Source organism: Pseudomyrmex gracilis, unplaced genomic scaffold (genome assembly GCF_002006095.1).
Source record: "Pseudomyrmex gracilis isolate BER0280 unplaced genomic scaffold, ASM200609v1 scaffold_39, whole genome shotgun sequence".
Classification (NCBI taxonomy): Eukaryota; Metazoa; Arthropoda; class Insecta; order Hymenoptera; family Formicidae; genus Pseudomyrmex; species Pseudomyrmex gracilis.
The window spans coordinates 517274-589362 of NW_018020623.1; the positions used below are offsets into that span (position 1 = coordinate 517274).

The 72089-nt window shown below is 43.3% G+C and overlaps 1 protein-coding gene and 2 long non-coding RNA genes across 3 annotated transcripts; all 3 read right to left on the bottom strand.

Moving 5' to 3' along the window:
* Positions 1-4528: 4528 nt before the first annotated feature.
* On the bottom strand, positions 4529-5379 carry LOC109852903 (abaecin-like). The gene is made up of 3 exons (XM_020424475.1): positions 5270-5379; positions 4877-5053; positions 4529-4624 (listed from the first exon to the last, which is right to left on the bottom strand). Exons 1-3 carry the CDS (start codon positions 5318-5320, stop codon positions 4616-4618), a joined length of 237 nt encoding a protein of 78 aa, XP_020280064.1. The 5' UTR covers positions 5321-5379; the 3' UTR covers positions 4529-4615.
* Positions 5380-8361: 2982 nt separating this feature from the next.
* LOC109852905 lies at positions 8362-10129 on the bottom strand. Its single transcript, XR_002250054.1, has 3 exons — positions 9979-10129; positions 9700-9913; positions 8362-8817 (listed from the first exon to the last, which is right to left on the bottom strand). It is a non-coding gene; the product is annotated as an uncharacterized LOC109852905 (long non-coding RNA).
* A 2330-nt stretch (positions 10130-12459) lies between these two features.
* Positions 12460-13302, bottom strand: LOC109852908. Its single transcript, XR_002250055.1, has 2 exons — positions 13125-13302; positions 12460-12764 (listed from the first exon to the last, which is right to left on the bottom strand). It is a non-coding gene; the product is annotated as an uncharacterized LOC109852908 (long non-coding RNA).
* Between the last annotated feature and the right edge of the window lie 58787 nt (positions 13303-72089).

Here is a 72089-nt window from a genome sequence, read left to right on the forward strand (position 1 = left end):
GTTTCCTTTGTGCCTCGATTGATTGTTTACGTGCTAAAAGTGAAATTCTCTCGGAAGCGTTTAATTGCTACGTTATCAGTGCCTTAACAGACGCGATTTCACTTCGTAGATAAAAGTTTTTTTTTCTTTTTTTATTTAAACAGAAAAATCCCCGTTTTTTCGCTTGTAATAATCAAGTTCGCTCACGTACAACAGGTTTTATTTTACGAACAAGATTAAAAATTATATTAAACAATACGCGTGATATGACAGATCGCTCGTGTTTGCCGTTTTTCTTCGTTCAAAACAGATGTAGAAACGTTTCAAGTATTTGTTAATCAACCGTCAAGAATTGCGGATTTATATATATCATACGCGCTTTGCTTGCGCTCCTTCTCCTTGCCACGCGCGCTTTACGTTCTATCTGCATCCTGTTCTTTTAATCTCCGTCACGACGGAGAAAATCCCTTTCCGAGAACTTATTAAAATAACCTGAACAAAAGTGCGTTTCATTAGTCTTTGATAAAATCGTAATCCGCGGAACGTCATACGAGAGATTAAAACGTTGTGTTTGAGAAGCTTGAGGCGCGGAAGTGCCTTGCGAAGCGAATTGTTTGTGAATTGTCCGGGAAAAGCTAAACGTTCTCTGGTCTTTCGCTGTCGGCGAATATGAGTTCGCGGTGTGATACATAAAACAAAAATTTACCGGGAAATCGCAATCAGATACGAGAGAGAGAGAGAGAGAGAGAGAGAGAGAGAGAGAGAGAGAGAGAGAGAGAGAAAGAGATCGGAGCGCGCGATAGAATTATATATATATATACGTACCGTTTACATATATACTCACCTAATTATCATTTCCGCTGAACGTGCGCCGACGATCGGCGAAACGCGATAACACACAGAAAGGATCGTTAAAACGAGCTGCGGAGAATAGGGATATCCCATTCCGGCAAAGTAACTCGAGTCCGAAGTTTCGCGTTAGTGCATTTTGAAAGCGTAAGCTTTCTCGATTTAAGGAGCGAACGGATGTATTTTTAGGCGCACCGAGTCGAAGCGTGCGCGCGCGCGCCGAGTTCCGAGTTGATAACCGGATCGTTATCGGCAAGTTAACCGGGACGGGATTTTGCGCGTTGAATCTCTCTCACGCATTTCTCGTTGAGCGCCCGCTCACCGGCCTCTGCAGAATAACCGACAAAACTGGGCACATCATAATAGGAATCCAGGAAATTGGATTGTAATACCAACGCGTAGCGCAGAACATATTCCAACGATTGTGTGTGGCGAGATCGCGCTGCGTTCAGTTCAGTTCGTAACAACGAGGGAGGCTCATTTATTTCACCGAGAAACCGAGTCACGTACAACCCGTTCGCTTTACTATCCGTCATTCAATCCTGTGCTGTTCGTTGCAGTTTGCGCATTGTGATATTAGATATCCCTCGATAATTAGTAGCTACTCGCAGCGCCACGACTTACGTTTGTTTCATTAATGCTTGATACACGTACCGGGTCCGCAGAGATCGCCCTCTCTTTCTCTCTCTTTCTTTCTCGTTATGTCTTTCCATTTTAAATTAAATTACTTCGAAGTGATTCTTTTTCGTCTCACACACGAGCAGCGCGACGAATGAGCGCGACGCGAAATTATAATTCGCAAAGCTCTCTTGAAAATTACTATTCATGCTGCGGAGCGAATTTAAAACAATTAACTCCACCGTCGAAAATGAAAAACGATTTAATGATCAGACTCAACCGACTGCGTTTCGCAGAGAAAACTTTACATTGAATAATGAACAGTCTTTTTGCGAAGTTAATATTTCAACTTCGCGCAGAGCATTTTGCTGAGCCTCATTTGCGAAAAAAAAAAAAACAAAAAAAAAACAAAAAAAAAAACCCCCGACTGAGATCGGACATTTCGTATTTTTCCAGGCATGATTTCCACGCGCGATTGTTATTTTTTCGCGATGTTTTGTTGAGATTTTTCTTCTCTTTTTCGGGACTTATTTTCAGTGAATTTCACTCTCGCGTCTCCTCGTTGAATTCTTTCTCTCTTCATCTCTCTTCATCTCTGTTATATAAACCGAATTGTTCTTCTCATACAATTCGATTTAATGTCTATCTCCGGTATTCATTATAACGAACGCCATTACCGGCCGGCATTGAGGCAGGCTCGACTGAAGCTTTATGTTTGTGAATAGAAATCAAATCTATAAAAGCAGACTCGAAAAAAACAAAAAAAAAAAAACAAAAACCAAAAAAAAATTGTCCGACAAATTGTCTTCAATTAGAGACAGATATATGTTCGACAAATAAAACAACGTGCTTCACGCACGAATGCAGCGTTGACACAGTGCCAAATCACGTGTTAGTGCGAAAAAACAAACGGACCAGTGTAAATAATGTGAGACAACGGCTTCGTTTTCTTCGGTAAGAAAATCGGTGAAAAACACGATGCTGCGAGAGAAAGTCGAGTCCACTCCTTCCTTACGCTGTTCTTCTTGAAACCTCTAATTGCATCTCATGTATTCAAGGAAGCAAAAACACAGTACGATACTCGAGAACACTTCTCATTTCGAATACATCGAACCTGGCACCGCCGTTCCTCTTTAAAAGCGATATCTCCGCAACGCGGCAAGTTTTGCGTAAATTTTTTTCTTTCTCCATCGAACAATGATAGCGATCAAGAGATTTTCAAGATTCCGTTTTGTGTAAACGCGCCGTTCTGTTTTTCTTTCATTTGAGAGAATAAATTGCGCGTGTACAATATACACATATATGATGTATATAATATATATGTATATATATATATATATACGGTTCGTTGACATTATAAAAGAAAACGGGGGAGGCCTTTTCGTAGTTGGCGAAGCGATCAAATATCTAGAATGATGTAACGACACTCGACGTCGCTGTCGCCGCGAAGAGCACTTCGGCGCATCTCCTTCGGCCGCCGACATCCGGAAAGTTGCGTCGAAATTCAAAGTATTTCGTTAATTGCCCCACTTATCTAACGGCAGCCTTATTGCTACTCGAGGCATCCTAATTACTGTCCCGGAATATTTGAGCCCTCGCTATCAAAATCGGACAGCGGAGCGCGATTTAACGTCGAATTTTACAAAGCTAGGAATGTTTTTTCTTTTTCCCCCATGTGAAAACGAATTTTATAATTCGCAAGTTTCTCAACATCCGCGTCTTTTAATATACACGCTTTTAAGACCGTGGTCTTTGATGAATTAAGCGGACAAGAGTCCCGGCAATTTACATCGTCTGGTCGATGTTTGTCCCGTTAGTACTTTTTTTACGTAATTGTAAATTATTATTCTAATTCGCGTCTCATTAAGACTCTGGGGCGTTCAGCAGGCAGATAACGAAACGCTTTGTCGGATCAAAATGGGGAACAGAATAAAGCCGACTGGCGCGCGCGCGATTGTTCCACTTTAAGTATCGCTTCGCATTAGCTACGACGAAGAAGCGAGCAATTTAAGTTATGGCCCGACTCGCGACTGAGACTGCTCTCTTATCGCATTAACGTAGGAACTCCGTAAAATGCAGAAGAGCGGAGAGAAAGTACTCGAGCTACATATATATATATATATATATATATATATATATATATATATATGTACACATATACATATATATATGTATATATATGCACACACAATCGCGTCCAACATCACTGTGTTCATTACAAGAGGAAGGATCTCACCAAACTCACCATTTACATTATACTGTCGCATGCAGCGCTTGCCACAGATGGTCGGATACATCCTCCGGAGTCGCTACTCGAACTGACTGGCGTTTGTGCCTTAAGAGATCAAATAGCTGCTGCAATTGCGTGAAAAGCGCGCTTACATAAAACTCGACTCGGCGAATGTGTTCAGACAACCGTTTTATAATTTAATTCAGCGTTTAATGAACTTCAGTAAAATTGAGAAATAAATGGTGATAATAGCGCGGCGGAATGCAAAACGTTTTCCTGAAATATCGCTCGCGAAAAGCACGCGTATCGATTTCGTTGTGTAGCGCCCGCGTGTAACTCTCACCGGACGGAAGCTTAGATGCAATATTCTCTCTTGTTTTTGCGGAGCACCAACGTCTTACGCCAGTGCAAATAACTTGCTAATAAGAAAAGTCACTTTCCATTAACGCGATTTATGGTCACCCAGAACGCAAGCTGCCACGAAGAGTCCATTTGATTAAAGATTTAATTGAAATATCGCTTTTTTTTTAAAACCAGAAACTGTTTCTCAGATTGAATTTGCTCCGGGGTGTCTTTGTTTCTGATTGTTTTACGTGATCGCTTACGCCGGAGAATATCTGATGGTATTGCGAGAATTATACAAAGGAATATTGTGTGTGCCGCGTTTTCGAACGCGAAAGGAGTAAATTGAATATAAATCAGAACATATAATAAATACGCGTATTTTGTTCCCTGTACAAATGTAAATACGACGGGAGCGCTGCACGACACATAGGTAACTTTCACTCGGTAATTTCAAAACTCAATAAATACAATCATTTTTATTTTAAAAAGCAGAAGAGAGAGAAGTGTTTAATTAAATTTATCTCTCTGTTACATATATAATATAAAATTACATATCATTTTTTAAAAATAATTCTCAGTTTATCGGGCAGATTATTATCCATGCTGTAACAATAATACAAATGGTTTTTTTTTTTAATCAAAAAGTTCACTTTGCGGCGAATTTTCAACGCGACAATTATTTAATATAAATTTTGCTTTACTTTAAATACATTATTTGTTTTTTATAGTAAGTAATATTTGTCACAGCGAGCAGTGAAACCGAAAAAAACTCGAAAAATTTCTGTTCCGTTAGAAAAGTCAAATATTTTACACACCCGAAAAGGGGGTGTGTGAGATATCGATTAGTATACTTACTTTTGGCAGCGGTATCGGCCAAGATTTTCGAGGATTAAATGGTCCGTAGCCAGGACCGCATGGTAGGGATGATCTGCGTCCCGGCAATGCTTGTGTATTGGCAAACAAAGCGCAAATTGCAACCAACAGCATCACGGCATAGATTGCGAACTTCATGTTGACTATATGTGTGTTGTTCTGGCGAAGAAACGAGAGATACATACCAAAACAATAAGACCATTTCCGATTGCAAAGTTGTTTCAAAACACATTGATAGTACAAAAAAGATCGTTAAAAAAAAAAAAAAAAAAAACAAGCGCCTTTTCAGTGGAAAAACTATCGTTCAAAAAATAGAATTTTAAGTTTTTCCAATGGTAAAATTAAATTTCAAGGATTTTGTTCTCCTATACTCACTTTAAACCGTGGTAAACCGCGACTGTGGTGCGTACGTGTCTTATGTACCATTTATATATCATTGTGTAATGTGTGTGTGTGTGTGTAAAAGTATAGCTTCTTATTGCGACTGAAAAACACGAGATCGCGAGCTTCGGAGAAGTTGCAGGGAAAATCCCTCTGGCTTTGCCTTATCGTTCACATAACGACAAGACAGTGGCGCTCATTGATCTCGCGCACTTTCTTGATGATTTCATCCAACCCGGGTCTTACTCGCGTCGCACATCAGCTAGAAGCTTATGCACTTGTCACGCATCGGGGAATTCCGGGAGAATCCGCAAATTGGATTTCTTTTACTACTACGTCACGCATAATCCTCACCGACGGAAAGGATTTTCCGATCATATTCGAGAGGAACGTTCGTTTCGTTCATACAGATTTCAATATTACAGAGCGTATGTATTCGCGCGTACGACGCATAATTGTTCTTTTAGTTTTTGGTTGTAACCTTATTGCGTGGAATAAAACCGGAATGACTGAATATCCGAAAATGAAACTTTGTAGATTAAAATCGCTTGCAACAATCAAATATAGCAAGTTTTTCAAGAAAAAAGCAGACAGACATTTTCCTATTTCACATGTCAAAAAGTATAACGGAGCGTTTATTTCGCAACAAACCGTTTCCGCGAAGAGAGAAGAGAAAATTTCATATTACAAATTTAATTACTCTTTTAATCAGAGTTATCAGAAAGAAAAACCCTGTTTAAATCCCCCGCCCGAAACGTACAAAGAAATTCACGTGATGACACGTTCACGTTGAAGCGAATGAAATTAATTAATATTAATGTATAAATTATATTAATAATGCGGAGAGAGAGAGAGAGAGAAAAAACCCCCGAGCGCACGCTGATAAGAGTTACGTCAAAATGATCTTGAATTATTGAAGTGAACAAAACACATAAAGAGAGATTGCGGGAGAAAGAAAACAAGCGAACGCGCGCGTTGATAATTATTACGAAATTGCGAGATTGCAAAATGCAATATTGCTGGACGTGTGTATTTAAGAAAGAGATGGACAAACATGTATTATCGTAGTATTATTAAACAGACTTTTGATATCCTTTGTATCTCTGAACTCCGAACTCGAATTCGCGAGTTCAAAGATACAAAAGGGTATCAAGTCCCATTGATATGCGTGTGACATATTTGTGTGCGCTCTTTATTTTTCTAGACACACGTGTCACCCAATATTGCCACATTCTCGACAAGGCTGCAAATTACGTCGTTATGTTACGTCCCCGGTCGTAAACCATTGATAAATACTTATCGCCAGTTACAGCACGATACGGGAAGTAACTTTGAACCGCGTAAAGATTAGTTATTTGCAGAAGCACGTACGCGCTGCGAAAAATTATGAGAATACTTATCTCCTGAGAAATAGAGAGAAATATATATATATATATACATCTCTCTCTTTTACTCTCAGAGGGACTTTTCTTCGCGACCAAAGGGGTATCGACGCGACCGGCACGGAACAGAAAACTTTTACTCGGACATGAAATACAAGGGTGACTGGTTCGAAGTCGTTTACTCGTTGATACGGAAAAGCTGGTAGTATCTCGCGAAAGGGCCAAAGTATTTCTTGGAACCCGAGTCCTGAGGGTTTTCTGACAGGGTTTTCTATCGTCTCGCATTTTCCGGCGGAATTCGTTCAAGAATCGAATAAATGTAATTAGAAAAAGGGCGGATCACACAAAAATTTGTCAGACTCGTTCGACTGTGACGATAACACTAAAGTGCATGCGTTGCACAAAGAAAAATCTTTAAATAAGATTAAGAACAGATAAAAATATAATCGCTTGTAATATAATCGCTTGTTGTAATTGTGACACACAGCGCTTGCAACAATTGATTTATTTTTGTTAAATATAGAAAGAGCGGCAATTGGGGATGAGAATATATCGTCGAGATACGAATAATTCATATCCTTCCACTCTGCGATCCGATAATATTCTCTTTGTAGCTTCGTGGTGCAACAGAGATTTATGATGCGGTGCAAACTCAATTACCGTGTATAATGAAAGTTACACGCGGGAAACAACATTTGCATTTCGTTTATTATAGCTCGCTAGATGCGGTTGATAACGGCATATTACATGGGGTTTCTCCTTCTTATTGCGCGTATATAAGGTGTTTCCATTCTATATTTTCGTCACGATCGTACGACGGGAGTGGGGGGAGGGGAGGGGAAAGAGGAGGAGTCGTAAACGATAATATGTAATGCGCAAATATTCCTCTCTCCCTCCGTCAACATGCCACTTGACCATAAGGAGCGACATTTTATAGAGTCCCGTGAATCGGGGTTATTACCTATATAACCGAACACAGCTATCCCGCGGAAATATTTTATGGAGCAGTTCAGTGGTAATGAAGGTGTTTACATGCGGGCAAGAAGGCGTCTCGCCGGGCGGTAAGTAATTAGGACACCCCTCGTCTACCTCTACGCGCGATAGGCATTGCCAGAGAGAGAGGTAAATGCAACCGGGGCAGCCGTACACTCGGAGCTCGGGCGCGCACTCGTTATTTCGGAGGCTCCGGGCTCGCGTAATGTATTAGCGTAATTAGCGTTATCAGATTCACGGACAACGAGGAGTCACTCGTTTATAGGACCGTGAAAAAAACACGGTCAACTCTCTCTTCGCTCGAGTTCTAGACCGAAAGTCGAAGGTAGCGAAATTGCATTTGGCGGAATGTTTTCGCCCGATAGCGAGCAAAAGGAGGACACTGAAAAATAGTGCGATCGCGTTCTTTTTCTCCGAAAAAAAAATCAAAATAATAATAATAAAAGACCACGTTTCCGTGTTCTTGCAGAGAAAAAAGTTGAGGAAGAGTTGAGAAAGGTAAATTGTAAGACAAGTTCGACGTTAGGCAAGTCAATGCTTTTTGATCTTTGCTTACACAGTCAGATACTAGTAATAGAAGAAGGAATTCGAAGTAAGAAGCGTATAAATAATAGATACTTAGAATTTTATATCATATATAAAATGTAACATATAATAATATAATTTTTTCATGTTATATATATAAGCACTTATGTAATAATATTGTTTATTTTGTTATAATTCATACAGTGAAATCTTTTGAGTGAGTAATCAACAGATACATCATTTTTTTTATAAGACGTTAAATAAACGTCAGCAGAAACTGTTCAGAAAAAATGATATACATCTAAATTCAGTACATCCAGAAGGGATGTATGTAATCTTTGAAGTACATGTCTTTGGATTATATATCTTCTCTTATTTTAGAAGGATATGAGTTCCAGTAGGATGTCTAATTATTATTCCCTCTAGAAAGAGATACGAGTTCGTTCTATATATAAAATTTCTGGTTGTGGTATAACGTTTAATATCAGGAACTGGATTAGAAAAGACCGCCGTCTCTCTCTCTCTCTCTCTCTCTCTCTCTCTCTCTCTCTCTCTCTCTCTCTCTTTCTTTCTCTCTCTCTCTCTCTCTCTCTCACTGCCAAGAGCTGGGCAAAGATGAAAAAATGAAACTTTATATTATTTCTGAAAACAAAAAAAAAGCATAAATTTTTGAATTTAACATCAAGTTAGTACAGAGGTTTTTAAAATATAATTGGAAATGTTTTTAAGATAGTTTCTAATGTATTACAAAATTATATAGAATTAACATTGGGGTTTATGATAATGTTTCGAGAACATTCAACAAATTTGAATAAACTTTTCAGAAAGAGAATATGTGTAAATGCTAATATAATTTTACATTTTTGTTAATTTTAAATCCCAAAAGAAATAACGTCCAGCAATATAATATGTATGTAATGTTACAGTTACGCGATGGTTTTAATATATAAAATAAATAATGTAAAATAATAAATAATTAAAATATCCTCGAAATATATAAATGATTATTAGAACCATACGCAGAGTGTTTGTTGCGGATATATATGTATTTTATTATATTTCCATGTGAAAATTTTTACACGTGAGTTTTTTTAATTGAAATTTCAATTCGTAAATTCATATAGGATGCTATTTTTGCATCACGTATATGATAGATCCCGTATATCCCCCTAACTAATTTTATCATGTACGTGATGCAAATATAGCATCCTATGAATTTACGAATTGAAATCTCAATTCAAAAAACTCACGTGTAAAAATTTACACGTGAATATATATTATATATATATTATATATTATATATATATTATATAATATATATATATATATATATATATATTCCGCAACAAACATCCAGTATGACTCTAATGACCATTTATATATTTCGAGGATAGTTTGTAACTTAAAGAGTTACCTATATTTAAAGAGTTACCTAAAATTCATTATTATTAATATTAAATAATAAAAATATGTTATAGTATAAATATGTGAGGCGATTAATAAGTATCCAAAACGAGATCATACATTGCTGTTGTCGTTGAAAAGTGTCATTCTTCGGAAAAACAAATGTCAAACGCTGACACATTATTGCGCGTTAGTGTTTGTGACAGCTCGCCAAAGTAGGTATATAGATATCGTATTACGGCATCGACGACTTTTACCGTTGCTCGAACAGTTTTTTCCACCGAGCCATTTTTTTCAGATTCGAAAATAAATGGAAATCGCATGGCACCGATATCTGACGAATAAGACAGATGAGGCAGCAATTCAAAGTCCAACTCGTAAATTGTGGCCATTACTTACAGTTAAAGTGCGTTGTCAAAAATCACTAAAAGTGTCCACTATGGCGCTATCTATGTGTCGCTTCGGACACTTATCAATCGCTTCACATATAACGTTTAACTTACATTTTCCTTTTTTTGCTGCAATATTCGCAATTCTACTGTAAGTATATCTTGTCGCGGACTGTAGTAGAAGAATGACGTTATATACTTCTTCTCTATATTATCGCTTATATACATTATCTCTCGAACTTATACACACACACGTTTCGTTATTTATACAAACTCTTTCCAGACTTTAACTTCAAACGATCGTCGTCATCGTTATTTGCGTTTTAATATGTCATCGAACCGATGTGTGCGTTTAACACGATAAATTATAATCTTTCATTTTCCGCACATATTTCACGTAATTTTTTCAACGCCATTATGTGGACGCTTTGAGATACGAGTTCAAGGAAACCAGAATTACTGAAACATAAAAAGGATGTGGGAGAGAGAACCGCCAATTAAATATTTACTCTTTCGACTTCTTATCCTCCGTCATTGTGTATTTCCGCGAAAAGCAAATAATGTCAGGTGAGCGCGCATAAGAGGAGATGTGCTTCTCTTATGATTCTGCGCATGAATCTTTTTGCTGCATCATCATTTCTTTCTTTATTACTTTGTTACTTTGAGTTTCTCTCTCTCTCTTTTTTTCTCTCTCTTTCTCTGTTTGAAATTATATATTTTGGAGTTCTACTTTTTTTTTATTCGCTTATGTTAGAACCTATTTATTCTCTTATTATAAACGTATATGAAAATTCTTACGCAAACTCGAGCACAAGAACACGAACCATCGAAAATGTAGAAATATTTTCAGTATTCGAAATTACTGCGCGCGGACTAAACGAACGTGGTGGTGCGCGCACGATATCGGCACGAAAATTCGTATGGAAACTCCTGGCTCTTTTATTTGATTCTTTTTCAGCAATCGGCAGATCGAACCGACTCTCTGAGAGTCTGTGCAGCGCCTTACCGCTACTTCCCATAACCACCCACGTTCCTGCAATCCCCTTCCTCCCTTCCCGTCCCTTTCCACCTGCACGATTGAACGTGAGCCCAACATCAGAATAAAACTACGACGAATTCTCCATCACGTTAACGTTCCTCCTCCATCTTCTATCGCAGAGACCATTTATTTCGATCGTAACCAATGTCGTTTCGCAGTTCACTTCAAAGTGGAAAACGGGCTGCCTCTATCGCCGTGGTAAAACGCGACGTCATTGATGTTACAAGATGATTCATACTAAATCGGCGGCTCATTTATTTGCTCGCGGAAAACATTTACAGAAAAGGAGTGACACACATATCACATCAGAAACAAAGAAATACGCACAACGCCAGAGAGAGAGAAAAAGAGAGAGAAGGAGAGTGTAATAAATATATGGTATATACTCTTGTATTAATGCAACAACACGAACACTCTTCTTAATCAAATAATTCGAAGCTGTTGACGTTCCTCGGAAACATCGCTTCGAAAACAAATAAAAAAAAAAAAAAGCTCTCACGATCGAATTCCATCGGGATTGATAAACGTTTATTGACGTATCACACGGAAAGCACACGGTTTTCTCTCCGAGTGTCAGGGTTTCCTGCTGGGAAATGAAAGGTTCATATTTTATAATGGCAGCAGTGCGCTACTGAAGGTGATGCTACTGTACGAAAATATGAAATAAAATGCATTGGAATAAGCATAGAAATGGGACGCGGAAATCTCGGGGAAATATACGGGACACGCGGCCTGCTGTTGAAAGCAACTGCGATACCATTGAGAACTCGGTAGTCCGTCAGAGCTTACAAAAATCACCGTCCGTAGTAAATATTCATACCGCACAAGGCGTCGCTTTGACTCACTCTATATGACGAGGCATTTACCCAGTTTTGAAAGTGAGTCGCTTTATCTTGGGAGCGTATTTTCATGACGGAATCTAAGCGTTCCGGATTTACGAGCGAATATAGAACTTGGCGCTTGCTGGACACGATCTCTCTCTCTCTCTCTCTCTCTTTCTCACACACAAACTTCGGGATAATATTCACATATCAATAACTACTACTCGTTTAGCTTAATGAATAATTAAAATACATGGAAGTAGAGCGCGCAAAAATACGATATTCAAGATAATGATAGAGCTTTTATTGCTCTTATTTTACCTTATTATCAAAAAACAAATTTAACGCCGACCATTAACGATTATTCGTGATAATGCGCCAAATCTGCTGCTTCTTGAATAAACATACGTGTTTATGTAATGTATATATGCGTGCGAATTTATTAACACACATATCCGCGGAAAAATGTGACGCTCATTACGATGCAGTTTATGGCGATCGCGCCGCGCGCGTTCACCGCGTTTTCTCCGCACCGAGTATCACAACGCGCACTTCTCATTAACTCTTCGAAATTCTCACAGTCTCTCTTAGTTGGGGGAAGAATGTTGCAAAATAAAATAAACACAAACGGTAGAAGTAAAAATGTTTATATTTGAAAATCAGTAAGTTATAATGTGAGGAGTTTACACACATAACGTTGCGATCAAATAAGTCGCGAAAAAAATGTCACACGTGAGTATACTCATCGTGCATGAGTTGGCAAGTCTTCGTTAGAGACAACAAGCCGTAACAGTTTATGGGTCTTGGTCTCCGAGACGGCATTCTCGCTTTCTTTACTTTCCACAGCAGTTTTACCGGCACCACGCACGTTGCAGTTGTCAATATTGACAACAATATGATTACAAACAGGCTCAATTTCATGTCACATGTAACTCTCTGGAAAATTATTATTGAAATAAATACACGTTATTAAATAATATATAATTTATATGTATTATTAAATATTTTGATGTATATTAATATGTAAGTACACATATTATTAAAACAAGTATTAAAATATTTGATTTATAGTAATTATTAATTTAATTGCATTCTAATATTAACTGCGTAACCGTGTGTATATATTCTCTCTGGAAAAAAAAGAATTTTAATTTCCTCTCGTTATTTTAAGTCTGTTAAACATTTATTTTCAACGATATCGAAAATATCGTTTGTTCATTAATGTAACAACCATCGTGCAGAGAGAATTGCGATGAAAATTGCGTTGCACAGAATCGTGAATGACATTTAACTTACAGGTATCCACGTCCAATTAAATGTCACCGCGTTGCCACGCTGTGTCGTCCAGAAGCAAATCTTACGAATCTTACGTGTTTAATTAGAACTTTAAGATAATATTGTTTTAGGACTTGGGGAGAATTGTGTGTGTGATGATGATGTTTCACGAGAGTGGTCAAAGCTCGACTGGACCAACACTTGACAGCTTCCCAAGCCTATCCCTTTCAGTCTTGTTATTCTCTCACCCTAGTATTAGCGCACATTACGTCGCCATAATAGATGAATGTTTATTTCGCATAAACGTTCTCTCTCTCCCTTTTCCTCCTCCCTCTCTCTTTATCGGACATTTTACTCTATGAGTGAATGAGAAGCAATGAATAAGAATGAGAATGAATGGGCAAGCACGTTACTCGACAAGCGAATATGCTTTTGACCACTTTGACTTTCGTGGGCGAACAAATTGCGCTGACCACATTGACAATCCCTCCCTGGTAATAATTGATTCATTAAAATTCATATACAGTAGAATTCCAGTAATTTCGAGCACATGGGACTGATTCTTCCTAGAATTCGAAATTATTTTCTTCTCTCCTCTTTCATTTTTTCCCCTTTCCCAGCGACCAACTGGTAGCAAGAGACAAAAGATACAGTCATCGTGTTTCTCTCTTTGTTATCTGCGCATTCTACGAGTTGCGCAGTCACTCAAGAATATCGGGGAATCATGAATAGTGGGGAAAACTATTGGTCCGCCTATCAAGGAGAAGTCGAAATTGTAGTGTTCGAAATTACTGGAGTTCTACTGTAAAAAAAAAAAAAAAAAAAAAAGAGAGACCAGCAAATCACGATCGCTAAGACAGATGTGTTAATTTTTTGTGCGACTATATACATATTATGATGTAAATTATTCAATATCGCTTGTATTGATCTATCGCGTTAATCGGCATATAATCCACTCGTCACGGAGGAGAAATCACGAACACGCATAATATTATTCGTCAATATTGAGCGTCGTGCAGTTGCGGCGACATGTGACACAACAGTCAAATAGCGACGACGATAATAGCGCTCTGTGCGATCCCATTGTCGGGATTTATTATCGCGGATTTAAACGCGGCTGCGGAAGCTTAGGCACTACGGCCTCGTTGTGTTGTCCGTGTTTTCGCCGGTGCTTCGCCGCGCGTAAGCCGGAATTACATAGAAAACATATTTCGATCGGTGTAAACTTCCTCTCGTGGAGTAAATGATTAAAAAAAAAAAAAAAAAAAAAACCGCGAGGAGATTTTTGCGATCAATACAATCTTTGGGCGTATTTGCAGAATTTTCTCGCAAGGTGTTCGCGACGTTTGCCTGAGTTTCTCTCGGGACAGAGGCGCGCTCGCGTTTCGGTACCTATCTACGGAAAAACGTGACGAGTATCATCGACTTTGGAAAACACTTTCGTCCAGGCGCACTGCAGTTTCCCAGCGCGACAGCTTTCTAGGAGAAGCGGTAGCGCGACCCTACGTTACGTCAAGAACGTCGCATTCGGCGCGCGGAAACGTCTCTCCACCCGGCCGATAGGAATCGACGGGCAAGAAAGAGGTGGGGCGACGAAGAACGTAGGAAATGCGGAAGGGAGAAGGGGATCGGGAATACGGTCGTGAGAAAGACAGGGAGGTGAAACGACGACGGTACCCGGCTATACGTGGCCTGAAACTGGCAGGCGAAAGGGGGTGAGAGCAGCTCTCCCTCGGGAGCTTGCTCGGCGCTCTCGCGCGTTACGGCGCACACCGTCTCCACGGCGCGATCTATCGCCCCATTGACCGCCACTCCATTATCAGGATAGTAATGCCGTAACCCCGTATCCGTAACCCTGCCCTACTCGTGTCGCTCCCGCGCCTCACCCCTATCCAGAAATCCACCGCGAGCTTGGCCTTTTGTTGGTTTATCGGGACAACCTTACGTTACAACCGTAAAGAGATTGCGAGAATAATCGCGGAGTCGTGTGTGCGCGCGCGACGCTGATCATTTCCCGCGATATCCGCATCGGATTATCGATCTTCGTGCGGAAAAATATTCTCGAAGAATTTCTCTTTTCCTCATGTTTTATAGTTCGATGTTTTTTTTTCTTTTTTTTTGTTTTTTTTTTTTGTTTACGGAAGAATGCACTTTTACGGAAACTGTACGGATAAATCTCTTCGTGAATCAAACACACTAAATACATTGAATGTTCCCACGTTTGAATTGTAAAAGCAAATATGCTGTACCGTACTTCATGAATTGTTGATCGAAGTACGTGCGTGGCCACGCTTGCATCGCGGTCGCGATAAATATTTAGCAAATTTACTGCCGGCGATGCGATATTGGTTTTTTCGCCTTTCGCGTTTCGCGACTGCCGTTTTGGTCTTCGTTTGGAAAAGACTAATCACGATACCGTGAAAAGAACTTGTGTACAAATAATTGAATTAATAAACTCCGAATCAAGTTGAAAACAATTAGTGGTACATATACATATATATATATATATATATATGTACACACATATATGTATTTACAAAGTAAAAGGATATTAAGATATAGATAATAAGTAATATGACTAGGAAAAGGGGGAAAAAGGAATCGTTTTTCCTTGATGACTTGGCAGGTAATAAATCAGAAGTTGTTCACGAGCGAATCTTGCAGCTCTCGGTCATCCGAATTAATTACAGGCCACTTCTGACCTAACGGCAAACTAGACAGCGGTGTGTGTAACTGTAATTAAATTATATATGACTACCTGCTCCAGCAGTTGCGCGAAGTTAGCAGAAACGGTTTCTACCAACCGGAAAGAAAATCTGGGAAGTTCAAGTTATAAAACGTAAAAACTCTTAATTATATTTCAAGTTTTTCAAAACAATATTAAAAATAGATATATCTGTCAAATTATTTTTTCGGTTGTTGAGATATATCGTCACTGAAATTCGACGAAAAATCTGTTTTTATTTATTTTTTTTTTTTATTTTCCCAACTTCTTTCTCGAATAAAAAAAAAAAAAAAAAAGAAACGTATAGCATGTAGCACTTTGTCCCGTTCAATCTGCTAAAAAGTCGCGCAATCCTTCTTCCGAAAAATACTATTTTCCACGAATAAAGGAAATCACTTCGATCGGGTCGTAGCGCAGCATCGCCCCGACGATCTTGGCCGCTGCACACACAATTTTGCAAGACGCCCGTGCAAATCGCAAGAGCCGCGCGCGAAACTCGCGTTGGAATATGTCCTGGCGTTCCACACGGACAGTCCGATCCGGCACCCCGATCACGTAGCTCAGGAAATCTCAACAGATAGACGCAGAAGCCGGAGCATGGACTCGGCCCCCAAGCAGCTCAAATGGGAATACACCTTCGTTCCGAGTGCCGGAAGACGTTCGACAGTTCGACCCTATCGCGAATGAAGGACCGTGTCAGCGACTTTCGGGATAAGAAAGCCCCGACCGCTCGGGGGCGTTCCAATTTAAGCGATATCGTTCGATAAGAACTCGTGTGAATAAACAACGCAAGCAAATTATTTTCTATTTTTTTTCCCCCCGAGAGCGAGTTTTTACATCGCATTTGTATTTATTCTCGCAACAATTTTAATTATTGTTAACGGTTAGCGGTTCCAATTGAAAATAATGCAAAAACAATTGCTTTAGTAAACTGCTAACGATCATTTCCAATACTCCCTCTTTCCGCGTACACACATACAGTTAATTACTGTTATTTATAATTTGATAGAATTTCAGAAAGATTTATTGTTTAATTTATTCTTTTTTTTTTTATTTTTATCAGTCACTGTTTCTCGATTTTAATTGTTATATCGACGTCGCTCAACTGATAAATAACGTTTTTGCGCTCAGAAGTCGTCGATATATATTTGGTCTGCGTTCTTGTCGCGCTGAATATCGTACATATTCGATCAATGCTCTCGTGTGAATACGTTGAACGCGTCCTTGAAGCAAATTAAACCCAAAGGAAACCGTATAAAGACGCGATGACGATGATAATGATGAGATGACAAAGAAACACTTCCTGCCACTAAGCGCACTGATTGTGCGAAATTGCCATTGCGCGTGCGATTTTTATTAGACGTATATCATGAGCGCTTTATTTTAACGAATCGCGCAAGAACGTCCCGCTCTTGCATGTCCAGGTTTATACGATCACAATTGATTCCCCGTTTCGTTCCTTCCGCTCTCGTGCGACCGGAATACGCCGGTAAGACATTACTCAAAGCGTGAACGTGAGGGAGATACAGCTGCGGCAACCCGTCGGCGATTTATAGCGGGACAAATACAGATGGGGAACTTCTCGAGGCGTAAGACGTCGGAAAAATGCTTTCGGCTTTCGACAGGCTCGCTCTCTCTCTTTCCTTACTCGTGCCTCGTCCGTTCCTCATGTAAAGTAATAATGGGAAATCGAGCGAGAATACGTCCGTACGATTTCTCACGCAACTCGTCTGATACTGTCGTGCCGCAGAATCCCCCGAACAAGTTGCCATAAAAATGCCACGATGAAAGCAAGAAGAAAAGCATTTTGTTTGCGCGGCTTTACGCCGTGTATTGTGCGAGAGACATTTTCATGTCAGATTCTGAAGAGAGAAGAGAGAGAGAGAACAGAAAAACAATTCGGTCTTGATTCCGTGTGCTGTGTGCGTATTAAGAATTAACTGTTTTATGATGGATTTTTTGTGCCGGATGAGAAAAAGATACAGGAGCAATCCGCTACAGCTTTTTCCTTTAACGCGAACTTGTACGGGGAAAGGTTTGCGTACAGCCAAGATAAAAAAAAGAAATGACAAGAGGAGATGGAAGGGAAGCCAACGATATCAAAAGAGTTTATAATTGAGTTATAAGTACTTTTTAAAAACGGAACACACACTTTCGGCTGCAGAAAAGCCGTATCGGCGAAAAATGCGCACAGAGAGAAGCGCTACCTCGAATATCGGCAAGTATTTCACGCGACGTTAAACAAAAGAATAATTTAATTTAAAAAAAAATATGGCCAAAATGTATAATAATAAAAGCAATATTTTTTACTAGAAAAATTTTTACAAAAAAACATTTTTTGACTGCACTACCAACTAACGCGAACAAGTGAATGTAACCAAAAAAAAATATTATATCAGTAAATTGCAATAACTTTAATAGAGATAGAACAAAGAGACAATTTTGGGTGCTGATAAAATTAATTCAAGTTCGGTTTGTGCAATTAATACGCCGATTTCGCTACTGCGATTTTTGAATTAATATTCTTTGAAAAAAACCTTGAAAAAAAATGTTTTACCTCGCTCGGTATTTTATTGTATCGTGTCGACCGCACACATCCGCGCGGAGTTGAGTTACAAGTATACGCACGTATTTTACAGAGCGCACGTGTGTGTGCGCGCACATGTGGGCTACTCCCATCCCCCACAATGTGCGGCCGAGTAACACAGAAAGTCTTTTCTCTTCCCACACTCTCGTTTTTCTGATTTGTTACCTCGTACTTCTTGTCTGTTTAGATCGTTGGGGACATTTGACAGAACTTTGAGTTTCGCGCTGGAAAAGTGCGCGCGGTAGTTTTCCCGACGGTAGTTTTCGCGACGGCGAGAGTATGTCGAACGAAATATATTTCTTTAAAAACAGACCGCGAAAATCTCTAGTCCATTACGTTCATCGTTTTCCGAAGGCGAGCAATCTCTCTCCCCTGCGAAAAACAGCTGCGCTCTCCGCGAGATCGCGCGACATATTAATCTGAAATTTCTCTGAACTCAGTACGAACATTTCTCGAAACGCGCATCGAAATGTATGCCCGCACGATTCATTTATTCGATAGGAATTCACACGAGCAAGTGCACCGCGCAAATGTTTTTAACACAATGGATTTCAATTACGCACTTTAATCAAAGTTTAATCGCACGAAATTATTTTGGGGAGGAATATAGCGACGTATAAAACGTTTAAATGTTTTTTTTTTTTTTTTTTTTTCTTCAAACGACGTTTAATCGGCCGCGATCGGATCTGTCTTCGCAACAGCTGAGCGCGCCTGAATCGACACGTCGTGTCATTAACATGTAAACTCGTGTGTGCTCGCTCGAGTATCCTCCTCCATCCTTCCCCCCTTCCTCCCGTGTCAAACGTGTCAATTCGATTCTCTGGGCGCGATAACTTCTTGCGGCGACAGCTTAATTTCGCGCCGAATTTCTCGAACTAGCTTTTTGTTTGTTTTTCGAAATAAAAGAAAATAACCTATACACCAATTAAACGCTCACTCGCGTAATCCGTTGTTTAATTCGATGCGCGCACGCGCGCGCGGGAAGAGACCTTCTTTCCCGAACTCCCTGTCGAAATTCGATAAAGCGTAATTTGTAGCATTAACGGGCCCGCGCGCGCGGCGAACACACGATTAAATCGTACGCGACTGTAATCTCGCTCGGCGAAACGGTGGGAGTGAGAATCGTCCTATCTATCTGTCTCTAGAAAATTGTACAACAAATTGAAATGCGCGCTGTCTACACCCCTCCCCCGTTTCCTCCTACCCCCCATCCCTTCCCATCTGTCCGATCCCGTTTTTTTGCCCTTATATAATGGTATATTCGTAGTAATTACTGGAGTGGACCGTAACTCTCTCTCCAACAGGAACGGACGAAATAAATGAAATAGCAACGTTTATTCGACAATCCGGTGAGAAAGTTTCTCTATATCTCGCTGCGGAATGCAATTGATAATAATTGAGAATGGCGCGCGGTTTCATTCTCGCTGATCGTTAACGGTAACTCACTCGTACTTTTAATTTTTGTTGTTAACGGGAAAGTGCTATCGCAAAGCGATTCCCCGTAGCGCTTTCATAGCATCTATACGTTGTAAAACGTCCAAAACACCTCGATTCATTTCTATGCGAGTTTTGCACGTTTTACGCGTTTGCGAATAATCGTTTGAACACGCATAGAGAATATTTTAAACATATACAATTCTTTTTTTCTAACTTTAATGTTGGTTACACAATTTTATTTTTATGTTTAATTTATTTTTAATGTTAGTTACGATGTTATTTGATTTGTTTACTCTGTTAGTTTCGACATTTTTGTATTTTTTACAATTTTATAGTATTTAACAAAGTAAAATTAGTTGTTTCTTTCTTCATTAACGTGAAAGATACATTTTGTCACATTATTCGGAAACATTAACGATTTATTTTCAAACGCTTTACCGGATAAGACTATCCATTTTGCACGAGTACAATATTACTTTCTTTGAAATCGTTTTATTTTTTACAAAAAGGAACTTTATAGTGCATTCACGTCTTTGCTGGCAATAAAGTTACTTCGTGAGACAATTTACCGGCGGATAAAGTTTCATAAAATACTCATAATATTTCGTCGATAGCACGCAATATTCTATTCGGAAGTCCTCGCACGTAACGTCTAATACACACTATCTGTCAGGAAACGGTGTGCCATCTGCAACGTATTTGTAAAGCAAGTATTATTGCTCTTTTCGACATTGCGCTATAACCATTTTTAAAAATATGGTAGACAGTTTTGCATATAAAAAACATGCGTAGGTTTTGGATAATTGAGAGAAATCGCAATATATAAACATCGTACAACAATTAATGACTTTTATATATTTAATTACTATATATGTTGCACGGAGTATAGGAAATGAATTTTTATTTTGTACATATATAGATATTTGTTCTTTGACAATTAAATTCTTTATATTAAATTAATTAATTTATTTATTTTATTTATTTTAGTTGTATGAAGGAAATGTTTATAAAGTCCGTGATCATCTGTCGGCATAATAATTCTAGTCTAAAACCGATAGTTGATTCATCGTGGTGATTTCAAACTGGTTCCTTAACCACTGCTGGTATAACACAGTAGGTATATGAGCTCAAAATCGAATCGATGAAAAATAGATATTCTCTCACTGATTTATTTGATTTTATACAACAAATTATTTCTAGAATTTTTCTTGAATTCATAACGATTACCAAGTATTCTTTGTCTGTAATAAATATTTGAAAAAATATATTTTTCTGTATGTATTTTATATTTTGCCATCAAACGGTATTCAACTTACTTGCGGTATAACAAATATTCCTCTGTACATTGAAATAAGCTCTTTTTATAAAACTAAAAATATTAAATTTACTAAAAAAGATTTTTATCGCAACCAGTTTGTATTTAACGCTGTTATATTTCTTTACACTTTTATGATTACTGTTTAACAAAACATTTATTTGTATAACGTATTATTCAAAATAATTTCAAAAACAAAATTGTATATTTATCCATGTAGATGAGCAAATTAAGCATTACCGCAAAGACACATAATATTGCATTGCATAACATTAAAATTTTAATACGTCAATATGACGATTTCGATTTTTCCATGACAATAAATTATCATTCAAAAAGATATTGTCGATTATTATTCTCATTAACATAATGTAAATATTAATGCTCCTGGCACTCTCTTGACTTTTTACATATTTATAAGACTCCAATTATCTCACACATGAGGTTAATTTATGTTATTACCGGCTATCAATAAAAATAATTGCTTTATTAACATGAATAATGACAAGTTTACATTCATAATATATTCATTGCTGACGCGATCGTTGCGTTCTCGCTGTGGGGTTTCGCCATTTAATGGATCTGATATGCCGCGAACTGCAGATAATAATAAACTCCCCTTTTTCGAGATCCCTCAAGATTATCTGTAAAACAAAAAAAGAACAGAGTCTTTTATAAGAAGAACACTTATGAATAAGAAATATCTTTCGGCTTCTCACATAAAATTATAGTTGTTTTGATTATAAGCGTTTCGTTTTAAGAAATAGTTTCCACAAACGCAAATCACATCACATGTGACACGCACACTCTGTTAGCAATTAATTAATATCAGTTATATGGTAATATTAGTTAATATTTGAAGAAAGAATATTAAATTAGTGTAACGTTTAACGGAATGGTGTCGTGAGACGGTGTATTATCTCGAGCAAAGCACACATATACACACACACACGCACACACAGATTGAGTAAACTCTTAAATTATTTCTTGACAAAATATCGACGCGACGTGTTCCGCTTAATTAATTTTTCGCTTGAACTTACGATCCGCACGAAAGAAAACATTCGAATTTAAGTGAAGGACAGAGTCAGTCCCCTATTATATCTCAACTCGTTTGCGAATACATCTGTTACGCGAAATCGAGAATATTTCAATTTTCGCGTTTATGCAACCACGGTCTTAACTGTAATCAGAGAAATGGCCATTACTCCGCAACACACCCAGTACGTATATCGTGCATGCAGGCAGGTAGAGAGATACGCAACTCGTGCTCGCATTGAATTTAATGATAGTGCGTCGAGGTGAGCGCTCGCTTGTTCTCTGCCGGTCGCACTTACACACCGCGCATCACATAAATTACGGAGGACATCCGTGCCATTTACAAAGCCGAGCCTTGATGAGTCAAATCGCCTGATTACCATATGTTTACCGTGCGCTGAGTTTCATAGCCCCCGTGCGTGTATATGTGTGCGCGATCAGCGCAGTTTTCTCTCTGTCTCTCTCTCTCTCTCTCTCTCTCTCTTTCTGTTTGCAACATAATGTAAGATAAATTATACGCTCGTAAATCATTCGATCGAACGCGAAAGGAAAGAAAATCGCCAGTAAGTTTTAAGTTGCGGAATCATTTGTGCCCCCGTGTAGTAATCTGGCGAACACTCGCTGTAATAATCAAGCGCGAAGCGATATTCGCAACGACGAACACTTACCGAATCGCATATCTGCAGTAGCCTTTTCGTTTCTTTTTTTTTTCTTTTTTTTTTTTGTACCGCTGCCCGTTCGCGAAAGTTGAGAATTATCGAGCTTGTTTATTAACGGTCATGCTCCCGTTATCGCGCGGATTACTATTATCTCACACATACGAGATACTTTATTAAATTTGTAACAGCCACGTACAAAATAAGTTTTCTGATCGCGGTTGTGTGTAACGTGTTTTTTTCTTTCTTTTTTTTTTTTTTTAATCGCGAACTTTGCCCACTGGAAGCGAAGCTTGTACCAATAATGATTCCACAACATTTACTATCTAATAAATTAAATTTTTTACGCGTCTTGCTGTCTCGGCTAGTTAGTCAGCTTGAATAATATATTACAATCATTAGAGACGTCTACCGCGATATAATGTTGCATAAATAGATTGTATAAATAAATGCGTGTCAAGGCGAAACGCATAAATCTTATATTATCTCTTCATAAAAAAAAAAAAAAGTTGCAAAATATAATAAGCGCGCGAAACACGTGTGTGTGTGTGTGTGTGTGTGTGTGTGTGTGTGCGCGCGAAAATAAACTAAACGAAGAAAAGAATACATTTATCTACTCGCGATGTGGAATCGGTGCGCGCGTATATACGCAAACACTTGACGGCCGCACAAAGAGAGACACGTTGAAATACGTTCTAATAAGAGATGCGATCTCAAACACGAAATATCGAACGGCCGGTCCGAGCGGCCGCGTTAATTAATGCCGAGCATTAATAACAATAACGTTTTGCCGCAACGGGGAACTATCGGGCAAATTTAATTTTTTACGCCGCGTCGTCGAAGCCTACCCGGGTAATTTATAAAATCCGCGCGGGGGGACTTTTTCTCTCTCTCTCTCTCTCTCTCTCTCTCTCTCTCTTCTTTTTACGAGTTGAAACGGCGCCGCCTCGAGGCCCCCGAGGGCTCCGGGCTTTATAATTAGGCAACGAAACGAATTGCGCCTGACGTCCATATCGACTACCTAACTCAAACCTGACTAACGAGCTTTCCACTCATTTCTATCCACACGTACGCACACGCACGCACGCACGCAGCCCGTCGGCCGCTAATAAATCTTCCGTGCATATCTTCGTCATTATCGGCAAACGCTTTACGTGAATGGAGCCACGTGATCCCTCCTAGCGCGCGCGTTCGTTAGCGTCAGTTCTGTGATTTATTTCGCAACGGCTCGCTGAAATCGTACGGAACGATAATACGCACCGGCGCGTCGCGCTATTGGAATTATTGAAACGTTTCCTGTCGGTACCTAATTATAACAGTAATTTATACGTCGCATTACACTCCAATTGTCTTGCGCGAAATGAGCCGATTAGTCTATCTCGTATCGAGCAAGTATCAAACGCGTAGATGTTGATTTATACGCGCGGGGATCGTTATCTTTCACATTTATCTGCGCGCGCGTCTTATACGTTCGGCGACGAGAGATTACATTTATAAATCAAGCTATATATGTATATATCCGCGGAATATCGTTGATCGATTTTTCATCGGCGCGAGTCGATCGAAATTCGCGGACCAAAAATGAGTTAGTCGTTCGAACAACAGTCGTCGTGGCAATAAACCGGCGAGTTAACGGACACTAAGTATCCGGGACATAATCGTTAAAGCTGTGTTCGGCGCGGTTTGCCGCGAGCCGACGGGCGCCGGCCGATGAAATAAATTTCCGATATAACGTTTCGTCGATAAATTAATTGACCACCGAGCCTCCGACGGTGGCCGAGGTCTCTCTCTCTCCTCTAGCGAAGCGTGCAAGAGACTCGGCAGTAGGAAAGGGGACGAGCGTGGAAAAGGGAGGCAGGGGGCAAACTGGGGAATTATTATTTGCGAAAGGCGCGCATATATACCGCCGGGCAAAATCGCCGCAAAGCGGGGAGAGTTGTTACTGACAGCAAACATGGCCGCCGTGCTTTCTCGCGGGCCCTCCGGCCAGCTTAATAACTTCTCTCTTACCGCGGCGGAGCAGCACCTTTTTGCGACTCGCCGAAGCATTATTAATCGCTTGATGTGGATTTCAAACTTATTACCGCCGGCTGATGTGATGGACGTGGCCCGCGGGGTCCACTCCGTCTCTCTTTTCCTCCTTCCTTCTGCCGAGAGGCAACGGGGTCCCGTTGTCTCTCTCTCTCTCTCTCTCTCTCTCTCTCTCTCTCTCTCTCTCTTTCTCTCTTTCTCCCGATGCGCCCCGTTATATCCATTTGATGTTCAAGCCAGGTGCTCCTCGTCCCTTCGGTCGACTTGCTCGTGGTTAATTTCGTTCACCAACTCCAAAACGCGCAGTCAATTGACAAAGATCGCATTATTACACCGTGTACACACCAATCGAACGGCCAATTAATGCGTATCATTCGCCTGCCCTCTTTCGCCGGGCTATTGCTTCGCGCTGAATTATCAAAGCAATCCCGGATGTACTTTATCGGTGGTTCTCTCCATCACCTCCTTTATTATTGCGTATTACATACTGTCGCGCTCGAAATGACTTATCACGAGTTTAACACGCGTGATCACAAAGTGATGTAAAAATTGAATGACATGCGTAAAAAAAAAAAAAAAGACACATAATACTCTGAACACATTAGTACAGAATTTTTATTGAGTAATACACAATATGATATTCTCTCTTCTCTGTCGTTCGATTTTTAATATTGAAACTTGTGCGAACATCTTTTTTTTTTTATAAAACTATTACGATAACGCGGATCTATATAAATTCTAGAGTTTAGTTTATCAGAAGCCGGCTAGCTACACGTTTCTCACATACTGATACAGATGGCGACACATTTACGCTTTCAAGAAGCTTGATGCCAGAGGAACAGCATTGAATTCTTAATTTTGTAAAAAAAAAAAAAAAAAAATCCGTTCTACCCATTCCGATTATCGAATGTTAATTTTTTCGTCACAAATGTTTGGTCATGTAAAATAAACGAGGAAGCTGCGTTTTGTACGAAATCGGTCGGAATTTTATATTGATCTTTGGATTAATTCTATCGTGAAACTTTTCGACTAATGTCTGAAAAATGTTGGAAGAGAAAAATTCACGAATCATCCGTCAATTTTTCTTTCATTCTTCACTTCCTGTCTCGCGAAAGATAACGCGAGATAAAAAGCTTATCAAACCGAAGAATAGACACGGGATTAATAATACGAAACCAAGCGTCTTGCCGTTTTCCTTGAGGCGAGTAGAAAAGACGAATCAGTAGGCTAAATAGAGCTGCCAGGATAAGGCAGGAGTCAGACAGCTAACCCCCGGGATGCCGGAAGGGGAGAGAGACATGGCGCAGCGGCAAGAAGGACCATAGTCACAGGAGGTGGCGGGGGCGAGGGAGGAGGATGTCGGGGAGGGTGGCTCCCAAGAGACGCGCAGCAAACGCCCACGAACGGTGACAGTCGGCGAAGATTTACGACGCTATAAAATATCATTTGTATTTGATGTCAGAGCGAGGGCTTGATTAATGCACTCTGCCGGGCGCACAATGAATAACTGACGTGTTGTTATAGTAACATCAATCTGAAAGAAGTACGGGGTGTGAGAGAAAGGGAGAGAGAGGGAGAGAGAGACAGAGCGAGCTCCGGTACCCCGTTGATAAATTGTGTAGATTGGAGTCGCCGTTGCTGAGATACGATCAGCGAGCCTTCTACGATTCAATCATTAATGCCCGTTTCTCTCCCCCGTGTGGCCGAGAGAGATCGTCCATAACTCCCGACATGTTGAGCTGCGCGAACTGTTGGTTGGTACATTGGTAATATTTTTTTCTTTTTTTTTTTTTTTTTTTCGTTTTTCTCCAAAGTGAACTAAAATGTGTATACTTGAGAATAATTTGATTTGTTAGTCAATATCTTTCTCATGTGCGGACGAGTGCGCGCCGCGAAATTGAAAACCGATTTTGACACATGTCACTTCCAATGGATGTTCCAAATCTTAAAACACAATATTTTTGTTTCAGGAATTAATAAATTATTTTTGCGACGTCTATTTACATATTTACGCGAAAAGACACACATTTAGGATGTCTCGATGAATAAAAAACTTTTCTCTATTGGAAATAAAATTTAATTTATCACTCGGGAAAGTCATAAGTGTGAAATATAAATCGATATCCAAAACCGCGACACGTTCGATCTAAACTACAACCAGAGAATTAGCGATTTCATATTCATTGACGTTTCTCCTTATAAATTGTTATTTGCGCTTATTCTTTTCTGAATAAATTCAACCTCGTCCATCCGAATTGACGTTAACGGGTCACGTGAACAGCGCGAAAGTGTCGCGAAGTTTATGGCGAGGAATCGCGCTCGGTCGGCCTCTTATAACACAATCATTAATCACTTACCAACAATGATTTTATTCGCGGCGAGCGGTCCGAGCGTAACGTATCGTGACGCACCCCGAGCAGCGGGAACGATACATCACCGCGATACGTAATATCGTCCTCAGTTCTGCAAAAGGGGGACGGAACAGACAAGAGAGAGAGAGAGAGAGAGAGAGAGAACGGGAACGAAGGGGAACGCCCGTTGTTCAGTTTTCGACGTTGCGCACCGGCGCGGCGTCGTCGTCGCGCTGTTTTCGAGCTGTCAAAATATCACAGCCGAAGACGTAAAACCCGACGCGACGTGAGAATGATTGATATCGTTTGCCTAGCTCTTCAAAACGTTAACAAATATAACAGCTTGCTTTTACGACGCAATGAAACGTTGAGATATATATGAGGAAGGGGCGGGGAGAGAGGGAGCTTACAGTAGTTGTGTAACATCTCGTGAATAACATCCCACATTTTTCGCGGAATGCGAAAGAGATGTGCCATTGCTTTGCTTTGAGAATTTAATCGCAACGACACACGGACCGCGTCGCAATAAGTTTTACGGTGTGAAAAAATTAAACGCAAATTGCACGAAGATGAGTGTTTGCGGAGTGTCTCGTACGCGCGCCGTGTGTCCATCGATTTACTCTTTCGCGAACCCCACACATCTCAAGCGTGAAAATGATATCGCGCGCATATCCCGAAGTAGACGAGGCAGACGCTGGCTTTTACGGGGCGCGAGGGATGCGGAAGAGGGGTGGAGAGGTTACTTTATTGTATATGGGCTGATTATGCTCGTAAATATTTCACCGGGGGATGATTCGAGCGGCGGGACGAACGAGGCTTCCACGGTTGAGGGCCACACCGCGGGTAGGGACATATAGCAACGGAAAACGGTGACGCGAGGCGGCAGGAAGCGGAGGGGGAGAGACAGGGATTTACGCGTGCGAGCCTGAACGCCCTTTATACGTCGTCGACGCTATAATATATGACACCTATAGATCACAATTACGTGTAATGGCGCTCACTCTTGTATTCATGGCGATATTATTTCTGGTTGCCTTCCACGCTCGTCGTCGGCTTCATCCCTCCCCGGGTCTCCCTGTCCCCTCGTCCTCCTCATCGCCACAGCCCTCATCGCTGCTTGTTCCTGGGAGACTTCGGTCCGTATGCTAAGCAGGCGGTAATTCTAGTTTGATTTACTTCGCCCGGTCACCCCTCCCGAAACTCCTCTGCGGCGGACGCGACTTTCAACCCCGCCGGGAAAGTGATTACGACGGATCGGGCGATAAGTCCTTTATGGTTTTGGGCTGTGGTGTGTCACGCATTGGCGTAGCGCGGTAGTCTCCTCTCTTGACGCAGCAACATTTCTTCTATATCCCCCGATGTGTCATCTCCTTTTCAGCAGATAAATTTCTTTTCTCAAACGAATGAATTTTTCGAAACATTTTCTATTTCTTCAAACTTTTATTTTATAAAAACAAAATTCAGCTGGAAAAAAATTTCGAAACATTTTTTTTGTTTTGTTTTTCAAGTCACTTGTCAGCTGCCGAAGAAGAACGGTTTTAATGACGGTTTTAAACGCGCGACGTATGTAGGTTTCGCGATATACATAATTGACGCAAAATTACGCGTCAATTATGTATATCGCGATACTCACAAAGAGCCGCATTAACACCGGAGGGCGCGGAGATGTATTTCTGTCCCGGCGGAGAATGTCGATATTCCAGCCGGACGACTCTTCGAGGAGGAGGACGCCCGCCGCCGGGACGACATGACGCCTTAAATTAAGGAAACGAGAAGCGGCAGGATTTATACGGCTGTCATCTCGCCGCGACTTCGCCTGGGTATATCTTGTACATCAAGCGGCCTCGTTAAGTAATTAGTTCGAGCAGTGTCAGCGGAATCATGGGATATAATCAAAAGTTAGAAACGCGAGCGATTAATTATTACCTTACGCCAGCTCTCCAAGTCGGAAATGTCAGTTCCCTGACTTGCCTCAGGATTCGCCCGAGGCGCACTTACACTTAAAGCCGCGCGAATGCGTTGTCATAACGAGACGTCATTACCGACTATCCATTACACGCGACGGATGTTCACTGAGCGTTATGACACTCAATGAATATTCACGCCCTGTTATATGGCCTTTTATAAATGGCCGCTGCCGCGACGCGACGCGACGCGACGAATGACGTAAGCGAAAACCGTATTTAAGCGACGGTCTACGCGGTTCAAAAGTGACGTCCCGGATTTGACGTAGAATCCGAAGTATTGACATCTCCGAAACAGTTGTGACAACTTACTGTTTTCATCTCGCTCGCTACATTTCTGTGATGAGGACTGTGTGTGTGTGTGTGTGTGTGTGTATTTTGAGTATTCTGGCTTTCGCGTTATCATTCAACGTCCGCGCGTTGAAGTTAATTTAGTTTCGTTTCAGAGACTGATTTTCCTCGCTGTCGTGATTTAAACACGCGTCTTTTAATCGCCAACGTTGTCTGTGACTCGACAATCGAACTTGACGTGTCTCGACATCTTATCGAACATTGAACAAGACAAACTGTGCGGACCGGTGTGTAAGTCGGTGCCGTTTCGCGCTGTTTCCAATATTTTATCACCCGGGGAGGAGAGCGAAACTTTCTCTCCTCTCTCGATAGAGTCTTATCTACAATAAAATAATCCCGACAGTGTCACGCTCTCTCGGCGTCGCACCGCTGCGCGCTTGCATATACACGTGCGGATAATAACGTAACGCACTTATGCAGTGTGCGGAGAGATAACTATTGTCCCGAGGAGTAATGCCCCATTGTGAAACGGTTACAATGACGTATCGCCTGTCATCAGTGAAACGACGGCAATTTTATTCCATCCCGGTCGGGTGTTTAATGACCGTGTCGAAAGAAGCAAGAGAGGAGGTAAAAAATATGAACGTTTCGAGCGCCGATGCGCGAAGACATTGTTGGACCGAACGTTCACGTATATGTCGCGCACGTAAAACAGTGTCTTGCCGTTTCTCCGTACCGTAAAATTAACTCGTTCCACTTAAGTCTTCGGTCCGTTGACGATGTCGCCGCCACCGCCGCGCCGTTCGCGATGTCAATTGCAGACAGATATCCCCCGTGAGTCGCAATTTTCCCTTAATTGTCGCGACCGATGCATAATGCAGTTTCGAGCGCGCGTGCGTATATGTGTGTCGCGCAAACAACACGCGACACGTAACACGCGGGCGCCCACGTATTAAACGCGTATATACCCGTGTTTTATGCGTTCAGTTGCGCGCGCGACGCGCGGCCCCGGGTACGTGCGGGCGCACAAACGAATCACTCACGTTTCCTGTAAATTGCGGATTCATGGTTTATCGGCGTACGGCCGAAACGTTTTACTGCCCGGCGATGCGCGATAACGCCGCGCTGACAGCGGAATGTCCCCGGCCAAAATGAATCCAACGAGTACACGCGAGACGCATATGCGGGAAACGTATTCTCCCGTGTTTTGTTTTTCGCGAACGTGCCTGGAATATCGAATCCAACCGGCGTCCAGTGACGTAGGGAGTGGCGTCGGACGACGAATTCCGTCGCGAAAAATATTTTCTTCCGCAAACTTTCTAACGCGCGCAAATATCCTACCTACCTTACCGGGTTGTTGTTATCCATTATGTCCGCGTTGGAATCTCGAATTATTAGACTCTTTTTTTTTTTTTTTGTTTGTTTTTTTCAACGGCAGCGGAAATATAATTCACAAAGTTTGGAGCATATTTTTTTTTATCTTCACGCGCGCACGTGCTGCAGTTCGTATATTATTTTGTTATTGTAACAGTACAAATGTTTTATTAATTACGATAAGTAACAACAGCGAAAAATGTTAATTAGTTTGTTGAATTGCAGCAAATTTTACTCGGAAATTAAAAGAGTAAACAACTCGTGTATAAATTGTTTTTTTGTTTTGTTTTTGTTTTATAAATCTTCACGCACCTTCTCTCCAGCCTCAATTGCGATTTTTCAAACTCAACAATTCGTATATTGTAATCCACGTCGGCACTGACACAGGACATATATTATGATTTCGCTTTTAAGCGAATTTACTTCATTCCGTTTGATTCGCGCGCGCGCGTAATGCTCGTTAATTTAATTTCCAATTAAGCGCATACTGGTTTCATTAAGGGCGTAACGTGACTCATTAAATGTGATTGCATGGCATTTATCCGCACAATATTGACAAATACGTGTTGTATCTACAAGTAATGCGGGGAAAACAATAGTATTGTTCGCACGTGCGATTCAATGGCAGAAACTGCGATGTTATTTGATGTTATGTCTTTTTGCAAATTGAAACTTTTTTTAGAACGAGACAAGAACGCAGATAGAAATTTTAACGATTATTATTATTACGTTTCGCAATCTGTCATATCCGCGGCGGACTAAAAGACGGAGGGGGGAAGGAATTGACGCGGCAAATTATCAGCGAAGTCTTATTATTCAAAAGGGATATTTTGTAGCGGAAAAGCCATCAAGGCTTTCGCGAGTATATATCCAACAGCGCGAATCCTCGTTGGAAGATAAATGAGCCAATCTGTTAAAGCCGGGCTCGAGATACGCACGCTCTCTCGCGTGGCAATTATATACGTTTCCTGAGGTCCAAATTTATTATGTACTAAAACGCCGTTATTGTTGCAAGAAGGCGGCCCGTTGAGTAGAAAAAGCTGCCGTTATTAATTCGCATTAGTTTAATAGGTGCCGCGGAGGGAGGACGCGGCGAAGAAGCGGGGGGGTGCCGCGCGGGAAGGTGCGCGCGGGTGCGGGAGGGGGAGAATAAGGTCACGCCAGAAAGTGAGTAATGAAGGCGGTTTATCTCCGAGGAGTAACTAGCGGTGTTCGTGTAATGGGGGCATTCATCAACGCGATCTCACATCGCCTTTCCGTTCGCGTTTCAGAGTCTCATGACGATTTGCGCTACGTACGGACGGTGAGAAACGGAGCTGAAACGATTTCTTTCTGCACGCGCTCCTGGAAAACCCTCGTTGCCACTTTGCCGCGCAAGATTAATGCCGGCGAAGTGGTGTTTTCGGCGCCATTAATTTTTCTTTTCCCATTTATCAGTTTTAATTCCGGCCGGTCGGGACTGTTCGCCGCGTATGACGAATAGGATTAGCGCAATTGAAACCTTATACCGAACTCCGCGCGCGTTCTCTCCCGCGTTATTCCCGCGTAAAATAATAATGTCGCGTCATTGCATTTCAATATCCGCGCGTCAACGCGCGGATTATTATTATGCGAAATATTTTTTTACGACACTCGTTCGCGCGCCGCTGCGCGCGAGCACGGAATAATTTGTAACAATTAAACTCTTGTTGCGTGTAGAGACCGGTAATATCGCTCTCTAACGAGAAAGCAAATGTTCGCGCTTATTGCAACGCGGTACGAAACAATTCTTCACGTGTCGGTCGCGCTATCTATCGCCCGAGATCGCAAAAGACGTATTATACGCGTATTTCTGACGTATCGTTATTTCTGGCTGACGGAGTCAGCCCCGGCGTTACATTATATAGAGTCCCGCGCGCACGCTCATTACTCTCCTAACGAGGAAAACAATCCCCGTAACCGCAAAAATGCGACTCTCGACGTCCCTGCGCTTCCCCGACGATTGACATTGGCGGCGGCCGCGTTTCTGCGGCGCATCAACGCCACCGCACGACAAGCGACAGGAACAACAACCGGCACGATATATATCCGCGAAACACGCAACGAGCGCAGCGGGCAGCTATATTATTACCGTCTTTTCGCAGTCCGCGCCTCTGTAATTATGATTTTATTTTTATGGACATAAATTATACGGGCCGCCTAGCTGTGTCATTATATGGCATTTTAATTCAAGGCTGTAGACATAATGGTAACCCGGCCGCCACACGGACGGACTCACTGCTCACCTGCCCGTAGGTGAGAGAAGGTATCCCGCGGGGAGAGGCGGGGGGGCGGGGGGACGTCGCGGGGAGGAAGGCCAATGCGCGATAGTGGGGTATAATACAACGTGGACTTCACCTCTTCGCTCTGCGGACTCTCTTTGCCAGCACGAGACTTACGTATGTACGTACGTACGTAGTTTTTTTTTTGCCGCGCTTCTTCGCGCCGGTTTCTGCACACACGCGCGCTTAATATTGTTTAATTTTCCGACTTTGAGACTCGCGTTGCAAAATAATGACGCGCACATGTTGCGAAGTAGCCGACCGGTTAATAACCGCGAAAATTAGAAGAGTTGTCGGCGATTCCGCTTGGCCGCCTCTCCGCCGCTCACGGCGGTTTCCCCGCCGATGGTTAAGAAAGTACATCGTCTCTTCTTTCGCGTTCGGTATTCATCGCGTACTCTGCAATTATGTAAGAGTATGTGCTCGCAACGATTTCACGAAACGATTACGAAACCCTCCTCCCTCCCCCTCCCTCTCGCGTGTGTATGCGTGTGTGTGTGTGTAAAATAAGCCGCACGATTTTAATCTATATTCCCATTAATTCACTCGCCTTTTTCGTTTATGTAATAAACGCAAAAGTGGTATTAAAGCAGAGCTAACCGTTTTACATCCGGCAATTTCCTTCGAATCTTCCTCGTCTTCTCGCAGAGAGAGAGAGAAGTCCAGTTCGTGGACTTATCAGTTTTTACGACTAAAGCTAATTAATTGCTCTCGTTAACTTAGCAAAGTAATTATTTCCGAGAAAACAAAATGCAATCGATACCGCATATATAACATTTATATATTTACGATATATTATTCGTTTAATTTAAATAATTAAGTCGTACTCTATTTTTTTATATTTGTATGCATTTTTTTCTTTTTTTTATTCTAGAGTATGCATTATCTCCGGTACTTCATCAAGAAAGAACACAAAGCGATAATTCGTCACGCAATCAGGAGGAGAGTCTCGTCCAAATTTTACTGCGGGTTTCGTTATTACGTACTCGTCAACGAAGAAACACACGCGCTTTCCGCGCGATGTGTGGTGATATCATGCTTCGCCGCAGTATCTGCGTATTACGATGTATGCACTGTATTATTTCGCGAGATAAGTTTTTTTTTTTTTTTTTTTTTTNTTTTCTTTTTTTTTTTTTTTCCCCCCCAAACTCGAACCGTTACACAATCTAAACTTCCTCGCAAAATACATTCGTTTATTTACTCCGCGAAACTCAATGATTGGCACTTTAAATGCTTTGATACATTTCACATTTCATGTTATTTTTTTTTTTTTTTTTTTTTTTTTGTGCCACACATACATCGCGCGCACTTCTCCGATCCTTACTTAAACGACGCAAACACACACCGTTGGCTACGCCTCGAGCTTCAACCCTCGTCGATGATAAGCTGTAGCCGTGTGTTGTGGCGCACAGCCCTGTGTATTTAGCACCGTGCACGTGAGTGATATTCGTCAAACGGGGCACGGCTATAATTTAACCGCAATTTCAGAAACGCGCGGCAGCGCGCGGGGACCTGACGATTGCGTCGAATAATTACGTGGCGAGCTGTTGTTACGTCGTTACGAGCGTCGGAATTACACTTAATTTCTAGTCGTAAGAATACCTTACCCGCGCGTTTGCTTTTGACAACAATTCGCGTTTTCTCGGAACCTCGTCGTTCACGTCGTTGTCGTCGTCGTCGTCGTCGTCGTCCCGCGCCGCGCCGCGCCGATCGACACACTCGCGTCGTAACAAAAGGTGCGTTAAAAAACAAACTACGGTAATATTAGCGCGAAGAGAGATCGTGACTCGACTACTCGTCAAAATATTTTTCCGCCTCGCCCGGCCACCGAAGGCGGTAAATATCCGTCCATTATCGTTCAGCGGCAATGTGCCGCTCAAGCATTACGCGAGATATCTGCTAGAGATATCGCTCTCTCGGGCCGCGGCGAGTCGCAGTTTCTCTGGTTTCGTCGAGCTACCTGTACCGGTTTTATAAATTCATGGAAGCGCGTTAACAAGTTCCGATGCTGCACGGAAAGGCGGAGAAGCGCGCCGCCGCTCCCGGAGCTGACAGGTTATTCTTTTAATTGGAACGGAACGTAATGGCCATCGCGTTGAAAATGACATCGCGCGGAACCCGTCAGCGACAGCGTGACAAAAGACGGGGCAAAATCGGAAGCTCGCCGGCTTTTTGCCGATGAATGGTATGAGGATCAACACGCACGGTAGCCGGTAATACTTGATGTTACGAACGCACGGCAGAGTGGCAAGCTGTCAGCCCGCCGCCGCGCTGTCAGTCTCCTGTCTGGTTGCTGTCTGTCTGTCATTCACTCACTCAACCCACTCATTCGCCCGACCCATCTCTTTCCCCGACTTTTTCGCTTCTCCGTCTCTCCGTTCTTCTCTCTGCCCATCCGTCGTCCCTCTCTCTCTCTCTTTCTCTCTCTCTCCTCTTTTTTTCAATCCCTTTTTTTTTTTTTTTTTCGTGACTGGCGTCAAACTCGTTGGCCCCGTTACAGCGACGGACGTGAGCATCTGCCTGTGCAAAAATATTTTTTCGTTCCAAAGTGCGCGCCGCGATATACCCACCGCGATGCTCACGCCGAAATCCATGCCAGATGTAGCTATCTCCTCCTCGTGCGAGAAAAGTAGTCGCGGAGAAAATCTTTATTAAGTGGATTTTAATATAGTTGGAGAGGGGAAGGAGGGGGAGGATCCACGAGAGGGAAAATAAATCGATGCGCGAACACACGTGTTCTGAAAAAAAAAAAAAAACAGTTTTCACGAAGCCTGTTATTATTATTTCCATACGTTCCGCGATCACCTTCGAGACGATGTCAAGCGACATCGATTTTTTATTATGCAACAGACTCTCGCTCCGTTGAAAAATGACACAAATGTGTTATCGCGCGACCCTAATATAGATCGGCTTGAGAAATTTCAACGAATTTTTCAACGCCGCGGCGTTGAATTTGTTTTTNTTTTTTTTTTTTTTTTTTTTCTTACTTAGTTTCTCTTGAATTATTTACTTTCTCGCAACGGAACTCGACGTCTCTCCGTCTGTCCTCTTACGGGAACGCGATGTACATAATAAGTTCATTAACGTGTACAACGCTTCCGCGCGTAACAATTGTCGTAAACCAAGAAGAACGCGAATGTGTCCGAGCACAATGAACACGGTTTTTTTTTTTTTTTTTATATCCACGTTGTTGTGTATAAAATATTCTCTCTGTGTGGCGCGTGTCCACGCGACCGTAAAACGCGAGCATCCGTTTAATGATAAATTAGAAGCGACGCGTCGGGAACCGAACGAATATGTCCACGCCTGTGCACTCTGTTTTCTCTATCTCTGTCTCTTTCTCTCTCTCTCTCTTTTTTTTATATCGCGACAGTACCGAACGATTTAACTCGCAGTTGTTTGCATATCCGGTTTATGTTTCAATCTAGTTCCATCAATATGAATAAACACCGGTACGCGAGCAGCGGCACCGCGCGGCGGCATTAATATGTATTGGCAATAAATCGATATCGATAATTAAAATCTGCGCCCCCGGTTCGCCTGCCAGGGGTCCTTGGGATCTCTCTCTCTCTCTCTCTTTCTCTCTCTCTATCACTCTCTCTCGTGAGCGCGTTTATATAAAAGTTCAATTTGTTATATGTAACTGCGCGAGATGACTATAAATATTGCGTTACCCTTTTTAACCGGGATCGTAAATCCGCGTGATTTATGCACCGGCCCCGTCTGAGAGAGCCAACCGGGTCGAGAGATGGCATGGCACCCGCCCGGTGACTGGCGCGCCGCGCGCACAGGATTTTCTAGTTCTTTCGCGCGTATAAACTAAATTCCGCCTCGCGCGCGCGCGCTCTTCCTCTTCCCTTTCCCCTCCTCTCTCCTCTCTTCCTCGCTTTATCATTGTTTCGATCGTTTCGAGTCCGCGGACGATTTTAATCTCATTGGAAATGCACATAGGAAATTCCGCTTCTCTCCTCGCCGTCCGTTCTTGCGCGTCTTTTTATCGCGGATCGGCGATAAAAACGTATGTATTTATAGACTGTGCTTTTCCATCGGCAAATATCGATAATATAATCAACTTTTGCCAATGTATATATCCTGAATTTATCGGTACGTCTTCGCGTATGTTTCTGTCTCTGGATGATAAATTTTGTAATTGCACAACAACGTTTTGACGCCGCGTCATCGTATTATTACGCGTGGAATTAAGTAACATTCGTAATCTCCGTAAGAAATTGTATGTACGCAGAATCTGTGCGAGAGCGAAAAGATGTATCTCTCTCTCTCTCTCTCTGTTTCTCTGTGTGCGTGTCCAAAGAGTGCACACATGTGTGTGAGAAATTGCGTTGAGAAAGACGTTGTGATAACTGTTGACAAATGCCGCAAAGAAAGGAGGAACAGAAACTCGCGCCGACTAATGACGCCATCCATTTCCTTTTATACCTCGTGTGACGTTACAAAGCATCAGCCATCCTTCCCATTCTGAACCCTTGACGCGTATTCACGCGTTAAAAGTGTCCACCTTGAGAGAGGTTTCCCCCTCCCTTTCTCCGTCCCGTGTTATTTCGTGCGTCCATTGTGCGTGAGCGTGTTACGTGGATATGTTCACGTTTATGTGTACGCGGGAAGACAGACCGATATCAAAGCGAGCATATCAAACATGGACATTCGAAAGGGTTTCCAAGGGACGGAGATGCTAATGGCCCGCCAGGTCAGATTCTGGAGCATTATTACTTTGCCTGATGACTTGTAACCACTCCCATCCCCTCGCTCTCCACAACATTTGCCACTTATTTATCATCGTGAGTTTATCGCGCGGGAAACCTTGCAACGTTTAAAATTAAAGACAAATATGTTTGTGATGTGCTGGATATCGAAAGCAGAGAGCCCTTGGTTAAACGTTAAACAACACGGGGAGTACGGGGATTCTGATTAATTCGGAGAGAATCCACACAGAACGGGGGATTCTGATTAAATCTCGAAATTATATTGAATCTGATTTCGCGGATAGAGAAAGAAAGATTTTCTAACAGAAAAATCAGAAAGATCAAATAGAGAAATAAAAGTCTATATAAAATTTCGTGTTCATAGAACTTAGTTCATAGAATTTCACTTCTCGAGATCCACTTGGCGCTTGTGTAAAATTTAAAATTTTATAATGTAAGAAAGAACACGAGCAACTTCTAATATTCTGTATGTATTAAAGTGTGTATGGAATAGAGATGGAAAAAGAAGGAAAGAGAGAGAGAGAGAGAGAGAGAGAGAGAGAAGAATATATACGAAAAGAAATCTGATATTAGATAACATGCTCGAAGGTACTGTAAGACAACATACTTGACAAGTTAAAAGGAAAAGGCAGAAAGCGCGCGCGGAAAACTGCTCATACATTTTAATATTCCACGACTTTGCTATCCTTTGCCCCGGGCGGATAAAGGAATTATTTGCTCTTCGCGGGAAAGAGAGAAGCGCCCCGGCAAGGAAGAATTCACGGAGAAACGAAAAAAAAGAAAAAAGAAAAAAGAAAAAAACTCGACATCAACAGACACGGAAGCAACAGACGTTTGACAACGTCGTCGTATGAATAACTCAAGTCGGGAAATATATAGGACACGAACGTTTATATTAATCTGATTTGTTGAGAGCGAGAGAAAGACAGAGGAGGGAGGGAAAAAGCGCGCTTTCATTTAAGAAAGTGGATTCGATAATGAAATAGACGAGAGGTTACAAGCACACGTCGCGCCGGATAACAAACGATCGGAAACAGGCGATTCCGGAAAAAGCCTATCGATTCTTCCGTTCCGAAACTTACGGGGAGATCGCACTATCGAAAGAGGAGGGGGGGAGCGGCCGGCGGGCGAAGTAAATCGCGACGTATCATCGTCTCCGCAACAGGGCGTGAAAGGGGCTTTACCGAATCTCTGGCAAAATTCCCGGAAAAGTCCCGAGGAGAAAAAGGAAGCGCGCGCGCGGAAAAGAGCGGCGCGGTTGGAGAGGGACGGGGGTGTGTGGAGGACGCGCGAGCCGTAGGAGTGAAGTGAACGAACCGAGGCAAAAGGAGGGAAGATGACTGCTCGGTTGAGTAATGGATCAATTTATTTGCTGGCTGTACGTACCTACCGGGGGTAGTAGATACGTATATAGGCGGCGTATAACAGGGCAGAGAAATGGCTACGCTGGATCCCCCCGGGTGTCGAGTAGAAAGATGTGCTACGGGATGCGGGCCGCCAGGAGACGATTTCGCTCTATCCCTCCCCTCTCTCTTTCTCTCCGATTTATACCGTCCTCCTCTCTCTCTCTCTCTCTTTCGTCGTCGTCGTCGTCGTCGTCGTCGTTCTCGCCCTCTCCGACTAACTCCGAGCTTGGTCCTCCTTCTTTCTACTCTTCGGCGACGGGAACGACGGCGACGGCGGCGGCGGCGGCGGCGGCGGTGGCTTGCACGACGATCCTCCGCGCCAGCCTCTTTCGCAGAGAAGATCGTATTTATTTCCACGGTGGTGAGAATGGATGGCGTTCCGGTGATCTATGTCCCGGCGCAGACACATCTCATTTACTCTACGAAGCATAATTCCTTAACACTTTTTCGGGGAAAAGTGCTCGTATATCTTGGTTACGCCGGCAAGTCGCGCGAATTCCACGCTTGGCACGCTCGTATGAGCAATTTACCCCGCGCACGCTTTCTCCCATATTTCACTTTCTGTCTCACCGCGCGCAGCTTCGTGTTCCGTTTGATTCCGATTTCGTCAGCGAGAATTTTGACCGCGATCTCTTTTGACACGGATCTCATTTTTTTTCTTCTTTTTTTCTTTTTTTTAATCTCGTCGCGCTAACGCGTTTTCCTCCTTCGTCATCTTTTTTTTTTCTTCGCGCAGGTGCGCTTCGAAGAGAGACCGCGCGCTATTGGTTTCGTAGCGACTGGGATATAATGAACGGAGTGTGTGTAATTCCCCGAATGACTGTCAACTTCTCTTTGTGTGTCAGCTGATGATTATTCATCGATCGATTATGCCCAAAGATCCGTTAACTACCTCAGAGGCAATCCTACGAAACGTATTATCGGCGACGTGTAGCGCCGGCGATTGGATATCGAATTAGAAGGTTGCGGATTGGTCGCCGCCGCAGGTGGCTATTTATGTAGCATCCCAAGTACCTGTATCGCGATCATTAATAAATAACGGCATTATGCAAATGGGCAATTTGTCTCCGGGCAAGCGCACGAGCGGAGACGCACGAGCGAGCGAGCGAGCGAGTGAGCAAGCTCGCGCGCTCTCCGGTCGTGGTCATTTTAAATATCAAATGAAAGTACAGACGCGCGATGCACGGCAATTTATTTTCGTGCACACTGTCAGACCGCGGCTAAAGCAGCGGCTCGCATTTATAATGAGAAGATTAATGATGCGTCACGGCGTGTCCATATGAGGGTGCAGAGCCTGTACGAGTGTAATGATGGCCGGCCATTAATTTATTGCGCGTCGCGACACGACGGGGCTCGGGCGCATGTCGACGAGTTTTTCATGTTGATATCATTCTTGCTTTATCTACATACAGCGGCGCGCGGTATACGCTGTAACGCGGGGCTTTGTCAGCGGTGTAAATAGAGATGTAAAATCATTCAACAAGCGCGGATTATCACCCGATGACTCCGTAGATCAAACAGAATATAGCGACGTTTCCCCTGTGGACACCCTTCGCTTAATTACTGTATGAACTCCGATTTCATTTCTTTCTCTCTCTCTCTCTCTATATATATATATATATGGATATCGGATTATTGCGGATAAAATGTTTCACATAGGCTGGTTATCAGAAGTTATTAAAAAAGAAATACTGATACGTTTTATTGATTAAGGCAAATCGAAGGTTCGAAAATAAAGCGTAAAATATCGTGCCGCAATATATCGGAATAAAGCCATTTGGTATCGGTTTTTAACTCTTTATTAATTTTCGCCGTGATTCTCTCTCTCTCTCTCTCTCTCTCTCTCTCTCTTTCTCTCTCCGCGCGCAGCAATAATACTTTATCAAATTATACTCAATCGTAATGTACAACAATGAATATCATGAACCCGCTCCGAAAAGAAACGGAGAGATAAAAAAATTTTTTGTTTCCATATTTAATAAAAGAAGCCGTTTTCTCTCTAATTGCAAAACAGTTTTTGCGAGTGTATACATACTGCTGTCAATTGCTCGCGCATTTGATCATTCAAAACCAGATTTTTGTCGGATTAACGGAAGGCCAATTAATTTGTCAATTTCGATAAACACATTTTCCGCGTGAACAAACAAATATTTATACCGAACGCGTGGAACGCGGTGTTATTTATGGCAGCGCGTGACACGATGAAAATAGGACCCCGCCACGAGCTTTTTGGATTGACGATACGCGCGTTTGTTGCAAAGCTCTGTCACAGAGAGACACGGAGCGGAGATATAAAGAACTTTTGTTCCCGCCCGTTACATTCAATGACTTTTCGAAATGATAATGTCACGCTTTATAGGCAAAGTAGACAGTTTTATACAATGAACTTTTTTACATAATGCAAATCTCTGGCTTGCGTGTCTCTTTCTTATATGTTGTATTCACACACATATACATCACTTCACGTGTACATGTGTCTACATTCTTTTAAAGATACGTTTTTAAAAATTGCTAATATTTTTTATATAGGTTTTATTTGTTATTTAGTTTTTATATAGTTTTTTATTTGAAATTATATATAGTTATATAAAACATGTACAAAAAAGTATATTGATAAAAATATTACAAGTTCCCAAAAAAATTTATAAAGAATTGCTTTCTCGTTTTACGTTTCATAGTTATGTTCCCGTTTCATTGGTAAAATAATACACACCGCAGAAAAATTTAATTAGAATTATAATATATATCGTGCGCGTGTGTGTGTTTGCGGGCGATTGAAAGTATTCGTCTCACGTTAACTGGAATACGAGCCTTGATCGAAAGACCACCATCGATGACTTTTACAATATCGCTTGCCTTGCCGCGATGTGTGCGCGTTAAAAACACACGAGCTCTTACGTTTAAAATTCTTATTGCTATACGGCTGTGTAACACCTTGTTGTGCGATCAAATAAATATTTTATGAATGTAATTTATATAAAATGGAGAACTCAACAAATTAATACTTTGATTAAACTAGTTTGTCTAGATTGCGCTATATAATACTTTTCATTAGTTTTCTGCGCGGATATTAGCCATACCGAACTCGTAGGCTTTTATTCTAGGAAAACAACTTTTATACACGTGTCCACCACGGTACATTACATCTGATTCCAGATTAGTTATTACTCGGAGTTTACCACTAACTTCCGCGCTATAATCTCCGGCTTATTATACCGACCATATATACGATGTTACACCACGTTAAACACATACCCGATATCGAGGTAAGGATTAAGATTTTTTTTTAATAGAATAGCGAAAAATAATTCTAACACACGAGATAGAATTGTTGTAAAAGATGAAATATAACAAACATCGATTACACGATTATATGTTTAAATTCTTCAGTTACAGTGTTTGCGATGACATCAGAGGAATCTCTTTAGTTTATCTAGTGTAGAGTTCAATAATTTTCACGTGTGGAGAATTTAAAACAAAAAATAAAAATAAAAACCAAAAAAAATTAAAAATAAAAACAGCACAGATGTTATTTTCGCATATATAAATATATGATTTAATAAAAGTGAATACTTTACAAAATACACACGCACACGCAAAATAAATATTTTATAGCCGGAGAGTTAATTTGTGCCTCACTTATGATGACTTCCGTGTGTTTACAGCTGCCTTAGTTGATTTAATAGTCTCTGACTTATATCTAATTACTGTTTTATACGCTTCTGTGCGCGCGGTAACGATATTGCGAGAGTCGCAGAGCTACGCGAGTACGCGCAGCCACGAGCGTAAATCATGATTATTTTGATATACTCCTGTTAATTATACCTGGACACTATAATCATTATGACACTGATGTATTACAACGCCTTGTATTTTCGGCCGAAATTTATGCGAAATTTATTTGCATTTTATTATTGCAGTCGCGCAAACGAAGTTAAATATCTCTTTCTCTCTCTCTCTCTCTCTCTCTCTCTCGAGCAAAAAAGTTGTGTTTGTTTTTTAAATAACATTATTGCAATAATAATATTTAACAACATAATTACAGAAAAATAATTTTTTCATTGATATTTTCCTCGTTACATTGCGAAAGAGAGAAACGTTGAAAAAAAAAAAAAAACCAACATTCGAGGGGAATTAGAGATAATCAACATTGAATTGATCATACGTATAATGTAAATTGAGAATCTCATTACAATTTTATACTTTATCTCCGGAATTCGTATTTGTCCGTCAAATAATTGCCCATCCGATCCTGTGATGAATGTTAATGAGAAGCATCCGAAGCGCGTATGGCGATTACTCGTATAAAATCGGATAAAGCCGAGCGATTCAACACACGGAAACTGTCGTGAAGTGACGCAAGTACGCGCTACTCGGCGTCGGGCGTTTATTTCGCGTGTGCGCGCCTCACGCGATAATTAATAGCCCCAATCGAAGTGCATTAAGAAACAGCGCTATCTGTGCGCTCGTTAGGTATGCACCGGCCGACGTTTCCTTGCAAGGAAACGGCGCGCGGACCCCTCATACGGTAACGGTTGTCCGGCGTGCGGAACCGTCGAGTTGCATGCGCACGGAAAGGTTACCAGCAATAAAATACCCGACATCCGGCGGCTATTAATGCCGCGGCGCAATGCCAAACGTCATTTACATCGGCACTTTATTTCTACGTATCCACGTTAGTGCTTTGGAAGAGGCCGGACTTTGTTTCGCTACTTTAAGACCGATTGCGCCAACGTTTGCTGTCAGAGGTGTCTTCTTTTTTATCGCAGCGCTTGACACTCAAGAACGTTAGATAGTGCCGCGTGTATTTATATACAACAGTACAGGACACTTCAATTTGTTGCGCGTGTTTATTAGAAATCTAGTTGCTTGCTGTTTTTAACTCAAAGAGATTAAAATTAAATAATGCATCACAGGATGTTATATATATGTATGTGTATATATACATATACATATATATATATATGTATATATATATATATGTATATGTATATATACACACGCTGGAGAACAGCAGAGATATTATTTTAAATAAAAGATTTCAAGAATTGTCTTGTCATTCATATTGATTTTATTTTGCATGCTAGCTTCGAGTACACACTAAAGAAGTTCTTGAATAAAAATCAGAGTGCGAAAGGTTAAAATATGATAACAATATGTGTGATTATATAGTCGTAGATTATAAGCGAGGAAAACTTTTAGTGCGACATAAAAACCAAAGTCCAAACATAAACGACAGTCTACAATAAAAATCTAAAGCTAGCTTTTTGTTTTTATATCTGTATTGGTGTGTGAGATTTAATTATTTCTGACTGCGAGAGAGTTTGGTTATTCCAACAGAATTTTAATTCCAGTATATTTTTCATTATAATTTTTATACGACGAACATCTATATTTTTAGAACTGAAACGCTTGAACTTGGAGTTTTTTAATAAACAAAAAGTACACTAAAATTCTGTAATTTGCATTGGCCTTAACCTTCTCTCCACATTTAAGTCGCAAGTTTGTTTTAAAAATCTACGAGATGCCCAAAATATCAGTGAATTTTGGGCGCTTCTGAAATTCCGCGTCTTTTAAACAGAGCGTGCGCCACCGAGAATTCATAAATCCGATGTGGCGGACTTGTTTGTTCGACGCGGCAGGAAAAACAATTTCCAAGGCAAAAACGCCGAATTAAGCGCTTATCTTTACGAGCCGTCGTGCAATTTTCTGAAAGAAGATACGCCGTGCAGCGCGGCAAAAATTTATCGCGGTCTCAATACTATATTTCGAGAGTGCATAATACCGCGGGCCGTTTGTTAGCAAAAGTTACACCCACGTGTAAGGATGCAATCGGCGCGATAAGAGCCGAGGAGGAAGCGTTATATCGGGCGGAAAGGCGCCGACGTCATTTAATGCGTCATTCTTAGCATGCATATTTATCGACCGAATATATCGATATCGGAACACCTTAAACGAGTCTCCTACCAGAAAAAGCGTGTTTACATAATCACAATCGATTCTCTCGATATTGATTGTTGCTACTTTTATCTCGACGTTGAGTGGACGTTTCTCGAATGTGTTTCTCGATTCATGTCGTACAAGTCAAGAAGCACAATAGTAGTGCTTCTTATACACGAAATTTATGCGACTGAGAAGTGACGAGATTTTTATGGAACAACATCTCAAGAACGACTGAATCGATCGCTATCGTTTTCAAGTATCAATCGCTTTAGAACAAAGCACTAAAAAAAGTGCACTCTTGCGTTTTTTCAAGTCACATGACTGAGGGAGAAGAGTAAAAACACCAGTGACTAAAGTCACGTGACTTTATTTTGGTCACGTGTCTTTAAAAACGTGACTAAACTAAAGTCACGTGACAGGGAGGAGAGAACAAACAACACGTGACTAAAATCACGTAGCTTTTTATAGTCACGTGTCTTTAAAAATGTATATATTAGCTGTCATCGCGGTGACAGGTTGTGTTCGCTGGCACAACACGTTAAAACAAAAACAATAATAACGCGCGCGTAGCGCGCGCCTGTGTTGTGCTGGTTTAAAGAAAACCTGCATTTTCTTGTTTTTTTTTTTACATGAAAAATTTTCATCTCACGTGAACTCGGTGAATAATATTTGATTTACCTCTCGAAGCAATTTTCGGTAGGTGTCGCCGCGTTTCGAAGGAACTCTGTTAATTATACACAGAGTCGGCGGTGAAAATCTCGAAGCGCTCAGAAATGGCGGTCGGAATGCGTTCGCGAGTATACACATTGAGCACCGGCGAGCTAGTTGGCCGGAATAAAACGTACTGACCGTAGTTGGACCTCGGCCAGTGCGCCTCTATCCGCGTTTGCATTCGTCTTTTCATCGCAACACACACCCGTGAGATAGATTGATGCGCGACTTAAAAGACGTAGAGCCGAACGATCTGAATTATTCGCGTGCTTTCCGATGTGTATCGCGAGATTGAAATTTTCAGGAACCGTAGCACCGCCAGTGCTATGCACTCTCCCGACGAAGCACCTCTCTTTTTTTCTCTTTCTCTGTTTCTCTCTCTGTCTCTCTCTCTTTCTCTCTCGTCCATGTCATCGTCGGGAGCAATCTCTGAGCGTAAAAATATCACATCCGCACGCGTCAAACGGCTGATCAAACGGACGGAAATGTGTCAACGAAGCTCGCGCCGTCATCATCACCGAAATAACACATCATCGGAATTAGTAGTTACGCGCGCGACTAACGTCGTCGACATAATAATTTACGATTTTAATTCCAACGCGCGATAGTCATCGCTTAGGACGACGCTGATCGCGAATAGAAAAAAAAATCAAAAAAAAAAATAAAAATAAAAAAAAAAATAAAAAACAAGAAAAATAATTGCTGAGAGCAATTTTCACAGAAGCTGGGAATGCGAAGCAAACGCATTCCGCGTGTTAACACACGGCGGCACACGTCGGAATGTCCTCGGACACCCTATAAATTCTAATTTAAAATCAGTGTCGCAACGAGAAAGGTCCTCCGCGAGAGGCGAGTCATTTCTCAGTGTGTTGCTTCTCGCATAGCTCATTCGTTTTATCGTTTCTGAGCGGCGTGGCGCGGCACCGTCATTCCGGCGCGGTGATAAACAGCCGCTACTGTCGTAAGTCAAGTCAATGTAAAATCCCGAGCGTTATATTCTCTTTATAACGTTTACTCAGAGTGACTCGACACGACCGTGGCGAAGTCATCGTTTAATCGGTCGGCGAATCGTGCGTGTCGCGGAACGTTTTATCACCGTTGTTCCCGGCAACGAGAAAGTTTAAACAAGCCGGATGTTTTGTTAACCGACGATTTGCGAAGCTTCCCTTCAATTATTCGGATTTCAACGCAACGCACGTATCTTGCTTTATACCTATTCGTGTTGATTGCTCATGACTGCGGACGTATTAATTGTATATAACGATCCAGAAATGCTCTCCTCCGTGTTAATTAACATCGGCAAACGTAATTAGATCGTACATCTCCGCGATTAGGATCGGCAGCGAACGTAAAGCTGCCTTGTTGTTGCACGCTCCGAGGAGCTTTCGTCGCATACATAGAGAGACGCCAACGACGACGACGACGACGACGACGACGACGACGACGGTTAAACCGAGATACGTACTGGGATTTCAAACCCTCCATCCATATAGTGCGCGTTACAACCGCGTTGCACCGTTTAAATGCACGTCGCTCGTCCGTGAAAGCGCAACCGTCCGCGTCGCGCATTCCGGCGATAAAGCGTTCGTTAAGCCGCGCCGACGTCGACGACGACGACGACGACGACGACGACGACGACGACGACGACGACGACGGGGCCGTAAAATCCTTAAAATGCGCGGCTTCAATGAAATTGCCGGCGCGGATGTAAACCCCCCTTCGGTCGACGGCGGAGGTTAATCTGGCAGGAGCGCGTCGCGACGCCCAGCTAATGGCACGTAGGACGTCGCGCTGCGTGCCAGCAATTCTCAGCTCTCTCCTCGGGAACCGCGTCGTGTGAGAACACACGCAGAAAGAAGAAGCAGTAGGAAGACGAAGAAGGAAGGGGGGACGCAAGCATCGAGATGCCGCCGCCGGCTGAGTGATGAAGTGAGTGCCGAGTGAGGTCTATTTTTGCGCTCACCGACAAACAGCCTCGTAGATCTCGTGACACGTCGTTAAAACGCCACGAAAATACCCTCCGCGCCGCCAAAAGTGCCCTCCGTGACACATCCACTCTCTCTCTCTCTCTCTTTTACGCGCGTTTATTCCGAGAAGCCACTAAACGTTACGCGCTGTAACGATACGTCGTCCAATCGCGCGACAAATGTCGAGCAGTCGATTATCATCGCCAAGCGCTGAGTGATACGCGCGCCACACGGCGAACACATTACGCCCTTTACCGTGCGATCGAATTTTATTAATTGAGCGAATGTGTGTTTACTTCGATTACCAGACCTCGATAATGGTCGCGCTCGCGCGTGAATCGATTATACCAGCATGATACTTTAAATGCGCACACGCACTATCAATAGAAATTATTCACTTCCCTTGACGTCAATTATGATTCAAGTTTATGGATAGAGCGGTTAATAATGTGCCGTGTGAATATTTCAGTGTCTGTTTAACAGTGAATTCTATCCGACTATCGTCTAGTCACGCATCGTTACTTACAACAAGGAAAATTAAGCTAACGACGCACTTCGCCATAAATTCTCGGGGTTATTAACTTCGATTGCTCGTAGATTATACCGTGGAATTTATTTAGTACCGTTAATACGCCCGAGTCTCGGCAAAGGCAAAAGAGGGTTAATGAAGATTATGCACACTATTCATGAACCGAACGATCTTGTTACCCGTAGGATAAGATAAGGATGCGAAACGTAACGCTGTGTGTATAAACTTAAATATTATTACATCGTCATGAAAAATTTATAGAAAACAATATGTCACGGTTATATGCCTGACACGCGATAAGTTTCCGACGTTTGCGCGCGCGCGCACACACACACACACACACACACAACGCTCCTTTGTTTTTTTCAATTACAACGAGAAACATTCTCATTACTCGCGCTTTCGTAAGAAAATAAATTTTACTTAGTCCCCCCGACTCTTTTGCGATAAGAGTTTTGAATTAATACATACTATATATAGTATATACGCACGCAGTTTTTCTCATGTGTTTCTCACTCATTTTTCCCCCACTTCTTGAAAGTCTAGAATTTAGACGAATATATTAAAATATTTGCGCGCGCGCGCGCGCGCAAGAAGTTTCTCGGTTAATAAAAATTTACGGCCGCAGAAAATTTCGGGGAGGAAGCTTCCAGGAAACGCGTAATAAAATTCACGGGGGTTAAGCGTAATCGGCGCCCGTTTATGCCGCTGTTTGTAAGAACGAGAGATTTTCAGAACAAATCCAGGCAGGCGTACACCCTATATCAGGCTTTCCGCCGGCTCCCCTTCTGACAGTTATTGCTACGTTTGAAGATACTTATTCGTGGAAGTTACGGCCAACAGCTGTGTGCTTTTTTTTTTTTTTTCTTTTCGATCGTTTGGTCTTCACCGTGAAAATTATTATGTACTGCACACGGAGTTTATATACATGCGATGTAGGCATAACCTTCCGGCGTAGGAAGTCTTATATATTTTCCGGAGCTAAGCGGCGGGAAACTAATGATAAACACGGCTCTTCGTGGCTATAAGGGGAAATTAATGTTCTGTACGTAACGGTAAATGGAGTGGAAAGAAGACAAGAAACTGTGAGATAAATGACGCCGAGTTTGCCGAAGAAGAGCATCTTTCGCGCGGAGAGACCGCGCTGAGAAACGTGTAGTGAAAAATCTGAACTTTTATTCGAGGATCATCCTGGGAGTGTCAGACGCCGGGAAATGGGTTGAACATTTTAAGGAGACGGAGCGAAAACCGTCGCGCAATACACATACTAATTTTTGATGCGCCATGAATAAGCGGAGTAAAATTGCGCCCCGCGATATACATTTTACCGCGATCACGCGGTATCTTACAATTTTCTTTTCGAGCAATTAATTATACAACTTTATTTGTACGAAGCAAACGAGAAATTGGTGTGCGATTAATGATTCGTTTCGGTCGTTCGATCATTCGATTTGACTGACTGCATCAAAATTGTATCCGATATACGAATTGTGCAGACATCATCGCGTCTGAAAGATACTTAGACTTCGTTGGAAATGTCAGACGCGAAGGAAATCCCGTAAGGAGAAACCTTTGTAATATAATTATCTCGTATATCGGGTTTTATTACGCTACAATTTTGCCTCTGTCTGTTTAGACGATGTGAACTTTCGCGAGCGCTGTTTTTTTATTCAGAGAATGATATAACGTAATGTAAACGCGCGCGCGCGTGTGTGTGTGTATGTGTGTCTGTGTAAAATAGAGAAATCTCACTACGTTTTTTTTTTTTGCGCAAAAATATATTACACAACTATAATTCGTGTTCAAGTTGAAATCAAATTAAAGATTACCGCGATTCTTTAAAATTCGGAGATGTATTATTACGATGGGATTTATTATACTCCGACGCGCGTGTGGAGTTGCGCGCGGCGCGCCGCGCTCGCGAGAGAGATTCTCGAATTTCATAAATCAAGGGTGGTAAATTGAAGCGAGAACCATCGCCGATTCATTGCAATGAGAATTAACGTCGTCCCTTTACGGGCGAGAGGGAAAAGGAAATACGCTGAATGAGATTCTGGCGTGCCAGGAGTGCATTAATCGTTTCGTCATTAGGAAGAAGATTCTGGGTACGAAATGCGGTGGTAATGAGTAGCTTCATTAGCGCCCGCGGGGCTCTCTGTTGTTTTCCCCGACGGTGAAAACCTTCGCGCCCGCGAAGGTTATTAGCAATTTCTAACTTTTCGCTCTCCGAACAGTTAATGACTCTCGAGCTTTATATGTTGTTCGTGTTAACGGTTCGAAGTGTCGATCGCTGGCAATTTTGTGAGGATGTTACGCCCGAGTGCTTAATTTGTTCGGTATTCGCAAATAGGGTATAGTATTTATTTCGCAAATTAGACTTGAACAGAATCGGGCGTGTAACGGCGTCTGTTTAATTGTGATAATTGAGATTCGACACAATGTATATGTATACTTTGATAAAATATTGCGTTTGTACTTTGGCGCGATAACCATTTTACACACAACAGGAAAATCGTAGGCTATTCTTCAATTTAGCGAGAATAGTCAGTAACAGATTGACGCGTTCGGATGCGCGGTTCTTATCGCGCATTCCGAAACAGCGATTCGCCATCTATCCACGTATAGTGGAAATGCATTTTTAATGTGCGATGCGTGTGCGCGCGGACGTACTGCAAAATTTGAATTGATCCGCGCCGCCGAGAGTGAATGCGCAAGGAAGTGATTGCGGATGATGGACGATCGATGCCGGGGGATGATAAAGTAGTAGCGTGTGGCGGAGAAATATCGACGGGACGCGCCCCCATCTATCAGGCGCTTCCCCTGCCGTCTTTCCCTCCATCGTTCGCCTTGCCCGATAATCACCGGCTGCCAACCAAAGTCAGGGATACAAGTAAGATCTTGTAGGAAGATTTGACTTGCTTTCGATCAATGTTGAAATACAGTAACGCGGTGTCTGTGATGTTCCGAAGTTATATATACAGAGCGATTTCGGAGATAACAAAAGCTGGGGAAATATCGTCTCCGACATTTTCGTAAAATAAATGTTCTTAAAACGTTTTTATAGAATTGATTCGTATTATTGATACAGTTTGTTTTCAGATTGTCACATTTTTCAGTTAAAAAAAAAAATACGTATACTTTTCGCAAAATTAAATAAATTATAATTCTCGAGAACTCTCAAATTTTCTAAATAGTTAAATTGTTTTATAAATTTTATAAATTGTCTTCGAATTATTCTTGTCACGAACATAAACTTCAAATAGCACAATGACCGTATAAATGCGAGCGACTGTTTCTGAAGTTACTAATGTCTCTTGTCGAGAGAGAGAGAGAGAGAGACTTTATATATCCATCCGCCTTACATAGTCGCGCTAAAAAGTCACAAGTGTCAGTTGTATTCCACAGACATAATTAATACGCGCGCGGATCCGCGACGCGCACCGCGCTGTCATCCATCACACTCGAAGGTGCGCGTCGCGCCGCCGTTACGGCTTGCACTCGCGCGCGCCACACGACCGTGTACACTCTATGCGAGAACGGCGACGCGCATCCAGTTAAAGTATGTGAAATCCAAGTGTGCTTTCAACTCCGCGGCAACTCGCAGCCATAACTCAGCCGCTCCTCCGTCGCGCGGTCGGAATAAGAGTTGGAAAAATTTTACTCTGAAAAATTTCACGGCTGACGTCACCGCGTTTTCACCCGATAATACGGAGCGCAGTCCGAAAAAAAGATTTCTCAGTTGTTCATAGCCAGAGTCAAATTTCCCCGGGAGGTATATTGGAATTTTTTATTTATAAATCTAAAAAAAAATATAATGCACTTGTGTGTAGGTCTACGTGTAATATTGTTCTTGCGCGCCACAAAAAAAAAAAAAAATTCTCGGAAATGCTGATCATAATACGGCACAGAGCGGAAATTCCAGTTTACAGGGTCAAATAATATAAGTTTCTCTATTTTAAACATGATAAATTATGAAACGTTATATAGAAAGAGGCTAACGAAGAGTAACGAGATTCCGGATCCGACTTTCCGGAGCCGACTATGTTAAACTGCGCGCGTGCACGTAGTACGGCACCAGCCTAGTCGTAGGAACGCAGATCAGCATACGTCGCGTATTATTTACAATTGGCGGCGATTTATGTCTCCGGGTCGGGATGAAGGTAGGGCAGGGCGTGCGGAGAGAAAACGCGCGCGCGGAGGAAAAGAGAGAAGGACCGCCGCGCGCGGAACGAGGAGAAGAGCGAGGAGGAGGCGGAGAAGGAGGGAGAGGGTTTGTGAGAGGAGAGCGAAAGAGAACGCGGCCGCCTTGCCAGCCAATTCCCGGCGGCCCGCTATATTTACGAGGCCCATAAAGTAGCGAGCACGACCGCGTATATTGCCGCGTAAATATCAGCTTATGGAAATATAGAGCTCAATATCTGCCTGCCTGCCTACCTGCCTACCCGACGCGCTCGGCAGCTTTTCTTCCCTTTCCATTCGACGAGGGGCATCCCCGGATCCGTGTGGGGTGGTTTCTCTCTCGCTTAGCTCGCTCGTAATCGCGCAGTTTCCGGCGGGGAAAAAATCAGTTCGCGCGCGCGCGCGCTCTCTCTCTCTCTCTCTCTCTCTCTTTTTTCTTTCTCTCTCTTTCACTCTCTATTCCGGTGCAAACCTCTCATGTTGTTTCGGCGTCGGATTTATCGGTCGGCTTTAGACAAAAAGAACCACTCGACGATGACAATTAACCGCGTGCGGCGAGGATACATCGGGTCTTAATTACGAGAAGGTTTTTCGTGTGAAACAGATTTCTCTTCGCGGACAAACTTAATAAACGATCCGTTGACGGTGTTCGATCTTTTAGGCATCCCCGTTGCCTTTAACACACGAAATTCGTCGATATTCGATCTCTCTCTCTCTCGAATGTCGCAAGCGCATAATACTTGTAATGACGTTCTTTCGACGCGCTACGTCGACGCGCCGCGCGCGATAACGATTGCTATTAACGGTGAGGCTATCGGGAGGGGGGTTTACACGCGGAGACTAAATATCGTGTTCGCACCGCGCGCAAAGAAGCCGGTCAGAAGTCTAGAACGCGACGGAGGAGAGTACGCGACGAGGACGCCTGTCGCTGGCTGACACCATTAGCGCGGCCATCCGTCACCATTAACACAGATGTCCGTGTGTTTCCGCGAACATCGCATTAATCACACCTATCCACATAAATTTCCGCCGGTCCGAGCGGAGCAACGAAACCCGAGCGCGTCCTGACACCTTAATGGATGATAAATCAGGAATTCATTAAGGGAGGTGGGGTATTAGGACAGATGCGACGTATTTATTAAATAGAACGCGATGCGCGCACACACCGGAGCACAAACGGACGTATTTTTAATCTGTCGTCCGATGTGAAAATGACTTGACGTCATTTCGGACGTCGTCGTGAACTTTCCGCGATCATCTCGCGCTTATTAATGTCAATATTAAACGAAAACGCGCGGCACATATTACGACAAACCGACGACGAGCGACGCGTTGCGCGCTTTCTTTCTGTCATCGCGTTTTTATATAATCAGCTGCGAAATTAATGCACACCGCGCGACGTCAACCACGAGACGGGAGACTATTTATTTTGTACTCTCGGCTTTAATTAATTTCTGTGAGAAATTCGCGTGATAAATCACACGAGAAGGAATATTCAGGATACCGAAATGCGGAAATGGAAGAACCTCACACACAACCGGTTCCGCCATCCACTATCCAGTTTCCGAATAACTGGAACTGATGGGACTGACGGGGCTTAGCGGAACTATAATTAGCTATCCGAAGTTGCCGGTCGTAAAAAGTTAGGTGATCTAAGTCGCCGTTAAAAAAATATACGGACCTTATTAAACGCACCGGGCGGCTGTTTCTCCGATGACTTTTGAGCGCGATTGAACGCGTTGATAACGTCCGTATATAATATGCTACTTCTCATACACATAAACACATTTTCACCAATCGTGTGTGTGTTAAATCCCGCCGCGGCATTAAAATGTAAACGACGTGTATATTTGGAATGGCTCAGAATTACGAATGGAGTATTGGGATAACAGAATTTCGACGGTGAACAAATTTATTTTTACACCGAAACGGCGTATCGCGTCCGGCGATATAACATCCTTTTCGAACGCGCCGCGCCCCGGGTACGGTCTTAAAAGTTAGACGGGAGTCAGTGTTTTTGATCCCCGCTGACGTGTTTACGAGAGCCGTCTGGCAATTAATCGGGATTTATGGCATACTTCTGTAACGCCACATCGGATGAATCCATCTTAAATGCCGATGTCGGCGAGAAAGGGGACGACGAGTTTAGGGCCTGCGGTTAGGGCCGGGAGGCGGCGACGCTGGCGATTCCACGCGCTTTTTATCAGAGACAGCTGCTAAGCGCGCTGTCTCTGCTATCTCTTCGCTCGTCTCTCTCACCGAGAGAGACGATCCCGTTTGCTCTCTCATAAGAGGAGAAAAAAAAAAATTACGAGACGAACTCGTCGCTTTTTGCAGCGACGTCGAAATGTGACGTTCCCGACCGGTGCTCTTCTTCGCGATATTTGACTTGCTGAAGAATCTCGTGTTTCTTCCCGGCGGTTAGAAAATTTATTAATTCGACGAAGGAGAATCGATTTAACGACAAGAATTAATAATTGAAGAGAGAGAGAGAGAGAGAGAGAGAGAGAGAATTTATGAAGAGAAGAAATAATTGAAAACGCGACTCGTTCGACAACTGTTTAAATGACATTATTAATGTCTGTTCAAGAAAAGTTGAAATATTTTGGAAACGCGCAGCGTTTTTTTTTCGCGAACGCGCCGTGAGTCCGACTACTTCCATCCTGATTACAAATACAAAGGGGATCAGGAAGTCCTTAGAATTTGTTGTCCTGATTGAAACTCCGGCGCATATTTCCCTAGCGTGTTGTCGCGCGCGTGGAACCCGCTTTTGGCCGCCAGTTTGTAGCAGGTGTAACGAGCAACCTCCCGCTGCGGCTATTAAGCTTTAGCCAAAATTAAACCTCACGGAACTTGAAACCCCAGAAGTTATTATCATGCTATTGCTCTTGCGGACGCGCCGGCGAGTCCTTTATCGGTTTTGCCGTTGCACTTGGTGTAATGCACATCATTGCTGTAATTTTCTCGTGCCACGTACGGATTACAGCTGTGTGCGATAACGGCAAAAATTAAAAAAAAAAAAAAAAACAGAAAAGCGTGAAACATTGCTCTTGAATGTTTTTTTTTAATTTATACGCCTGTTTTTAATCGTCCATTTTACGCATTTTTAAAAGTGGTATCCGCCAAAACCTGTCTTTTTTTTGTGATAACTTTGTTATTATACGGACAAAAAAATTATCGTTTGCATATCGCCGCGAGAAATGTGTGTCTGAATTATAAACGCAATCCCGGAATATAGCGCGCGACGAAAGTTAGAGAGAACGACAAATATTCTTCTTAATAGCTTTCGAGGAACTCGAAAAGGCTACGCTAACGATGTCCACGCCCCCTCTTGAAAATGCTAAATCTGCCCCCTTTCCTTTTCAAGTGCGCCCGTCCCCCCTCCCGCCGTTCATTCGGAAGTCGCCGATTGCGCCGACACTCCGCCCGATAATTACGATGGTCCTTTAATGAACCACCCCGCCGTCGGGTATCAACGAGTTCGCTCAATTAGTAAACGCCCATTACAAGTCACGTCGTTAATTTCACAAAATAAAAAAAATAAAAAAAAAAAGGAACAAAAATAATAACTATGTTGCACTCGCGGATAATTTTACGATCTTATTACGGTGTGTTTTACGATACGGAGAAACACATGCGCGCGGTCTCTCGCGCGGAGAAGAGCAGAGACCGCGCGCGCGCGCGCGCGCAGACTTTCTTTCAGAAAAATAATTCAGTCGCCAGCTGGGCGGTGAGTTTATACATCGCGCTACAAAAGGATACATTGCCAATTACCTTTCGTGCCGCGCCAACGTTCGCGTACATCATCCGGCGGACACAAATGAATATATATCCGCTCGCATAAATACGTTTCTCGTGGCGCGTAGGTGCCGACTGATTATAAAGGTTTAATATCGCTGCTCGGGCATTTGCGGTGAAGTAATGTAAGCCGCCGGCCGAGAGACGTACGAGCGCGCCGACCGGCCGGCGAGAGAAGAAGAAAACGGAGAGACGGCGACGGAAGCTTCGCGAGTGCGAGACGAACGAGAAGACAGAAAGAGAGAGAGAGAGAGAGAGAGGGGGGAAGAGAGAAAGAGCGACGACCAGGTGAGGCGGACAACCGGTGGTAATGGAGCCGAGAGCCGACTGTAAATAATGCGGCTTATTGTTAAATCGCCGTGGTCCCAGCATCATTAACTCTATCGCAGATCTCGCTGGCGCAGCGGGTGTCGCGGTAACTCTTACCTCGAGTGGGTATGCGTGTTGCGAGCACAATGCCGGCTAATGATGCCTCGAAGGCGGTATGTGGAGCGAGCGAGCGCTCGTTGGAAGAACGGCGGATACGGCCACAAAAAGAGACGAAGAGAGAAACAGAGAGAGAGGAGAAAGATGGAGAGAAGGCAGACGGTACGAACATGAAGATCGCGGTGAAAGTGAACGAGTTTGAATGCAAACACGATGAAAACGGGATCCAATTGAACATTCGGAGCTTTTTCGGACCGATAAATTCGGAAACAACGGCGAAACAAGATAAAAGACCGGTGAACACATTTCGCAATACACAGACCGTTGGATTCTAATAATTTCTCTTTTCACGTTCGTATTAAAGTCGTGTAAAATTAATTTCGCAAACCGGCGATTTCAATTGGAATCGCTCGCTTCGCGCGCGCAACTCTGCGTGCAGCAAAACGAAAAAAAAAAAAAAAGACAATCGAACAATTTTTTACGATTAAAAAAAAAAAATACATCCTTGTAATTAGATTTCGTCCGGTTTACACGCGTTAAAAAATCGGCGGTGTTCTTTCATCTGTCAGTAAAAAAAAAAAAAAAAGAAAAAAGAAAAAAAAGAAAAAAATCCGTCAGACATAAATATGATTTTTGAATAAAACCGCGCGCAAGAGAGGGAAGAAAACGTTGCCAGCAATGAATGAAAATATCGAATCCGGGGGTGAGACTGCATCAATTTAACGAGGCACTGGAAACACTGAAAGAGAGTATGGACATCATGTGGCCGTGGCAGTGGTATGTGCATCATCCAGAGCCGTGCCGCACGTCACGGTTGCTGCAAAGGCCGCCGCAGGGGACGACCCTTCATCACCCATCAATGGTGCGGTCCCCGTTCCCTTTCCTCCCCATGACCGCACGTAACACCACCGTGCCCTAGCAACTCACGCTGCGAACGTACCCACCGCTAATGAACGTCTCAATATTCACGCTGAGCGCTTCCATCTCTCGACACGACGACCATCGATCCGGTTTACTGCCGCGTAACATGCGTCTGATTCTCCTTTTTTTTTTTTTTTTACGCATCACCACCACCACCATCGTCACCGCGTGAACCGCCACTGTTAACTTTGTTTTTTTTTTTTCGGGCGCGGCATGCGAATGTCCACTTCAACTCGAATGGAGAAGTTGTTACACTAAAATGTCATTTTTAAATACGGTGGACACGAATAAACGAAAAAAGTTGTTTATATGTAGAAAACAACCGGATTGCGTGCGCGCGCGCGCGCGCGTACGTGTGCGCAATGTGAAAACAGCTTTCGCAAACTGGAAAAAAAATTCTTTCTGTGTGACAACATCGAAAAGAGAGAGAGAGAAAACAGAGAAAAGTAAATTCTTTGTAAACGCGTTGGAATATTGTGAAACGTAACGGGTTTCTCAGACGACGCAAGATTGACATTTTTATTTACGTGCGTAACGTATCGCGTTGATTTTCTGAGATAGCAAAAGTCCATCTTCGCAAAAACACCCCCGGTTATTACAGCATTATCGTCTCTATATGACGCGGGGGGGGTGCATCTCGAGAGTGCAATTACATTGTCACGCGACGTACAGTTGTAGCGCGCGCGCGCGCGCGCGCCCATTGATCGAATTTCTAACGATAGCTCCTCCGAGGATTGAAAGTTTTTCGATTTCGTTCGCGTACGATATTGCCTTCCTCATGGTCTAGCCCTCCACATTTCGTAGAACGAAATATATATATTTGACGCTTTTCGAAGATAGGTTAACTGTATGGGGGATTTGAAAAAGGTAGAGGAAGTTTTGGGAGAAAACGCTGCGGGAGCGGCGATTGTAAAATTTACTGTTGTGCCGGCTTATATGAGATTTCGAAAAGTTCCGCAACCCCTCCGCGCGCGTCGCTTATGTAAGCGTATATATAATGCGCGGTGACACATCGCGCTGTATAAGTATCGCAATTCAACGCGATTCCAAAGCGGATAATTTTTAAGAAACAAAAGCCATTTTATGAGCCACCTCGGTTTTGCTCGTTCGGGAAAAAGCGATGCGTATCTTTCCACTAAGCCACAAATCGCGTTTCGTATTCGGGACGATTTGTATAATATTTATTCCGAAAAAGACGCGCCTCAACAACAATGCGAGTTCGAAATTCGACTCAGCGTGTGTCGTAAGAGGGAGGAAAGGACGGTTATAAATAGCAAGATGCGATGAACGACGGCGCAGCCACGGGACGAGTAATTAATTTTAGTTAGACAGCTCGTGGTGCTTGTGTGAAAGGCGATAGATATTGACTGCGTCGTCTCTCCCACAAACGACGACGGTGGCACGCCGGAATTCACGGCGGGAGATACCTACCTACGGATGAATTCGTATTGTGCGGCGATGACGACGCCGCGCACGTAGACTATCTGACATCTGTATGGAGGTAGCATAGAAACCCCCGGCATTGTCGCAAATAAGGCCGTTTCGTCTCCGTCAACTCTTCATTAGTCTCTCCAAGAAGAGAGAGACCAAGAAGAGAGGAGTGAAAGCCGAAAGCGGGACGGGGGGAATAACTTCCACCTCGTAGTCCATAGATTTTCTACCAAACCTCCGCGCATGATAAATCATAAAGATCATAATGCGTCGTGACTAAGCGATAATATTGGTACAAGAAAGCGCATTAGTACAACATTCCTCCGAGACTTTGTATTGCAAACAAAAAGAGAAAGAAAAAAAAACCGTACGTCATTAACATTTCGCCCGCAAACTGTCGACCGACTTCCGAACGAACGGCATCGTTCGGCCAGAAGTTGTGTTATTACGCTCGGCGTAACAACACAAGTACTGTCCACCGATATTACCCGCGTTTCTTCTTTTTTTTTTTTTTTTCTTTCTTTCTTTCTTTCTTTCTCCGCCGTGTCTTCCCTTTCCTTTTTCTCCCAGCGCCAACTGACGCTCTCCTCCGGCCTCGGCACACCCTCGAAAGAAAAGTGCTCTCGCGCCGCCCCTGGAAGGAGACGACGGCGATCGCAGACGATGTAAAGAGGACACGGACGACACGAGGAGAAAGAGCAACCACAATTTTGCCGCACAATCGCGCCGTTGTGGAAGGAGACGGAGCAAGAAGACCGAGGGTGGCGAGGCGGAGGAGTTTTTGCCACGATCGGAGCTGACCGCAGCGCTGGACACAGCAATACCGAGTTCCCCGGTTTGGCATTTTACGGAGCCATTCGAGCAAGATGGTGCGTGATAATGGCGCCTTATAGGGGAAAAGCAATTTCTGTCCGTAGACCAGCAGCAGCAGCAGCAGCAGCAGCAGCAACGGCGGCAACGTGCTGCCTCTCGCCCTGGTTCTCTTCTCTTCTATTCTCTCGTTCTCGCCGTGTGCGCGGTTCTCTTCGCGCCGCGACAGTTACGACATACCGCGGACACGTCGATTCTCGCCTCTTAATGTGCGGCGTTTTCATAGTATCTAGAGCTCCAAGACACTGTCGTCGGCACATCGCGCGATTATTCCACAGTCCTCCATTGTGCTCTAAATTGGGTGTACCGCAAGATAATACCATTTGTCCGCGCCGCGTATCCTCCTCTCTGGCTGTCGCGCGTTCAAAAGCTGTCACGTTATATACACGGATTAGGAGTGCGCGTGACGAGCAGGCATTCACCTCTTAAGGTACACACACGAGACCTCGGGGAATCCAAAGTCAGAAGCAAACGTCGCGTACATACATTTTCGAGATTATTTTTATTTTTTTATTTTTTTTTTTTATTAACCTTCGGGTGTACTTCTCCGACGAAATAGTTTATCTAATGTATCGACGTCCGCGTGATTTGTGGGATTGGGTTCGGGTGATAGATGCGCCGAAAATGCATGAGGTTCGAAGAAGAGAGAGCGAGCGAGCGAGACATAAAATAGATCCAAGACCTTTTGCGCGCGCGTACGAAAATACATGGAGCGAACAAGGACGACGAAGGCTTTTAGTATGAGTCTAGTTTATGAGTGTCGGGCGCGGACATTTGTTACGCGACAGTTCTCGGCCGTCGTCGCGCGGAAAGAGCAATGTGTAATATTTCTCCAGCGGTCGACGGCGCGACGCCTACGCTTCAACCCGGACCGTAAATCCGTCGTTTATAACGTGCGGATAATGTGTTTATCTTTTATCGACAACATAAATATTCGGACCTCGGAAACGTAGATTACGTCACGGTACGGCGCGAGCGGTAATAGAATCCCTTCTCTCTTATGGCCGGAGCCATAACTTAAGACGCTTGTGGATTCGCGCGTAAAGATTTCATCGAGAGTAGCGACACATCGGATGATAAATTCTTGTCGCTATAAGTATTTTAGAACCAGCAATATAATGCTTGTATTTTTTTTTTCGGCCGTCAATTTGATGGCGCCAACATTGTGTATAAATCTGTTTTTTTTTTTTTTTTTTTTAAATAAATTAAAACGATGATTGAATTATCCTCGATGCCTATACCACGGACTTAATCTTCTCTCCAGTTGTATCGCGGTTAGAAGAAGCGTTACAACTCTCGTGTCGCGCCCGGTTGCCATAATCTTGCTCCCGAAATACTCCCGCGGCTAAATGGACCGTCTGATGTCTGGAGAACCCCAACTGGTGTAGTCGATCGGGTTCGTGTAACCGAGTGGGTAACGTCGTCGGTTGGCCACGAGCACGTGACCGCCACTTCATATCCGATCGTATAAAGCGCGTCACAGCGGGCCGACCAACCCCGCGTTGTCCTCGCCAAACTTTGGCTTCTCCGACCTCTCTCTCTCTCTCTCACTCTTTTTCTTCGTGGTGAGTTGCCCGCACGTTTATAACCTCTTCCACTCCGCACGGTATGTCTAGAAGTCTCCGAACGCCAGCCCGATCTCTCGACGACTCGCGCTCTGGTTCGCCGAAGGATACGAAGGTGGGCGGGGGGAGGGAAGGGGGAGAGAGAGAGGCTACCAGATATAAATTTCCTGATATTCGACCGTTCGTGTCGTTTGAAATGGGGCAGTTTTCTCGGGACCTAATGGTTATTGCCTTTCTCGGCGGACATATTGCGTTCCATCCAGTGCAATGTGTGCGGCCGATATATCAGAGCTCTTCGCTCTCTCGGCTCGGGCTCTCTCGGATAAGGGTGGCTGTCCGGGGGCGTGGATGTGGCGAGGAGAAGGAGAGAAAAACGGAGGGAGAGAGGAGGGAAGAGCGAGAGACCAAGAGAGAAAGAGAGAGAGAGAAGGAAAGCGAACAGCGACGAGAGGGAGAGAGAGGGAAGATGCATGATTCGCGTGCGTGTGGGTGTCGCTTCGCGGGGGTGAAAGGGAGGGAGAGGGAGAGAGAGAGAGAGAGAAGAAGGGAGAGAGATTCCTGGACGCGGAACAGAGAAGGAACGAAGCCTAGGGGGTAGGTAGGTGAGGCTGCGACGAGAGGAGGAGAGATGTCGACCGCGCAGCTACCGGAAATCCCTCCGCAGCGGAGCACAGCAGTCCGCTCGGTGGTCGTGCCCTGCCAGACTGCAGACGGGAAGTGGCCGAGGTGTGGCCGCGGAGTTGAATTATTACAAGCTGCCCCGCCATTCATACAGGATGCATGCCCCGGCCGGCGACCGTAAATCTTCAACGCTACGTCAAGCCCTCGACTTCGCGCGCCGCCTGCTGGCGGCTGATGTTATTATCGTTGGCTTAAGCGCGAATTGAATAACGCGCGTTCGGGGTTGGCGCACTGACGAGGGGTTAAGTGATTTTCACCCCATTAGTCGCGACACGTTGCCCGGCCACACACTCCCTCTCTCTCTCACTCTCTCTCACTCTCTCTCTTCCTCTCTCGTCGGACGACGGCGCCTCGAAGCGCGGTAGTCTTCGCCGTGTTCCGCCGTGTTCGTGCTTATACACCTAGTTTAGCGCGGTGTCTATGAAGGATAAGATTGATTCGCGTCTAAAGAAACTTTCATAAACAAGTCATTAGTCAGGAGATGGATGATTAGCCTCGTCGATCAATTTCGCGACGTGCCAGGAGTTATACGCAATCGATAATTTTTGCAGCACGCCAAACATGATTTTAATCACATTTTAATTACTACGCGAGACGGAGTATTGGAGAACAGAGAGAGAGAGAGATCTCTCGCGTAACATCGCGCAACGGGATTTATGCGCTTTTGCTCGTATTTAGACTGAATTATTTAAATTTATGACAGATTGCGCGAGCTCTTTTACATTTACGCGTAATGACGCGGTTTTGTACGAATCCTTTGTAATCAGAGCATTACTAGGTGATTATGAAACTGGCGATTAGCTGCACCAACTGACCGTAATCGACTCCGTGAAATTGTTACCGTCTTGGCACGAGAGACAGTAATACCCGGCATTTGGCAAGTTCACTGTCCTACAGTACACGCGCCTACACACAGAGCGCGTGTTTAAAATAGAACTTTATTTTTTTTTTTTCGCGATCACGCGTGAGTGGGATATAAAATATGATATGAAACGACACACGCGGTTAAAAACAAAAACGTATCTTTATTAAGTATAACGAATATATAAAAACTGCGCGCTATAAATTTTAAATATCACAAAAAAACAAATGTTTTACAAATTAAAGCACGAATAATAATAATAACGGTCTAACGGTTAGCATTATTTCTTTCGATTGGTATTTGATATCGAATATTAATAAATGTGCAAATATCGATAGACGGTAAAAGCTCGAGAATATCACATCGAAAGGAGCTGGGACGGAGGAACGAATCGACTTAGGCAGATTCCAACAATCCAACAAGAAATACCATACAATCTCGAGACTCGATTGTTGAAGAAGGTAAGGGAGGAGGGGAGGAGGGAAGAAATCTCGTGGTTGGATGCCGAACACGTATTGACAACCTGGTCACCGACGCGCTCAATGGCAACCCCAAATAGAAAGAAAGGTGAAAGACGCGTTTCTTCTCTTCTAACGTCGTCCGATTCCCCGTTCCAATGCCCTCGCTCACACGCCCGGCGCTCCTTGCGAGAGAACACTTTTACAACGGTCAGCGCTCTCTGATGTTCGTACAAATCTCGTCGACGACTTCTCGCATGCAGTCCAATTTAACTAAATCCTTTCCGCTTTTTCTCGCCGATGGAGTGGGGAGGGGGGAGGGCTCGAGGATGGTCGCGACGCGACGCAAGGAGAATGTGTGGGAAGGGATGGGGGAAGCCCATACGTGAAGATAAGATTGGAAAAGTTGTATGAGGGGCAACTTTAACGGCTATATAACCATTACAGTGCCGATAAAGTGGAATCTAGTGTCTTAACGGTCTGGAACGAAATTCCGGATATAGCGTCGTATATTCCAATGGAGTTAAACACGACGTTCAGATATTGGTCGTCCGCTCGGCCAGTTGTGAGGAGTGCACACCGCTGCTTTATTGACCAATCGATCTGAGAAACGGGAGGCCGGGATATATAACTTTCCACCTATCTATATCCTGGTCCTACACACGCACTTATGAGCCCGTTCATAAACAGGAATAAGCGATTTGAGTCTCTTGCGGATAAGATGCGTTCGCGCTTTACATAGCGCGTCTCGCGAAAAAAAGAATCACACACACATACACACACACACGCACACATATACACATGATTCATACTCCGCCAAGTTTATTTGTATATTTGTACTTGCGTCAAACATCCATTTACATTATTACATAACGGTGAGTAATGTTATTACCGCAAATAGAAATTTTGCGCACATCACGTATTTTTTTCTTTTTGTTTAGCGGATTGCGATATCGAGTATATCGCGATTTTGTCATGTAATTAAATATACGCATAATAAATCGTGGAAATGTGCACGTCTGAAAGGCAGATTGATAACACATGCTACGGCAGAGACAAGAAGCAGTAATTTCAAATTATAACGCGAATGTTGTTGATGTAAATATAAGGATCGCTGGTAGACGATAATACATGTTTGTGCTGCAGGCTACGTTTGCCATAACTCACCTACGGGACTGACAGCTTGCATAATACCCGCGAAATTGGTTTTATAAGACGACGCCAAGCACTGCTTCACAACAATGCCATAAACGCTCCGGGTAAATTACGACTCAGTGGCGTAACAACGTCGGCGGGAAGAATAAGCGAGAACCCAGCGGGCGAATTGTAAAAGCCCGTGCCACATCCGGCACAGAAAAGCAACTTTAATTAATTTAATTTTAAAAAATTTCGATATGTGTTTGTTGTATTTTAACATTGAAAAGAGAGTCGGCGAAATGCAACATTAAATGTTCGCGTGTGCATTTGAAACAAAAAAGTATATCTTTTGTGTGATCGCATGAGAATAAGTTTTTGTTAAATATTTTCACCGTTGCGCACAAAATACGCACGTGAAATACATCACGTGAGAAAAAAAATATATATATCGAAGTTCACGAAATATATATAGGTGCGCGTTTCGAGAGCTTTGTCGGGTGTACAGTTGATCGATATAACGTTGCATACGACACAGGAAATTGAATATCCTTCATACAGACACCCATCATTTATGGATGTGTGAACCTTACATTCATACGTGCGAAATGATTGATGCCGCATTTAATATTAACTTCTCACACAACATTCTCACGTGTTTTTTTCTCCTAAAATCGTTTATAAAACGTCTGTAATGTGATATTCATTGTAATGTGATACTCTTCGAAAATGAACGACAGTTTAAAAAAAAAAAAAAAAAAAAAAAAAAAAAAACGAAACAGCAGTGTAGTCAATATTTTACATACTTTTGTGAATTCTTTCTCGCATTCCTTCTAAATATTTAACAAGCGCTAAGAGACGCAAAAACATACTATGAAATATTACGCTGTTAAGAACTTTTATCGTTTTTTTTTGTAAGACTCTCAGAAAGCGTTGTCCGTAAAAATTGATTACTTTTGCCGAATTAATGGATTTAGAAAAGGAAAACATGCGCGCAAACCGTCTCTGACAAATCGAGATGCCATAACTTTCACACGAATGGAAACGAGAGAGAAAAAGATAAAGAGAAAGAAAGAGAGAGAGAGAGCGTCTCCCGCGCACAAGGAACTTCACCATTCGCTGAGTTATAATCTCTCATATCATTGTTTTATGGCAGGATCATAAACAATTCAGGTGCACGGTTCTGTTTCGCTCGCGAGAGAGTAAGCAGGCAAGCAGGCTTGCGCAGTGATTTACCGAAAGCCGTAAATTTTTTAACTTACTGCGGATTAGATAGCACCATCTGAATGTAAATTCATCGTGACAAAACTGTGTCAGATACAGTCGGCGGCAAAACCTGGCGCGCGCGGACGCTCACGCAGCAACCGGGCCGGGCGGTTCGCGTGGCTACGCCACTGCGCAATTTGCATAAGATAAATACCTACGGAGTGAGTATGCCATCCATCTCGGTGCCCGCGGCCTAATTTTATTCCTACCGCGGATCTTTTTATGCGCTTCGATTCATAACTTCGTGTTTCTTCACAAAACGAGGACATAAATTTTCATAATTTTACATATTGCACAACGCGAGTCGAACGGGATGTGTGGCATGACGTCCGATAAATATCATTAACCGTACAACCGAACGACGATGATTTTTGCTGTCCGTTTTAAATGTTTCAGTTACATTGCAGAAAGAAATTTCGATACGAAATAATTTCGCGTGCGTGCGCGCGCGCGAAAAAACACCAGCGCGCGGGAGTAATAAACTCCCCTCGCGGCGTGATCGATCCCGCTTCAATCTCCCGAATAAAATTACGTTTACGTATCACTTATATAAAATGGACCCATAACACCATTCGCCCCCTCGATCATATTTCAATCCCGACGGTTCACCGAGCGGTAGCATTCGATCTCGTTTCTGTGCCATTTGCCGCGCGCAAACGATCGCCATAAAGCACCCGCGAGAGTCGGCGCGTTGAAAAAAGCACGTCCACTTTCACGCTACGCGAAAACGGACACAACGAGAGATATCTCTCTCGTTCGCTCTCTCCGCGTCTTTCTCTTCTACGTCTTTTCGCTTTCTCTGTCCTCGCGTTCTTCTCGAAGATCGGACCGGGTAGCGCGCGGTAAGTAGCGGCCATAATCTTGGTGTATGCGCGCGGGCATCATTGTAAGTCCGCCTGTAAACGGCCGAATTATTCAAATGTTCGCGCCCGCTAGTGCCGTAGCGTTACCGTAGCGACGACAAGCAGAGCCCCCCCCGTTTTACCCAAGTCGGCCGCGTAACTCCCGCCAGGCGTTCCGCGTTCCACGGCGATAAATTGGCGTCGATATCGCGGCCAATTTCCAGAATGCATTTAAGATATAGCCGCGTTAGCGCTCGTGCGGAGCGAGCGAGGAAAAGGGAGAGGACGTAATCGTATGGAAAAAAAAAAAAAAAAAAGGAGGGCGATTATCTTTGCGCGAACGATGCCGAACGATCCTTCCGAATTGCAAACACGAGGAGAAAATCAATTTTCAACGTACGTACGAGCTGAAGAACAATAGAGCCCCGGGTTCCGGTGAAGCTTGGGAAAATAGCCCGCGCGATTGTATACTCGCGAAATACAAGCGGTAGGTACTTGTTGAGCAACAGATAAAGTGGGATTCTGTGTACGAAGGCGATAAGCTAATCGGCGAATTCACCTCTTTGAGAGAAAAAAAAGAAATACAAAAAGGGTAAACGCCGCAAAAACGATGATTGCGATTCGACTACGTAAAGAGAAACGGCGGAACTGCTTGTGCGCGGAAATGGAGAAGCAAGATTCGGAGGTGAAAGGGTAGTCGAGAAGGAGGAGGTGGAGAAGAGGAGGAGGACGCGAGAGCGAGAACGGAAAGCTGGCCCGGTGATTTACTGCGGCACGTCGTGCGCCAGATTACCCCCGCAACCCTTACAGCGCAAGCCACCCACAACTCTCCCCGCTTGAAAGTTGACGGAGAAACCAAGCGCCCGCGGCCACCCACGTCGCAATAAACGAGCCAATTAATATTGCTTCCCTCTTGCACTTGCTACTGCCCTTGACGGTTCGCTGGATCATCCCCGTGCGTGGGTGAATAATTGCACGAACGTCGTCTAGACGAAGGATCGTGGTTACCCGCCATTACCGAGCGTGAAAACTCTGCGGCCGGGTTCTGCATAGATTAGAGTGGGATAAAATAAATAGAGAGAGAGACGCAACTTACTTTTGTTCTTTATTACTCGGATTTATTTACACGTGAGAGAGAGAGAGAGAGAACTTCATACCGCGAATGTTTATGCATTATGAAGTTTTTCCGTTTAAAATTAAGTTTTCGCAGTAAAACACACACACACACACACACGCTTGAAAAGAAATCTGTGCGAAGTAAATGGACACTTTTTATTTTTTTTTTTTTTTAAAGAAGAAATTATATTGTCATCACACTGTCAAAAGGATCGCACCAAGTTCGTTAACGTTTCTGATAGGCGCTCATAAAAGCTCACGGGCGTGTTTTACATGCAAGAGGTCTTTGTTCGCCGTATCTTCGTAAGTCTCGCCCTCAAACATAAAGGAAATGATTAACGAGCGTGCCCACCCTCCTTCATTTTCACGCCGTTTGTTCTCTCCCTCGATATTTACGAACTCTTGCCATAATATATGACCGTGCGCCCCATACGTGCGTAGACTTATGGCCAGTCATGTTACTCTATATGGTAGTTTTAATATAAGAGTAAATGATCGTGTCGAAGCTTCTAAAACCGGCGTGTATAAAACCCGTCGCGAGGATATCATGAATGTAATATTAAAGAAATACGCTTGTATTACCCCGCGAAGCAAAATTGAGATCTGCCGTGACGGTTTTTACTGTAAATATATTATAAATAATTTTTTTTTTTTTTTCCCATAAAGGAGAGAAAAACCGAGCACTATAATAAGCATTGAAATATAGATGTGAAATTACATCGCATATATGAGATGCCGCATTTATAATGTTCCTCAGTGTTCCCACACACACACGCGCGCGCGTCAACGTCGTGCATTTCACATGTATTTCGTATGCACGCCGACAGCCTTCACATTTCAAAATGATGAATTGTCGTGATGTTAATCAACGCGGGATAAATATAGAGCGGCAGTTTCCGTCTAAAACCCCTGTCAGAGGGAAGATAAAAAAAAAAAAAACAAAAACAAAATAAAAAAAAGAAACAAAAAAAAAAGAGAGAAGAACCGTCCAACTTCATTTACTTCCTCACGAACTTCATAACGATAAACCGACATTTGTCAAAAGGGCAGAGTTGCGCGAGCCGAGCAAACCTGGCAGCCGCGACGGTGTTCAGCAACCGCCATCAGTCGCGCGGCGTTGTTTTAATGCCCGCGTGATTCTGCGCGCCCGGGCTCTGCGTGATGAGGCTGCCTCCTAATAACCAGTCGCTCACACGTCTGGCTTGCCACCCTTTACGCCACCCGCTCCGACGGCACCAACACGTCAACCCCCTCGTCCCGTCTCGACTCTAACACTCCCGGGCTACCTATACCTATCTACCCCGCGCACCTCCCCGACCTCTCCCGTTCACAGGGAGCTGCGAAACTGTGGCATGTCGGCTTCGCATCAATCTTGTTAAATTACCCGCCCGGCCAGAAGTCGTTCTCTCGCTCGTGGATTGATAAATTGCCCGGTCCCGTCTTCCGCAGACACGTAACGCTCGACGTCGCGACCTCGAGGTTGCTGGTGAGAAGGGAAAGGCGAGGGACGTGCCCGTTACCAAAATGCGTCGGGGGTAAAATCAAATTAACGTGAGCGCGGCGCGCTTCGCTTTCTGACACAACGCGGGATCCACTCAGCGGCACAGCTTCCTGTCGCTGTGCTTCTCCGCTGCCAAGAGCTGTCCTTCAACGGCTCGGACGTCGTGAATAGGGACACGGTGAACCGAGGTGCGGAAGCGTCGGTGACAGGTCGCGGCTTTCAAGATGACTTTTCGCTGTCGATGAGCGACGCGAATCGAATTTCCACTCGGCGCGTTTTTCTGGCCAACTTTCGTGATCACCTCGCCCGAGCGAAATGCTCGTCATACTCGCAACTGACGCTTCTCCGTAAAAAGAAATGTGTGATTTTAATTATAGTAATCTCACTATGTATTTTTTTGGCAAATCAGAACTTTCTCTTGTTTTTTTTTTTTTTTTTTCTACACATCATTTTCTACATATCATTTTAATTTCACGAGTCTGTCGTGCTAACTTGCGTCTAATTAATTCTAACTTCTTTATCGGATACTTAAGAAAATAAACGTTACAACGTTTTATTTTTCCTCGACGAGAAGGACGATCATCATAATGAACATAGCGCAAAGCGTCCGGTCTCAGTCGTAAGCTTTTACCAAGCACCGTCTTACCTTGGCAGGTGCTATTCCTCCTACCAATTGCCGGTATTCCACGTACCTATTCGGAGCCGCGCTATCGCCTTCAGCTCCGCGATGAAGATAACTATCGGCTCGTTACGCCACCCCGGAGCATCGCGACGAACGCGCTGTAACCGAGGACCAAGTACCACCTAGTCGGATCACGGGATGAGATAGAAAGAAGGCCAGCTAAGCCATTGCTGATAGCGTCTCTAAGCTTGTGGACCCGACCAGTCCGGAGAAACGCCACTGGCTAATGGTAGGTCCGCGGCTTTAGCGCGACAACGCGACCATGTTGAGTCGGACCAACGTAATCCTTACATATGGCCGGGAGATTCCACGGGATTAGGAAGGCGCGAACCCATTGTACTTGTTTCCACTCGCCACGTCGAGTGTCCTTCTAATATCCGCCGCGGTCGGTCTCCACTTACTCGCGAAACGACTCTTGGCCGGGATATTCACTTTTCACTCCCCGCGTCTAGAAGCGCGCCCCGCTTAGAAACTTGTCTGCTTGCTCGTTTAATCTCTCCGAATCGTTATTTTCTGACGCGTCTGACGCAAACGCTGATTATTCATCGACGTGACAACCTCTTCGTTCCTAATAATATTTTATAAAGAAATACTCGTAAAGATCGAGACTGAGAATAAAGTGAGAGAGAATGTTAATCTCATCTCTTGTTTCGCGAAGATTCGTGGGAAGATCGCGTATCCGAGTAAGCCGATACGCGATGCAAAGTAACTTTAGTCTCTCGCAATATTGAGACGCGATGTCTCAGGGTGCAAGACAGAGAATGACTCATCCTATCCGTAAACACTTTGAACCGTCAAGAGTATGAAGTATCGGAGAGGAACTATTTCTAAACGCTATAAATAACCACACATAACAGTAGTTTTATTTCGCGAGCTGTATTGATCCGAGTACGCGTGTGTGAAACGAGTTGAAAGCCAAACAGTCGACGGGAAACCTGGTGAACGTCGCTCGGAAAGACGTTCAAGAACGTTTTTCAAGGAAAGGCAAACGTTGCGGAAGAGAGAGAGAAGGGCAGAGGGAGGGGGGAAGAAGAGAGACATAAATTTCGCATACAGCTGATGGAAGAATCAAGAGGTAGGTACAATGTATCGTGGCGGGACTATATACCGCGCCGGGGTCTTGAATGATAAATGGCCTTCAGTGGACTGGCTAATGAGTCGGCTAGACTGACTTATACGACTCCGGATTTTCCAACGCGGAGGACTCTCTCTCTCTCTCTCTCTCTCTCGGCTCCGGGCGCCGCGTTACTGGCGCGAGGTGACGCTCGCGGGAGTAGCCGTCGTATCATCGTTACGGGCGCTCATTATTCAAACTTACCGCGTTCCATCTATCTCAGTTTTACATCGCGGAGAGGATGTGAGCTGCGTGACGATGTCGGCGGCTCGGAATCCCCCGGCATGCATTATTCACAGTTTCATATTGAAATTGCACGAGGGGCACCGCCGCCNGCCGCCGCTGCCGCTGCCGCCGCCGCGTCGTACGCTGCCTCTGCGCGAGGAAATGGAAACGCATTTTATCTCTCGCCCCGGCGACAGCACGTCAAAGCTGCGCCACGTGACAGACGGCCTTGTTTCCACCTACAAATCTACCTGACGTTTCGCCGCTCGCTACCGAAAAGCCGCAGCGAGGGAAACGAATTGCGGAATTTGACTGATGTAGTTTGCGGGGAAGAGATACAAATCATCATAACTTAATAGATTGCCATAGACGTGTGTGTGTGTATGTATGTGTGTGTGTGTGTGTGTGATGATATATTTATTTTGTCATTCTTATACATCTTGCACGAAGTGCGCAATGCGAGTACATCAAAAACATGACAATGAGTGAATAAACGTCAACTGTGCGTCTCGTCAAAGAATGTCATTTAAATCTCTCCGATGCCGGGGAAAAAAAAAAAAAATTCCGCC

Coding starts and splice junctions, on each gene's coding strand:
- LOC109852903 (XM_020424475.1), bottom strand. CDS start 5,320: ATGGTACATAAGACACGTACGCACCACAGTCGCGGTTTACCACGGTTT. Junction 5,054..5,269: donor GCGGTTTACCACGGTTTAAA/GTGAGTATAGGA, acceptor TTTCTTCGCCAG/AACAACACACATATAGTCAA.